This window comes from Amborella trichopoda, chromosome 2, assembly GCF_054954075.1.
Source record: "Amborella trichopoda isolate Santa Cruz 75 chromosome 2, AtrichopodaSantaCruz75HAP2 v2.0, whole genome shotgun sequence".
Taxonomy (NCBI): Eukaryota; Viridiplantae; Streptophyta; class Magnoliopsida; order Amborellales; family Amborellaceae; genus Amborella; species Amborella trichopoda.
In genome coordinates, this window is record NC_142337.1 from 3,361,557 (window position 1) to 3,422,504 (window position 60,948).

The 60,948-nt window shown below is 37.1% G+C and overlaps 5 protein-coding genes, 2 long non-coding RNA genes, 1 other non-coding gene and 1 pseudogene across 18 annotated transcripts; 6 read left to right on the forward strand and 3 right to left on the reverse strand.

Annotated features, from left to right (window-relative positions):
• Positions 1 to 5,062: 5,062 nt before the first annotated feature.
• Positions 5,063 to 14,918, forward strand: PHV (Homeobox-leucine zipper family protein / lipid-binding START domain-containing protein). The gene is made up of 18 exons (XM_006845952.4): positions 5,063 to 5,575; positions 6,587 to 6,746; positions 7,561 to 7,676; positions 8,128 to 8,218; positions 8,387 to 8,482; positions 8,712 to 8,825; positions 9,120 to 9,203; positions 9,878 to 10,033; positions 10,506 to 10,580; positions 10,737 to 10,843; positions 11,046 to 11,238; positions 11,504 to 11,692; positions 12,308 to 12,388; positions 12,494 to 12,628; positions 13,087 to 13,412; positions 13,693 to 13,798; positions 13,969 to 14,118; positions 14,618 to 14,918. Exons 1-18 carry the CDS (start codon positions 5,367 to 5,369, stop codon positions 14,762 to 14,764), a joined length of 2,535 nt encoding a protein of 844 aa, XP_006846015.1. The 5' UTR covers positions 5,063 to 5,366; the 3' UTR covers positions 14,765 to 14,918.
• A 4,278-nt stretch (positions 14,919 to 19,196) lies between these two features.
• On the forward strand, positions 19,197 to 24,992 carry LOC18435919 (kxDL motif protein). Of its 6 annotated transcripts, none has more exons than XM_020668225.2 (5): positions 19,197 to 19,558; positions 21,780 to 21,917; positions 23,473 to 23,601; positions 24,144 to 24,296; positions 24,789 to 24,992. In XM_020668225.2, the coding sequence occupies exons 2-5, from the start codon at positions 21,886 to 21,888 to the stop codon at positions 24,880 to 24,882; spliced, it is 408 nt and encodes a 135-aa protein (XP_020523884.1). In that variant the 5' UTR covers positions 19,197 to 19,558; positions 21,780 to 21,885; the 3' UTR covers positions 24,883 to 24,992. The 6 variants fall into 6 exon arrangements, with proteins under 6 accessions (XP_020523884.1, XP_020523886.1, XP_088713551.1 ...); XM_020668227.2 differs by having other exon boundaries at positions 23,476 to 23,601; XM_088857425.1 differs by having other exon boundaries at positions 19,198 to 19,558; positions 21,787 to 21,917; positions 23,476 to 23,601.
• A 1,535-nt stretch (positions 24,993 to 26,527) lies between these two features.
• LOC18435918 (putative pentatricopeptide repeat-containing protein At5g52630) lies at positions 26,528 to 27,985 on the forward strand. Its single transcript, XM_011625725.3, has one exon. It carries the CDS (start codon positions 26,528 to 26,530, stop codon positions 27,983 to 27,985), a length of 1,458 nt encoding a protein of 485 aa, XP_011624027.3.
• A 1,099-nt stretch (positions 27,986 to 29,084) lies between these two features.
• On the forward strand, positions 29,085 to 34,606 carry LOC148783042 (uncharacterized). The gene is made up of 2 exons (XR_016048851.1): positions 29,085 to 29,685; positions 34,118 to 34,606. It is a non-coding gene; the product is annotated as an uncharacterized LOC148783042 (long non-coding RNA).
• LOC148783043 (uncharacterized) lies at positions 30,062 to 31,847 on the forward strand. Its single transcript, XR_016048853.1, has 2 exons — positions 30,062 to 30,993; positions 31,352 to 31,847. It is a non-coding gene; the product is annotated as an uncharacterized LOC148783043 (long non-coding RNA).
• On the reverse strand, positions 32,296 to 34,955 carry LOC110007402 (uncharacterized). Its single transcript, XR_016048852.1, has 4 exons — positions 34,556 to 34,955; positions 34,096 to 34,468; positions 33,247 to 33,299; positions 32,296 to 32,562 (listed from the first exon to the last, which is right to left on the reverse strand). It is a non-coding gene; the product is annotated as an uncharacterized LOC110007402 (transcript).
• Positions 34,956 to 42,237: 7,282 nt separating this feature from the next.
• LOC148783044 (auxin response factor 8 pseudogene) lies at positions 42,238 to 47,128 on the reverse strand (annotated as a pseudogene). The gene is made up of 2 exons (XR_016048854.1): positions 47,063 to 47,128; positions 42,238 to 43,246 (listed from the first exon to the last, which is right to left on the reverse strand). The product of XR_016048854.1 is annotated as an auxin response factor 8 pseudogene (transcript).
• Positions 47,129 to 50,421: 3,293 nt separating this feature from the next.
• On the reverse strand, positions 50,422 to 54,029 carry LOC18435912 (S-adenosyl-L-methionine-dependent methyltransferases superfamily protein). Of its 2 annotated transcripts, none has more exons than XM_011625745.3 (6): positions 53,825 to 54,029; positions 52,865 to 52,928; positions 51,709 to 51,901; positions 51,444 to 51,517; positions 51,005 to 51,160; positions 50,422 to 50,686 (listed from the first exon to the last, which is right to left on the reverse strand). In XM_011625745.3, exons 1-6 carry the CDS (start codon positions 54,027 to 54,029, stop codon positions 50,500 to 50,502), a joined length of 879 nt encoding a protein of 292 aa, XP_011624047.2. In that variant the 3' UTR covers positions 50,422 to 50,499. The 2 variants fall into 2 exon arrangements, with proteins under 2 accessions (XP_011624047.2, XP_020523932.1); XM_020668273.2 differs by having other exon boundaries at positions 50,422 to 50,710.
• Positions 54,030 to 54,250: 221 nt separating this feature from the next.
• Positions 54,251 to 59,541, forward strand: LOC18435911 (RNA methyltransferase family protein). 4 transcript variants are annotated; one of them, XR_016048855.1, is made up of 3 exons: positions 54,251 to 55,369; positions 57,938 to 58,183; positions 58,632 to 59,541. XR_016048855.1 is itself a non-coding variant. In XM_020668271.2 (3 exons), the coding sequence occupies exons 1-3, from the start codon at positions 54,309 to 54,311 to the stop codon at positions 58,761 to 58,763; spliced, it is 1,452 nt and encodes a 483-aa protein (XP_020523930.1). In that variant the 5' UTR covers positions 54,251 to 54,308; the 3' UTR covers positions 58,764 to 59,541. The 4 variants fall into 4 exon arrangements, 2 of the variants coding, with proteins under 2 accessions (XP_020523930.1, XP_020523931.1); XR_016048856.1 differs by having other exon boundaries at positions 58,861 to 59,541; XM_020668271.2 differs by having other exon boundaries at positions 54,251 to 55,382.
• The last annotated feature ends 1,407 nt before the right edge of the window (positions 59,542 to 60,948 follow it).

Here is a 60,948-nt window from a genome sequence, read left to right on the forward strand (position 1 = left end):
TTTAACAAATGTCAAAAGCATCCTTCTTGACGGCTAATGACTATTTTACCCCCATTTGGGCGGGCTTTCTTTAGCATTCCTAATTTCAAATTTATTTCCGGCCTCGACTTCGGCGTCCTGAAGGAGAAACTTATTATTATCTTGTATCCTTGGCAGTGAATCCGCCATCATTATGATCATCCACGTGTTATAAGCATTTATGAATTTCTAAAATTATCGTTACTTGCCACTTCTGCCTCTCTGGCCTCTCATGTCGAGCACATGTTGACACACAACGCTAACCACTATAAACAGGCTGGGTAATATGTAGAGATCGCCCTTTCATGGCAAAGATGCCAAATTGGGATGTTTTGGTAATTTCCCTTAAAATAAGCATGATGTTACTTACACAAGTGTTGAGATTTGGGTTCTTTTTTGCCCTTTTTTCCAGATTCCTCCACATAAGCCATGCATTTGCATCCACTGTACAGCACACATAGTGGCCTAAAGAAACACAACTAGCACACAGAGAAACAAGTTTTTGGTTATTTCTTTGAAAGAAATATTGACACGAGTGAGTGTTTAAATTCTTAAAAATTTACAAAAATACACTTAATTTATTGACTAATTAACAATTTGCTTGTCCTCTATTCTAACTCTTAATCATGTGTATTTTGATAGGAATTTTGAAATTAAATTAAGACAATAAGTAAATTATACATTATAGTAAATTTCTCCTAAAATTCAAAGCCTTTTGCTATTTATCTCATAGAAAGATATTCACTTTAGCCCATGCATTATGCCCCGAAGTTTAAGAGAGCATCATTTTCCCCTTGTAAACGAATGAATAAGAAAGTATAAATGCGATAACATAATATACATGAGGAGATGCAGGGTATTATTTGATTTGAAAGGGTCAGGATAGCCTTGGGCCTAAACAAAAGAGGGCGTGGATCCTCTGACGTGGTGCTGCTTGGGAACAGTGAAAGTGCGGGTAGGGGCAAAACCGTCAATAAAAGAGATACTGGTTGGGTAATTGGGTTGGCGGTGAAAAGAGGTAAAAAGATATGGGGTCATTAGAGAGAGAGAGAGAGAAGAGAGAGAAAGGGGACAGAAAAGAGAGAAATAAAGAAGAGGAGGGGAGGAGAGAGAAAGAGAGGAACAGTATTTTCTTTAAATAGTTGCTTCTGTGGGCAGGTCGCAGTGATAAAGCTTTGTTCCCGTAGCCCGTACTGTGCCTAGGCAACACTGTTTCCTTTGTCGCACTGCCTTTGGCAGTGCAATGTAGAAAAAAAGCCCCCTTCTAAGAATTAGAGAGAGAAAGTCATAAATGAGAGAGAGAGAGAGAGGTGTCATGGAGATTTTAGGGGAGCGAGAAAGTTACCATTTGTAGCTCTTTTAGAGAGAGACCGTATTTTACAGAGATTAGTGGATGAGAGATGTGGAATATAACTTGGGAAGGGTCTTCTAGAGAGAGAATAAGAGAAAAATAGTTCAATTTAAACAACTGTTTTGAGAACCATAGGACAATTACAAATGAACCTACTGGATATTTGGAAACTGAAGAGAGGGAATCAAGAGAAGAAAAAAAAATAGATTGATAGACATTCAGCCCTAAGCCCTATAAAAATAAATAAAGCATCACCTTGCAACTCATCGAACATTGTAATTCAGGCATTGAAAAACCTTTACATTGATCATAGCGGCTTAAACATGATGGTTGTGAAAAAAAAAAAGATTTTGAGCTTTATAAATAGCGTGTATTGTAACAAATTATGTAAACCATCTATTTTGCCCTAAAAATGATCTACAGGATTTTTATCATTTTTTAAATTTTAAATTTAATTTTCAGATGTTAAAAATCCTAGAGATTTTTAGTGTCTTCGTAACAAATATTATTTTGTTTTCACAAAGTCTGGGCCTTACGAAACATAGAGAGAGAATTAAAAGAGAGAAAGGATGTTTAGAAATAGGGTGCGAGTGTTTAGATGAGAGGGACAGCTGCAGTGGCATTGAGCAATTGCTTTTCACTTTTTCAAAACTTTGCCGGCTAAAGAAGGGGAACGTAACCGAAGAGAGAGAAAGTAGGCTAGAGAGAGAACGGTACAAGGGACAATACATTATGAGGGATAGAGAGAGAAAGTAAAGGACTTTATAATGGGAAACATGTTTGAAAATGGAGAGGCTGATTTTTTAGAAACAGGGGTTTGGAGGATATACTTTAACAGGATATGTTATTTACTGAATTATTACTAACTTTATTATATTTTTTAAAGAAAAAGCTTGTATTAGGATACAACATTAAAATGTAGAACTATGAAAAGGTAGTTTTAATGTTGAAAAACCTTTTGATTGATCATCCCGAGATGTATGATCATGAAAAATAAAAATATTTTAAATCTCATAAATAGTATATTTTACAACATATTATCTACACCGTCCATTTTTAAGATTTTCATATGTTAATAGTTCGACTTGATTTTAATTATTTTTTAAATTTAAAATTTTATAATTAGATATAAAAATAGATTTTTAGATAATCCTAAGAACATTTCACATCAAAGAACATTTCACATCAAAATTATATACCATGATAAAATTTGAAGGCACACCTTATCTCTATAGCTACAGATGCATCCGTATGCCAACTGCACCCAATTTTTTAACCTGAATTGCATTGCATGTTACATTTTATATTTCATGTGCCTTTCACTAAAATATTTTTGAAACTTGGTTTTTTCAAGGTGTAAAAAATGACAATTCGGATTGAAATCGATCGATCCTGTTAGAGAATTTAAAGGGCCAACCTAGTTCCTTAAAATTATCGGGAACTAGTTGGCTCTTTTTGTGCACCAGTGGGTCAATTCTGTTAGAAAACTTTACAAAGTGAGTTTTTTAAATTTATACTCTCATAAAGCTCTTCCTCTTTAATTATTAATCTTGACCTCTTGATTCGTGGATAGGCTGCAGTCTTAGGAATACCTAAAACTGCAGTCCTAACAAATTTCATCTGGAACCTCATTGTTAACTCCTATCTTCTTTCCTCCACTTCTTTCTCCTCTATTATTACTTCTCTCACAAAATCTTCACTTCTTTCTCCTATATTATTACTTCTCTCACAAAATCTTGCATTGCTCTGATTCACACTCTCTGTATTTAAAAATATTCATCCAACTGGAAATCATTCAAGAGGATTAGGACCTATTTGTCAAAGCATAGCTCAATATGACACCAAAAAACTAAATCTCAAACCCTGATCTCGAAAATCATCTAAGTCCAATAGGGGAAACTTAAAAGAAGCCCATGTTTGGTTTTTGAAACACTTAATCTTGTCCTCTAATTTATAGAAAAATTGCAATATCAAGGGACATCAATATTTTCCATACAAAATTAATGAAAAAGTTTATATAAGGTGTCAACCTCACAATGTAGAAGTAAGGCGTGCCTCAACATTCTATCAAAAAATGCTGTTTTGATTTTGGAAAACCCTCTCATGATGTATGGAAGGTTTTCAAATATTAAAAATAATACATTCTATGGATAGTTCATTTATAACATTTTCAAAGATTTACATCGCTTTTTAAGTTGTAAATTTCATAATTAAAGACGAAAATAATATTTAAAGTTATCTTAGACTTTCCAAAACCAAACTACATTTTATGATTAAGTTTGGAGGTGTGGCTTAATTTAATTGTTTACGGTTTGCACCTTGTACAAACTACACCTAAAAAAGAAGAAAAAATGTTTATAAAAGGTTGATAGCTTAAAACTTAGAATTAAAGTGTACCTCTAAAATCATTCGAAAAATATTGTGTTGATGTTTAAAATACCAATTCATCCTCTCAACATCAAGATGTATAGATATGACGACAAAAAAAATTAAAGTCCTAAAAATAGTACATCTTGCAACACATTATCTGGATTATTTATTTTCTAGATTTTCACGTGTTTATATATATGTAGTTGATTTAAAGTACTTTTGGAGTTCACAATTTTACAATTAAAAAAAAACTCACAAATTTATAATTAAAAAAAAAACTTTGTTCTAATAAGTTTTGACACCAAAATTACAAAGTTTTGACGGGCAACTTAATTTGATTGCTTAATATTACAACCTTATACAAACCGAACCCAAATTAAAACATAATAATATTGTAAAACGCAAGCTTTCTATGCTTCCCCTACAACATAAAACTTATATACTTCCTTTTATCCAACCATCTATTCTGAATGGAGGGTTAAGATTGCCCCAATCACAATGGCACGTCTACACTATTTTATTTTTAATTTTTTTTCTATAAACTATTTTGACACAAAAATTTGGACGTCAAATCCTCTATTAAGCTCACACTAACAAAAAATATAAATTTTTATTTTTCAATAAAATAAAATAACAAAATTACTTTTAAAAGTTTTAAGGGGTATTTTAATCATTATATTTTATCAAAAAAATATTTTTAATATTTTTTATAAATGCGTTCCAATGAGAATATGACACGTACCAAATTTCATATTCTTTCAATTTGTATAAAAATTTTAAAATAAAATACTTTAAAACATCATATCGAAGATCAAATTGTAAGCGACTCTGTTGATCAAAATTGTAGGGCTGGATGCTAAGGTAAGCATAAATATTTTACGCTGTAGAGGAAGTACACAAACTTTTATCGATGGTAAAAGGGTCATTGGATAGAACGAGAATTGGCAAATTTGTTAGGGTCAACCACAAAAGCAACAAACAGCAGAGCTAGGACCTTCTGGGAATAATGAATTTTTTTAAGGATATACACTACTGAGCAAAGATTCTCTCTCTTCTCTCTCTAAGTATTCCCACCTCACTCTGCACTGTACTACTCCACACTGTACTTTATACCAGCGAACAATTGTCAAGAAAAGTAGAGTAAACACTCTTCTTTTTCGAGTTGTGTCCTCTTTCTCTCTCTACTTGTATCACTGGCTCCTTTATCTCTCTACATCGAAAAACCGCCTCTCTTTTTTTTACGCATTGTTTTGCTCCCAAATTTGTTTGTTTTAAGAACTATAAAGAACCCAACTTTTTTCGCTGTACTCTCTCTCTCACTAAGATCCAGCCATGGCTTCTATCCGTGTCTTTTTCTAAGCTCCACAAGCCATCCCCTTGCAAAAAGCCCAACTCCTTTTCGACAAATTTCACCCTCTCTCCAAGCTCCCCAAGATCCGTTAATGGCTTCCTGTTCTCTCTCTGTGCTGGCCATTTCACAGTGAAAGGTGTCTTTTACAGTGGGGCTCTCTCAGTTTTATTCCCTGTGATGTGGGTGAAAGTGGGCTCTCTTGGAGAAGAGAGCCTGCCTATAATCTGCAACTCTGAAGGCTTTTCGAGCTTCTGAAAGCGGTTCTCTGGTTCTTTAATGGCGCTTGTCTTGCAAAAGGACTCAAATAAGCACATGGATACAAGCAAATATGTGAGATATACGCCAGAGCAAGTCGAGGCTTTGGAAAGGGTTTACAGTGAATGCCCAAAACCGAGCTCTCTCAGAAGGCAACAACTCATTAGGGAGTGCCCTATACTCTCGAATATTGAGCCTAAACAGATCAAAGTCTGGTTTCAGAATAGAAGGTAAATGGGTTTTTTTCCCTTGCTTTTCTCCTTTTTCTTGAACCATGTCTTTAGCTTTTTCTTCTGCTGTTTCAAGTAGCAAAATGCCATATATATGTTTTTTTTTTTTTTCCACTTTTTGCATGCTGAAGTTTTATCTTATCTTTAGATTATTTTGGTTTTGGTCCTTTTCTTGTATAGTTGCTTTTAATGTCTCATGTTTTAATGGCGACTTGGGGTTTTTTAATGGTTTATTTGTGCAGTGAAAATGGGATTATTCATTGTTGTTTTAAAAGTTTTATCCTTTATTGAATTTATTTAGGTATTTGTAGTTTTAAGAGCCATATATGGGTTCATTCACCTTATTCTGTGGCCTTTGATCTATTTTACTGAGATTTATAGGATTTTTTTTTCTGGTTCGTTTGTTGCATTTGCAGAAAGGCTTGCATTTATTTCATTCATTCACACACGCAGGCGTATTTAGGTGTTTTTGTATATTGTTTTGCTGGTTATAAAGGTCTTTTTATTCTTCATTTGATATTATTGCACTCTTTATTATGGCTTAATCTGCAAGGTGTTTTTCCTGCAATATCTGATCTAAATAAAAATGGTTCCTTTTTCATCTTTGCATGATAGATTCTTCTGCTTCCATTTTGTGCTCTAGAAATGGGTAGCGGATATAACATGGAAGGACCTATCAGAAGGCATTTATTTTCTGGCTTTCTATCTGTTTGGTTTATTTTTTGGGGTTTTTTTTCTTTTATTTATTGGTTTATGTGGTTTAAAGTTTTGTGGTTCTGCAAAATAATTTTAGTCCAAAGAGATGTTTCAGATGTGTTTTTTGTGTTGTCTGATAACCATCAAAGGTTTTGATTGCTTTGTGGTAATTATGGAGAATGGGTGCCTAAAAAAGTTGCTCTCTTCTATTGTTTATTCATAAGGCTTTCTTATTGTTTCTTTTACAGTCACTGATCTAATATTTGATCAGATTGTGATTATTGATGTATTTGCTGTTTTCTATATTTGTTTAAGATGCCGAGAGAAACAGCGGAAAGAAGCGTCACGTCTTCAGACGGTGAACAGGAAGCTCACGGCTATGAACAAGTTGTTGATGGAGGAGAATGACCGGCTACAGAAGCAAGTTTCACAGTTAGTGTATGAGAATGGCTACATGAAGCAGCAACTGCAGACTGTAATTACTTTTCTTTCGACTGCTTGTTCTTGCATGTACCATTCTATTTTTGTGTTTTTATGTTCTCTATTTATTGAGAAATTTCATTTCTGTGGATACCATTTAGAGATACTGTTTTGTTATGTATTTTGTTGGGTTTTTCAATCTGGCATTTTGGAATTTTTCCTTAAGGCCTTGACCTTGATAGAGTGGAAAATTTATCGCTTTTCGATGACTAGTTGGAAACAAGGGAAATCTTTTTGCTTGTGCCGTTGTTGGATTTTTTTTTTTTTTTTGTCTTTGATTTCTCATCCCGCTAGTTTGATTATGTGATAGCCCTCGTGGCTTTGTGCATCTTCTGATGAAAGGTCCTTAATTAACCAAATCTCATGTCCTCTGAACCTGATGGGTGGTGGTTTCCTATGGGTTCTTAGGACTTTAAGTGAGTTCTAGATGTATGAAAGATTAGCTTGTTTGTATCCTGCTTTTCGTTGTTAGCATCCTTGCTCTCTGGTGTGTATTGAAGGTTAGATCTTTTGCTTAATTTTATGATAAATGAAGCCAAAGAGTGTGCGGCAGCACCCTAGAGAAAGAGAGAGTTTTCTCTTTTAGGTTGGTATTAGTCCAAAGTTTTATGTTCTCTTAAGAGTTTTAGCTACCTGAAGAACTTTTGTAACCATCTGAAATTTTTAACTAACCTGTCTTGAGTTCTTGATCTGTTGTAAGTTATGTCGGGCTGGGAAAGTGTGAACATCATCTATGAGGGACCCCTAAATTTCTGGATATTTCTGCTATTCTCAGTTGTCAATTAAATATTATTTTATATTGTTCACAGGCATCTGTGGCCACCACAGACACTAGCTGTGAGTCAGTGGTCACGAGCGGTCAGCATCAACAACTAAACCCAACTCCTCCCCCGCATCCTCCTAGGGATGCTAATAACCCAGCTGGGTAATTTCCTAATCTCTATTCTTGTATTGGTGGATTATCTATGGATTTCTTTACATTATTTGAATGAATTGAAGCTTTCATGTCTGATGTTACTTCGTGTGGGTCCCTAACACCTGGCTGTAATATTGCCTAGTTACCAAGAGCTTTTTTTTAGTTTTTTTAATTTTCAAATGGAGATGGTTGTAATTGAAGCTGAGATCTAATTGAAACTGGCCGAAATCCAGAAGATATTTAGGTTTCCTAATGATCTTCATGGTATATTTTTGAGCATTAGGCCCACTCAAGTTTCTGAACATTGGTATCTTTTTCCTAATTTTCTAACTTTTTCTTTAAAAGAAGTGATGTCTAAGTTTGCCTCGTTCTAAAAATTATTAAAATATCTGAAACCGAACTTTGTTTCTGATTTCTAACATCCCTCCCTTTTTTGTTCTCTCTTTTACTCTGCTGGCAGACTCCTGTCAATTGCAGAGGAGACCTTGGCAGAGTTCCTTTCTAAGGCTACTGGAACTGCTGTCGACTGGGTCCAGATGCTTGGGATGAAGGTATTATTCCTTAGTTGTCCGGTTGCATTTTAATATCTCCATAAAGTTGGTGCCGTTGTTGCACATAATTCTGTTTTTCATTGGACAAACTCATTATTTTAGGTTAGTTGTCTTGGATCCAATTGCTTATCTGCTCTTGTGGTTGCTTATATCTGCCTTATGTTGCAGCCTGGTCCGGATTCCATTGGAATCGTCGCTGTTTCCCACAATTGTAGTGGAATGGCAGCACGAGTCTGTGGTCTAGTGAGTCTTGAACCTGCGAAGGTATCTTCTCTTATTTTTTGATGTTCTAGTTCTTCTAAATGATTGGTGCTTTGGCTTCACTTTCGTAAAATCAGTGTGGACCTTTCTCTCTATAATTGATAAAATAATGTCTATGGGTATGTGATGCTGTGAATGTAGTGAACCAGTGATATAGTTTTCGTTTCCCATACTTTTTTTATTGGTTTTTTATTTTCCTTGACTCCCAAATGTTTTTGTGTTGCATATAAAGGTTGCAGAGATTCTCAAAGACCGCCCGTCGTGGTTCCGCGATTGTCGTAGCCATGATGTTTTGACTGTGTTCCCAGCTGGAAATGGGGGCACCATTGAGCTGATATACATGCAGGTTTGTTTGGAAGAATGGAATATTGAATTCTTTTGATAGAATGTTTACTAGAAAGTCTTGAGGTAGAAGACATCTAAGCTTCAGTATTTGAAGTAATATCCAACTGCTAAGGGTTGATGGTGGATATGATCTGTGCATGTTTATTTGTTGAAAGAAAATGAAAGAATGAATTAGATTCAGGAAGAACCGATAAATAATAAACTCATTGGAAGTTTATCCATGCAAAATAATGAAATAAAACGGTAAATATTAGCATCTGCACGATATCTAACTGGTAACATTGGCCATTTTTAGACCTATGCTCCAACAACACTGGCAGCAGCTCGCGACTTTTGGACACTCAGATATACCACTGGTCTAGATGATGGAAGTCTTGTGGTAAGTTATCTGAACTAGAAAGGGAAAGCTTTCTATGTTCCCCCTACAACATTGATGTTCTATCCTCCCCCTTATCCAACCCTCCTTTTTTTAATGGAGGGCTAAGATTGCCCCAATCACAATGTCATGTCTGTACACTATTTTATTTTTAATTTTTTTTTCTGTAAACTATTTTGACACCAAATTTTCAAAGTTCGTTCCTCTATTAAACTCTCACTAACAAAAAATATAAAATTTTTTTTTCAATAAAATACAATGACCAAAATACCTCTGAAAGTTTAAAGGGGTATTTTGGTCATAATATTTTATCTAAAAATTATTGTTAATATTTTTTATAGGTGCGCCCCAATGAGAAGATGGCACATACCAAATTTCATATTCAGAAAATTTATATTAAAAAACTAAAAATAAAATACTTTTGAGACGTCGGATCTAAGATCAAATGGTGAGTGGCTCTCTTGATAAAAATGGATGATTGGATGGTAAGGGGAGGATCGAACTTCTATGATGTGGGGGGAACATAGAAAGCTTTCCAAACTAGAAATACACTGCTTCTCTATACTTTTCTTGCGACTCTTGTTATTGGTGTGGTTCTCTTTACCTTTTTTGCGATTTTCTCACTGCTGTCTTTTTTGGGACTCTTACTATTGGAATGTGTTGAATTGTATGTTCAGGTATGTGAGAGGTCTCTTACTTCTTCAACTGGTGGTCCTTCGGGGCCAACCTCATTGAGCTTTGTGAGAGCTGAGATGATGCCGAGCGGCTATCTTATCCGTCCATGTGAGGGTGGAGGGTCGATAATTCACATTGTAGATCATGTGGACTTAGAGGTAATTATGGACTAGTTGGTCGAATTGCATTTCATTGAAAATTGATAATTAAGAGTGGATAGAAAGGGAGGATTATAGATAGGGATATGCATTGATGACATGAAGAGGGATGGGAGTTGCCATACTGATTAACTAAAAGAAATAGTTTTAGGCCATTTTAAAATAATAAATAATGAAATGTAGTAAATGATTTTTCTTTTACATCTTCTAATTGTATAAACATCAAATGATTATTTCGCCTGAAACTTTTGCTATTCAATAATATGGAAGTGAGTTAATTCTTCCTGCAATGATGTTACATCTCTGGATAAATGGGGCAATGCATCTAGGCTCTTTTTGTAATTTGAAATACTTGAATACCTTGAAACAAGTTGTTTGGCGTTCTTGATGATTATTATTGTTATTTTTGTTCAAGATGAAGATAAAAGCGATAGTTGGATGTTTGGTTTGTAACTTTCGTGATGTTGTGTAGGCATGGAATGTCCCTGAGGTTTTACGTCCACTGTATGAGTCCTCCAAAATCCTAGCGCAGAAAATGACATTAGCCGTAAGCATATTCTCTCTGTCTCTCTCTCTCCATGTCTCTTATATCTTTCTCTGTGTAGTGAAAATTTTCATGCAATTTCTCCGTAAATGGATGTTGCATTTTAGTGTGCATGGTAGAGAACTAGAAATTGAGATTCAAAATCATTTCTTGTTGTAGGCATTGCGCCACATTCGACAAATTGCACATGAAGCTAGTGGTGAAGTTAATTATGGTGGTGGTCGTCAGCCGGCTGTACTCCGGACTTTTAGTCAGAGATTGAGCCGGTAATTATTCTGTACATGTTACACTCCAATTATTAAGAGCTGATGGTTTATATGTAGGTATGTGTCTCTGTCAGAAAAGGAGAGAGAGAGAGAGGAGAGAGTCGCTCTTAAAATATTTGAAGAAGCCTAGGTGCATTTGTTGTGTACTGCAAAATTTTGTGTCCCATAATTGATGGAACTGACTCTTTGGCCTTTTTTGCAGAGGCTTTAATGATGCTGTGAATGGTTTTGCTGATGATGGGTGGTCCTTGATGAGTAGCGATGGAGTTGAGGATGTCACTATCGTACTAAATACAAACCCAAGCAAACTATTTGCAGCCAATGTCAATTCAGCTGCAGCAATATCTACTTTCGGAGGTGGCATATTATGTGCAAAAGCTTCCATGCTTCTTCAGGTTTCTCTTTGCTTCTCTCTCTCTTTCTGTGCCCCCTTCTCTTGAACCCATATGGGAAGTACTACTTTCATTTTGCTTCGTTGGTTACTTTGTGATTGGCCTCTGTTGGGCTCAATGGTCAATGGGAATGCTTGTCAACTGACAATTTTCCTACAGCTCTAAGATAAATTCTGTTCTATTTATTTAACTTGGGTATCTTTCAAATTTATGTTTCAAATTTAATGATCTTTGTGAAGTTGTTCACTGATAAGGAAAAGTTGTGTAGAATGTTCCACCGGCTTTGCTAGTTCGCTTCCTACGAGAGCACCGCTCGGAGTGGGCTGATAGTGGGGTTGATGCTTATGCGGCTTCGAGTATGAGAACAGGGCAGTTTGTTGTTCCGGGTTCAAGAACTGGTAGTTTTCCTGGTAGTCAGGTCATCTTACCTCTTGCGCAGACAGTTGAACATGAAGAGGTAAGTGCATGCTTTCTGCATTTGATGATTGTCATGCTCCTCTCAGAATTTTGTAAGCTTCATATTTGGAAAGCATTTCACAATTGTAAGAATATCTGTAGAAGATAACTACCTCTGTCCTTTTGTTTTCTGTATTATTGTTCATGCTAAGAAAGTATCTTTATCTTTTTTAGCAAATTGTCTCTTAAGAATCCTCTCTCCTTCTTTAAATAACAATTAAAACAGAAACCCTTATCCACAACCCATTATCCATCCTGAATCTTCCCCCGTTGCTGATGCTGCCTCCTCAATGAACAAAAGTTTCATTGTGTTATAAAACTGGGACAGCGCGTTGTACTGTTACCCCAAGCCTCCATTGATGATAACTCCTTCACGCACTCTCTTCCTATGTGAATTCAAAGAAACCCTAGAATTATCTCTAATTATCAATAAATTTCTAAAGTGTGTTGGTTTGTCTGGTTCCCTATACTTTTTGGAAGGGTGTAGTTGTCTTATTAAATCACTTTTGTTCTTCCGTGATTCTTGTACTATTCTGTGCAGAACTCTCTCAGGGACTTCTCAACGAACTTTGTCTCCCTAACTAGAAAGGCTAACCATGTTATATTTAATTCACAGTTTCTTGAAGTCATAAGGCTGGAAGGTCACGGATTCTCGCAAGATGATGCTGTTTTACCGAGAGACATGTTTCTTTTGCAGGTTGTGTCCGGATTGTATTAGTATCTCTCTCTTTCTCTTTCTGTCTACTTATTTTTGTGTCACTTGACTAGGTCGTCTCACTATTTTGGTATTTTTGGATGGCAGCTTTGTAGTGGAGTTGATGAAAATGCAGTAGGTGCTTGTGCTCAGCTCGTGTTTGCCCCAATTGATGAATCTTTTGCAGATGATGCTCCTCTGCTTCCTTCAGGATTTCGTGTCATTCCTTTGGATTCAAAATCAGTTTCGTGACTCTCTCGTTCTTCTCTTCCATACAATGTGATTTCAATTTTATGGTTTTGTTATAAGCACGTTTGAAGAATGCTGTGCATATGGTCGTTCGTACGTTGTACCCAACAAGTGCTGTCCTGGTTTCATTGCTTGTGAACATAATGACTTTATTTGTTTAGATATTAATATTTGGTCGCTTGCTATGTTCTCTTGAAGTGTTCTTTTTTCTGGTATTGAGTTTTTGTTGTCTTTTATAAATTTCGTTGGGTTTTTCAACCTTTTCCTATGAACGAGTGGTACATTTGCCCCTGCTTTGCGTTCTTTTAAGTAAAGAAAAGTCTTGTTTGGTTACAGTTTAATCTTTTGGTTTTAGTATTTAATTATCCTCCCTTATGTGCTCTTCTTTTAGGTTGCCTTTTACCAGTTTGTATTGTGAATTGAACTGTGATATAATATTGCTCGCTATGCAGGATGGGCCCGGTACAAATCGAACGCTCGACTTGGCCTCTTCGATTGATGTTGGCTCCACTGGGTCCCGTCCTTCAGGAGAGTCAGGAGCGAATGGCTATACTATGAGATCGGTTCTTACGATTGCTTTTCAGTTCACTTATGAGACCCATCTTCGAGACAACGTTGTCGCCATGGCTCGGCAATATGTACGAAGTGTCATGGCCTCTGTTCAGAGGGTTGCTATGGCCATTTCACCTTCGAGGATGGGTCCCGGTCTTGGACCTCGCCCACCTCCAGGTACCCCTGAGGCGGTCACTTTGGCTAGATGGATATGTCAGAGCTACAGGTATTCCTCTCTCTAAATCAGGTACTTGCATTCTATATTTCTTTTTGTAACCTCCACACTTTCACTCTCTCTCAAACTGACAAATCCGTTCTTGTAAGAGTCATGTGCATGTGTGGACACATTCTCCCTTTGGTCCCTTTTTTTGGGATCTCTTTCAATTGATTATTTTTGTGTTTTATCTCTTTTCGCGGGTTTTTTCTCCATGTCTTATCTGTTTTTTATCTCAATCTCTTTCTATTATTCTTTGTTTAGTGATGTATTTTTGTTTTCGTGCGCGTAGGTTCCATTCTGGTGTAGAACTTCTGAGGGTGGACTCTCAAGCTGGTGATTCATTATTGAAGCTTCTCTGGCACCATTCTGATGCTATCATGTGCTGCTCTCTTAAGGTAAATCATAAAAAAGCCTATTGTTAGTTCCTTATTTCCTTATTTCTCCCTTACTTTGTGTTCATGACGTCGTGGATAGAAAACTGAGCTGATATTGTTGTGTTAATGAACTTTGTGGAACTTGTTTAAGACTGCTCTCTTTGTTTCTGATGAAATTGAAACTGCTGCAGGCTTCTCCCATCTTTAGCTTTTCGAATCAAGCTGGGTTAGACATGCTGGAGACCACATTGGTGGCTCTCCAGGACATCACCCTTGATAAAATACTCGATGAGAATGGACGCAAGGTGCTGTATTCAGAGTTCCCCAAGATCATGCAACAGGTTTGTTGCATTCTCTTTCTCTTTCTCTCTGTGTATTTGTAATTGTGAGGTGCCCTCTCTCTCTAATATTTATAATGATTGTTCTCGTCCCTAATTCTCTCTATTTGTTTTATGTGAGTTTTCTGTTGTTTCTCGTCATTCTTCCTCAAGTGCAAGTGAAATGTTAACTAAATGTAAAGTACCTGTTCTGGTAGCTTTTTTAGTTTTGTATGAGCAGTTTAAAAATCGGCAAACTGGCTTGGATCAGGGGGTCCCCTAGTAGGGATGGTCCCATTAAAAGTAATCACCCCATGATGTCTGGGAACCACTTGGTTTACTGTCGGAGTTGCGGTGATCTTCTTTCATCATCTTTGTCATTGGGTTAACATCCTAGGTCTTGCATCAGCTTGCCAACTTGGATTTGTGGTTGTGTCAGTTGGCACTCATTTCCTCTTTTTTGAAGCACTGGGTTAATCTACTATGCTTTGCAAACTTATGAACTGATCTTGTTATGTTGCAGGGCTTTGCGTATCTTCCTGCCGGTATATGTGTTTCGAGCATGGGGAGGCCAGTTTCCTACGAGCAGGCCGTTGCATGGAAGGTGCTCAACGAGGACGACTGCACTCACTGCCTTGCTTTCATGTTCCTCAACTGGTCTTTTGTTTAGATTTTTACTTTTGAAGGAAACCTTGTTAGAAACAGAGAGAGGGAGGGAGATACTCTTCTAAAAATAGTATTTATGCTTTATAACTTATGTGTTGAAGTTATTTTGGATTATTTTGGGTATGGAATGGAAGGACCTGACTTAGGTTTATTTCTGATTTCTGCGAGTGTTTCTTGTGAATCTGGAAGTTGCTTGTGTGGGGGAGAGAGGCTTCCTTATATATTTATTTGAGTATTGCTTTATGACTTTTTTGTTGAAGTAGTCCATATGATGATTTTGGGCTGTTGATGTGTATGATTCATGCGTTAGTTTTAATTTCTGATTCCTTGGAGTTGATTCTTGTAAGTAGTTTAATGGGGCTTGAGAGGGATAGATTGTGTTAATTTCTATTGCGTCTTCTCTGTCGAAAGGGTTAGATTTTGAAAAGGAAATTTGTGCACTGTTTTTAATTAGATTGTAATTCATAGTCCTCTCTCTCAATAGCTTGTGACATCTACATTATCAGGACATGACCATACTGGATCTGACTGGTTAGACCACCGACATGTGTCTCGACTGATCAGGCCTACAACAATATTTGATTTGGTCGAGAATTGTTTCATGTTAGTGTTTGTTTGGTTTTAGCCAATATGATTGTGCGATTCAACCGGTTAAAACAAATTTTAGAATTTTAAATATATTTTATATTTTAAAATATTATTATTATTATTAGTTTATTTTTTCTAATATTTGGTCCAAAACTAGTAAGCGAATTGGCTTAATTTGACTCGACTGCTCAACAGTTCGTCCGCCTATCCTGGAAACTATGGTTTGTACTGCCATTGCTCATCATTTTGAAGTCTTATGCCTCAAATTTTTTTTGCAGTCTATAGTTATTGATTCTAACAAGATACCAAGGTCTCTCTCTTTTTTAGAGAAGTAGATGTCTCTGTAAATCGGACTTATACTCGCACTCTTTTGCTTAATACAAAAGCTTTTTTTAACCTATTGGAAATCTACGTGTTGGAAATAAATGAGATAGAATAAAACAATTGGTTGGTGTTAGTTTTTGTGGTCGAAAGTGAATAAACGTGAGTGAGAAGAGATGAGGGAGTGCTGTGAAATACTGGAGAGTGTTTTTATATTGCTTGAAATAAATTGTAGGAGGGTCTATCGTGAGAGAGAAGAGATGAGGGAGTACTGTGAATATACTGCTTGAAAACAAAATTGTAGGAGGGTCTATCGTGAAATCAATGGAAAACCAGGGGTTTGTACAAAATTTTCTCTAAATTTTATGCTCTAGGGGAAGATTAGAAAGCTTGCCTTTTATTGAATGGAATAAAATAATTAAATAATAAAATAAATATTTAATACATAAATATATAAATATCTTGTATTGTACGATGTATAATATATAATATATTTTTATTATTATATTATATAGTATATAAATATATTATATTGTATTATATATTTTATATGTAATATGTATTATTGTATTATAAAAATATATTTACTATATTAAATAAATAAATATATTATAATAAGTAATAATATAAATATTATACACATAATATACAAATATCTTATATTATACTATATATTATATATAGTATATAGTATAATATAAGATATTATAATAAATATTATGTTATATGTTATGTATGATACAATTATACATTAATAAGTTATATTATATTATACATTATATTATGTCAAATATGTTATATATTTATATTTGTATGATTACTATGTATATGTTATCAAACACAGCGTCTAGAACTTTCGTAACATTTAAGCAAGTTATCAAACATAATACCTTTCAAAACAAAATATTCAACTTTTCAAAAGATCAGAAAAACAAACGCCCCCTAAAGGAGATTTAAATATGAGAAACATTCAACTTTCCAGAAGATGTCTTTCAGAAAAACAAATTCTCCCTAAAGGAGATTTAAATAGGAGAAAGATATGGGAGGTTAGGTAGCTAAAGAATAAGGGGAGTACGTGAAGATGGGAAAGTTCTCTTATTTCAAAGGACTCCATGTGCACAAGAAAGTTTAAATAAACCAAAAAACAGGAGGAAGAGAGAAAATAGGGAGATGAAGAGCTTGGGAAGAACGTGTAGCAAATAGAGATATTGGGAAGAACGTGTAGGAGATAGAGATACTTTTTATGTGAGTTTTATTTATTTATTTATTTTAAATATATTTAAAGGGGAGAGCCTCTCATTATAAAGTATCAGAGAATGAATAAAGAATGAGAACTAAGAAATGTTGATCTTGTGAAAATATCTGAATTCAGAAAAGTAGATTTTTTGAAAGTACCTGAATCGATAAAAGTTGATTTTGTGAAAAGATCTGAATTGAATAAAATTGATATTGTGAAAATATCGTTTTAGGGGTGGACTCTCTTGTAGAATTTTTGGAGTCTGACTCTTGCAAAACTTGAGAGAGAGTAAAATCTCTTAAACTTTTATTTTATTTATTTTTTTTGATTGGTTATTATTTTATCTCTGCATTTGAACGACATGCCTCTATCTTTTTTTTAAAAAAGTAGATTAAGAGTTACCCGTTTGGTGTTAGTGGGGTGGTTTTAGTGGTGGGAATGAAAACCACGGTGTGGTGACTAGAGTGTGGGCTTGCTACCACTATGACCCGAGCCCTTTTCTCAAATATATTTTTAGTGCAAAGAGATCACAAATTACTTTTAACCCTTCGATGCAAAATCAAATCGATGAAAGTGTGTTGTAACATTTGAAAATTTTTACTTGTACTCAAACAATGACACATATTCAACTACATGAAGCAAGTAAGTGGGGCTTCTTTAAGAAAAGTCTTTGTCACTTGAATAGTGGAAATGGAATTTGAAGAATGGTTTGGTAGGGTACCTTCTGAATCGTGGTTCATTGTTGTGGTTCTTCAATTCCGAACCTTACAAGTCAATGATGATTGCGGGCTCAGTAAATGTTCATTATTATATATATATAATTTTTAAAATCACATATTTTCTATTTTATGCATATGTCATATTTTTTTTTTTTTCAATTCCGAAATTACCCCATACATCAAATGTCAAATCATCTTTTTTATTTTATAATTATTTATTATTATTTTTATTTTTTTCAATGAAAACCAGTTTCAGATGGTGGAAGTTCGAACAACTCACTTGTCACTAGGCCTATTCGGACATCCAATGTCTGAATCAATATTTCACTTGAAAAAAAGACAAGTGGCCGGATTCAGACGTTCAGTCTCCCCATTTTTCTTCTTTATGTGTGTGGGCTAGGTTTGATCCAATGTTTGAACCTAGGCACACTCGGGAGAAGAAAAAAGAATGGTAAATTGTTACAACCAATGTTTGAACGAGCCTTAACTCAAAAAATGTACTTCTTGGATGGGCGGGTTGGATCGTTCACCCACCGATCTTGTATTTTAAAACTCGGATCGTTGGAACGATCGTCCATCCATAAATCTGTATTGGATTGTTGGATTGGTGATCTGTATTGATTCTAGATAAGTCTGAATTGGTGATAAAAAAGAATAAAAAGAAAAAAAGAAAAAGGTACAATAAAATAAAATAAAATAAAAATAAAGGTTTATAGGGTAAGGATTAAAAGGTGCCTAAAAAAATTACAAAAGCTTAAAGAAAATGAAAAAGGTTATAAGATGAGGAGTTTTAGGGGAACTGGGTCGGCACTTATACCTTGCTAACTTCTGGATCATTGATCTAGATCTGAAATTGCCAAGTTTTGAAATACTGCATTGATTTTAGAATCGCAAGATCTGTGATCCAGGTAAGGTATATAGTATGAATTGAAAAAAAATAAAAAAACACTATTAAAACTAAATAAAATAAAATAAAAATTAACATGGACGTTTATAAGGTGGGGACATATAGAGGATCTATGAAAACACTAAATAAGCTAAAAATATGAACAATATATGAGGAGAATTTTAGAAGGTACCTGACTAGGACCATACCATCCCAGAGCTAGTTTAGTCATGGACTAATTCCCAAATGGATCGACAACCCACATTAAAAACCGTTGAGTTTTATGACATTGATTATTTGAATGGGGGAAACGAAAATAAAAAAAAATGAAAACCACGTGCAAAATATAAAGGTGCGGTTTCTCTAAGGTTGCAACCTTAAACAATCCAGTTAAGATGTAACTCCAAAATTTATTATAACATGTAGTTTTAATGTAAAAAAACGTACCGCCAAAATTTATCATAACATGTAATTTTAATGTAAAAAATTCTTAAGATTATCTAAAAATCTATTTGGATATCTAATTTTAAAATTTTAAACTTAAAAAATGACTAAAATCAACATATGAAGTTATTGAAAATGGACGGTCTAGATAACGTGTTGCAAGATGCACTATTGCTTGGACTCAAAATACTTCTTTTTCTTTTCACATTCCTACATCTAGATGCTGAGATGATCAAGTAGATGGTTTTTCAACATTAAAACAACCTTTTCCGATGGACTTTTGAGATACATTTTTAATTCTACATTTCAAAGTTGCAACCTTATATAAAATTTTTCCAAATATAAAAAGGGACTATTTCAAATTTGAAAAAATAACGAGATTTTAATACAAAATTCAGTTTTAACAATGGACGGCTTAGATCTTACATGGTGCACATTCATAGCATCCTATTGTGCTAGGCACTTTAGACTGTAGACCATTGTATTCCTTTTAGCTCCAGTTCTTCTTCCCGCTGGTTAACCAGGTTCTTCTTCTCTGAATTTCAGAGGAAATTAGGGTTCCTTGTTTTCTTAGCGAGTTGGATCTGAGGAAACTGTCTCTTTGTAAGTTTTCCTTTTTCACTTCTAATTTCTCGAAATTTAGGGTTAAGACAATATGATCTCTGTATATTTTCGTGAAAAATTCGAAGAATTAGGTTGAGTTCCCATACTACATAGTCTGTGCTCTGAATCATATGTTTATTTCGTTTTTCCCCTTTTGTGGGTAACTTTTTCCCCATCTGTAATTCATTGTCAAATTATGAGAAAAGAAAGAATCAAATGTTTCATAGCTTTTATAATTTGTTATCGATATCGTTTCACTTTTTGGTTTATTTGGATCTTGGTTCTGTGATAATACATTATAAGTTAAAAGATGAAAATTTTGCCAAGTAAAGTAAGTTATGGCTACACTTCTAAGATTTAGTGGCAATTTTGATTCAATTCGTACAATAATCGTGTTGTCACCACTCAATGGATCGAGTTACAGGACTGGTGTTTCCTAGTTAACTAAAAATTAGTTCTATAGTCAAATTATAAACCTATGATATATATATATATATATTATATTTTCTGCACGTAATGATAAAAAAAGTTATTTGATACTTCTTCTGAAGATTAGCTAAAATTTAGCTCTATACCTAAAAACTGAAATTATGATGAAACATTATCTACATTTTGTAATATAATGATAAAAAATTGTTTTGATAGTTCTCTTGAAGAATGTAGGTTTCAAAGTTTCTGATTTTTGTATGTTTGGTCATAGACCTGGAGAAAAGAGCTGTTATTTTCTCTCTATATATATTGTTAAATTTGTTGATACATTTCTCTATGTTGAATTCATGAATTTAGTATTTAAAATATGTATTTTTTCTTAACAGTTTCATATTTAGTCCAATAAAGCATAGTGAGCTATGTTTGCATTCCATTTATGTATTTCTCATTTTTCTTCATAATTTGCCCATTTATTTGGTTTCATATTTCCCTTGAGGCCATCTCAACTCTAATGGTGTGGTTGAGAAAAAATAATATACATGTTGGTCTACATTCTCATGTAGCGATGAAATACCACATGAGTATGTTACAGTGACATACATATAGATGCCCATATTTGGCATGGATATGAGTGTTTGATATGGTAATCTTAAAATTGGCCTTTTGGACACAAGGGGAAGTAGGATTTAGGCGGCATGGTGTACTTCTCTAAGGAGATTCCAAGAATAAGTGTTAAGAGAAAGTGTCTAGGTTTCCAAAGTGTTGGACACCGCTGTTGTGTCCTTTGTGTGTCGACTTACGTGAAAAACCATGGACACACGTGTCCAAGTTACATGAACTAATAAAAAAGAAGTGTTGGGTTATAGACTTTTTAATGCGTTTTGGACTACCTCACACTATAAGGTTATATAGCTTGAATCATGATCACTCAAAGTCAGGCATTTTCTTGACACCAATTTTTGGTAAAGTTCGGACCTTAGAAATCAAACTATATGATCACTTCTTAATTTTTTTTTAAGTTCTGATAATTGTGACATCTTGAGATAGTTTACCTCTCATCTGAGATTCTAAGGTATTATTATACATTCAATTGGAACATAATTGAGTTTTTGATACATGCTTAGAACTATGGCTTTCTGTTCTGTATTGCATTATGTTAGAATGGGTTGATCAGAATTTAATGGTTGTGTCCCTAATTCTGAAGTGACACGTCTGAAGCTTTGTGCTCATTATATTGTCAAGGAGAGCTTGAGGATGCTGTTGGCAATTAGTGTTGTTTTACTAAGAACCAGTGTTAAGAAAATTTCTGGCTTGGGCTTGGCTCACCCTAGGCACTCAGACATGGCAAAGTGCTGGTCCTGATCACTTACCCTAAAAATCAAACAACTTCGATCCGAGACCAAATTTCTTATGTATTTTTTAATAGAGACACCTGAGGCCTCTGTCCCAGGCTTGAGATCATGGCAAGTCAGAGCATGGTCCCCAGTTTTTAAACATTGCTAAGAACAGTGTGTCATATAGGGCTGTTACGATTTCGTTCCCGCCATGACTTACACCTTATTCAACAATCTAGGTGATCTATTTCCTTTCTCTGAAATCTTTATCATTATAGACTTATAAGACAATCTTGTGTTTGACATCTATTGAACTGATTTGAATACAAAAAAAAATGTAATGACATAAGTTTGCTTTAAAATTTTTTGGAGTGTTGTAGCAACTTCAAAAATTCGGCAAATAAATAATTGATATGCTCCTTATCCACTTCCCTACCTCTTTGTCTACCACATCTAAGTCAACAGGCAAATCTACCGAAAGGTAAAAACGAAAGATGATGCTTAAAATTGTCTTATTGATGATTGCTTGGAGTGGCTGAGGTTTGAACAATCATAGTCGAGCTGATGGTCAAACGATTGAAAGAGGATTTCTTAAGGTATTTCAAACTTTATGGAGTACATATTATTCTACGCCTTTAGATATCAGATGATATATATATATATATAATATATATATTGAGAACTATCAGATGATACATGATTTGCATACCAGATTGAGTGCTGCAAGACCTGTTCTGGTGAACCCAGCCTGAACCCTAATTGGGTCAGTTATAGATGCTAACTTGGACTTTGAATGCCTAGTGGAGAACTCGAGAGACCCAACCAGGTCCATCAAGTCTCACATCACCAAGCTGGTTTATAAGATTTGGTCACATTTGTCATTTTGGCTTTCTATTTTTCCCCCTTAATTTTTTGCAAACTTAATAGTGAAAGCCATAAAAGTTAAAAGGACAAAATTTTGCTCTCTTGATCCACTGTGAACAGATTCCCCCTTGCCAAAAAATATAGTTATACGAGCCTTTTGATCTGAGAATTATCAGTTTGTCTTTTACTTATCCCTGAGGTCCATTCTCAAAAGGAAAAAAAGAAGAAAAAGAAATGATATGAAGCTTAAAAATGCTCAAGATATACTTCCCATGAAGAATTGATTATGGACTCTCCATTCAAGCGAGATCAGATCTAAGGCATAAGGGCTCGAAATGTTTTTTTTTTTTTTTAAGAATTTCACAAGGTGAATCAGAGATTGTATTAAAATTTCAAATGAAAAGAAACTCCTGTAACAATATGTTTTCAGTGGGGGAATATGTGTTCATAGTGCTCTCACAGTACCACCATATGTGCCCTTAAAAAACAAATTTTTTCATTGAGCAGCCAAGCCAGAGCTGCGTCTCTCTTCCTGAACCACACAAAACCCCTAATATCAAAGAGAAGGAAACTGAGCAAGGAATAGGAGAGGATAAAAAGAAACAAAATAAGATCAACTTCAGGTTAACCTTCCAACTTACCCCCCAAAACGTTAGTTTTTCGTTTTATTTTTACAAGTTTATCTGATAGATTTTTTTTTTGTAAAAATCCTCTGATTCAGTTTGCTTGTCTTTTATCAAAATGAAATTAAAGAGATTTTCAGCAATTCTGCATTAAAAAAATTTCAAGGATCGATTGGATAAATTGCTTTGTGTACTGAGGTTGGTAGGCAACTTATGGAAACTCATGAATAACCCATGGATTAGGCCAATTGAAATGGTCAGACTGTCCTTTGCAAGAGAAAATACGGCCTGATATAGAAGTCAATTGTAATGAGGCATATGGTTTCACAAATATTTCCATTCGTCTGGAAATGCTATTGATATATGATTGCTTGAGAGGTTAGTATTATACCCAAGCCTTACTCTCTGTGTGGGTGGGTGGGCATGGTTTGGCACGCACAACAGAGAGAGAGAGAGAGAGAGAGAGAGAGAGAGAGAGAGATTCAATGGAAATCGATAAGGAAATGAGAGAAGAAATAATGGGTATTGAGTGGTACTTTGTTCTCTCAATGCAAGAAAATATAATATTTTGTTCGTTTGAAATTCTTGATTTGCCCGTGAAAGACTGTAGCGCAAATTTCTTTATCTACTGTTGAAAGGTTTTGATTCATTTGTTTTTACTCAGCAGCGACGTGCAGATGGATGTGTCTGAGAGGGGGTGCATAGAAGCGGCTTCTGAAGAAGTCTCTCATCAATTCAGAACTCTCTTGAATTCAGAAGATGTTGATACCCTCAAGCATTTGCAGCTCTTAATGTGTGTTTAACTTTACAATATTTATCTCTCTTTCTTACATTTTGTGTGGGTCCTTAGAGATTTCCTTTCCTATTGGAAATTGTCTTTTGGGCGATTTGTTTGAATTCATTAAAGCTTCAAATTCCTTTTGGAGATTTTCATCGATAACAATATTTTTATAATCAGTTGGCTGCTCTCTAGTATTTTGAGTTAGATGATGCTGCTTGAGGCCCCTGACAAATTTTTTGTTGAACACATCTCTAACCATTTTCCTTATTAAGAGCAGTGGAGAAATTATTTGAAATTTAAGAAAGTGAGGCTAATTCTATTATTAAGTTTGAAGAAACTGATGCGGGATTACTTTTGTTCTAAATTTTTGACACACACACACCCTTTGAAAAAGCACCCAAGGCGGCTTTATTTTGCATGCTGCTGTAAAACCACCTCATGTGCGTCTCTCTCTCTCTCTCTCACACACACACACCGCCACCCACACACACACACAAAGGGACAGAGAGAGTGAGAGAGAATGCAGCATTTAACTTTGGCTTTGTGATAAACAGATTGGGAAGGCTACAGGATAGTAATGCGGTCTTATCGCATTTTAATGATTTCTCGGAGCAGTGTTATGCCGAAGTGGTGAGCGATTTCACAAGGAGTACGCACGTCCTGAGATCTATGAAGGCGGATCTTGATCACATCTTTCAGACCCTGAGGTAAAGATGCCTAATTTACGCCCATAATTGTCAATATTGTTTTGTTGCATGTTTTGTTTGCTTATGGGCAAACTAGCTGGAAAATAAGACTCCTCTTTCATCTTCTTTTTCTGTAAGCTATTTTGTAAGTTATTTTTGTGTACAATTGTTTTTTTGGAAGTTATATGTATATGTGTGTGAGCGAGAGAGAAACAGAGGGGAGGAGGGGAGTTCATTGTTGCACGAGAGAGGGATCTTCACTGCCATATGAGAGAAAAGAGAGTACGTTGTCATATGAGAGAGAGCATGGATTTCATAGGTTTTCATGTGTTTTCACCTGATATGAGAGTGAGAGAGAGAGAGAGAGAGAGATAAAGAGAGAATGGATTTCTTGTGTTTTTGCCTGATAGTCTTTGGCGAGAGAGAGAGAGAGAGAAGAGAGAAAGAGATCGATTTCTTGTGTTTTTGCCTGATACAGTCTTTGGCTAAGGAGAGTATGTACTTGTATGCCAGGAGTATGAAGGCAAAGATATCCAGTCATTATCCGGATGCTTTCAAGGAAGCTTCAATTGCAGACCAAAGACCTGATCTGGAAACGCCCTTGTAAATCTTTCACACAACCCCAAAGAAGAAAAGAAAAACAAAACAATGACTAGTGTAAATTATTCTTGTGGTGCATTTTATATTCCTATCTGTATATTTTTGTACTTGAAGTTCTCTCTCTTACTCTCATATAGTCTACCAAATCTCTCTCTCACACGGTCATCAAATCTCTCTCTCACACAGTCATCAAATCTCTCTCTCTCTCACACAGTCATCAAATCTCTGTCTCTCCGCTCTCTCACACACACACAGTCACCAAATCTTAGCTCACTCTTTCTCTCACACACACTACACGCATGCGCACACCCATACATAGTCACCAAATATCTCTCTCATATACTCACCAAATGCCAATGATACTGCAAATGACAGTGATTTATATTATTTCTGACTGAGCAATGTTCCATGGGAAAAAAGCTGCAAATCACTTGGCAAATAATTTATATTATTTCTCACTAAGCAATGTTACAGGGGTAAAAAACAACAAATCACTGCGAAAGTAATTTATGTTATTTCTCACTGAGCAATGTTACAAGGGGGAAAAAAAAAAAAAAACAAAACAAAGGAGTTCAGCCAAAATTTGGGCAAAATTTTTACGCCAACAAACAGTAATGATCCATACATGAGGAAATGAGCGGCTTAGTTGCAATACATGCTTTCCAATTCATCCATCAAAATATATATATAGAGGGAGAGAGGGAGAGAGAGATATATATAGAGAGAGATGAAGTGCCAATTTCAGTGAATCCCCCACTTACTGAATATCGAAAAGCTTAGAAGATTTTCTACTGCTGCAGGAGTATTCTATCTATTTACTGATGTCTAGAGATTACGGTTGGCAAAGGATCCGGAACCGACCTGGGACAGATGTATCAAGATTAGGGGTGGCAATGGACCTGGACCCGACCTGGGACCCGAGGGGTAGACCTGATATGGGTCTTGGTCAAAAAATTGAACCTAGCATGTCGGGTCCAAGTCTAAACTTTGGATCTGAACACTATTCGGGTCCAGGTCTGGGTTCGATCTGGTCTGAGTTTGGTAATGTTTTTGAGGTCTTAATATTTAAAATATATTTAAATATAATTAAATATATAAATATTTTAATCTTTAAGTCGGGTATGATTGGAGTCAGGTCCGGGTCTGCCACCCCTACTCACGATTAAATAGGGACCAAACTCTATATAAATAACTGATGCCTAAATCACCGAACAAACTCTATATAAATAACTGATGCCTAAATCACCGAACAAACTCTATATAAATAACTGATGCCTAAATCACCAAACTCAAAATTCAAAATTTTTCTTTTGAAAACACACGCTCTCTCTCCCACGTCCATGTATGTATGGAGTTGGTGAATGGGAAAATGCAGTTCTCTCTCCAACTATTACGCCCACCTCCTCCATGCCCTCCGTGCCAACCTCACCACCGCCCTCTCCATCCACGCCCAAATCATAAAAACCAACACTCCCCTCACCCCCTTCCTAACCTCCAACCTCATCAACCTCTACGCCACTTCCTCTCTCTTCAACCAAGCCCACCACCTACTTAACACCGCACCCTCTCTCAACCCCGCCTCTTGGTCCACACTAATTGCGGCACATGCGCGCAATGCTCAGCCATTCGAAGCCCTTCACCTCTTTCAACGCATGCTACGCCACCATCCTTCTCGCCCCTCGCAACAGTTGATAGCAAGCCTCGCCCATGCATGTGCCTCTCATTCCCTGCTTTTTCCTGGTTTTCAAATCCATGGGCTTTCGATTAAATTGGGGTTCCATTGCATGCCTTTCTCGGGGTGCGCTTTGGTGGATATGTACGCTAAATGTGGGTGTGCTTTGGAATCACACAAAGTGTTTGATGAAATGCCTGAGAGAGATGAGGCTTCTTGGGGTGGCCTGATTTGTGGATATGCTCGCAATGGACGGCCTATGGAGGCCATGGGTGTGTTCGTGGAGATGGTGAGGGTGGGAGTCTCGATGAATGCATTTAGTCTGTCATCGGTGTTGAGGGCATGTGCAGAAGCTGCGTTGTATGAGCCAGGTAGAGCCATGCATGCGTTAGCGGTGGCTATCGGGCTCGAGCAAGAGGCCTTTGTGGGGTGCGCACTGGTCGACATGTATGGCAAATGTGGTGACATAGATGATGCTAGGCTTATCTTCGACTTCATTCCTAATCCCAATTTAGCGTCCTGGAATGCAATGATCATGGCATATGCTCACCAGGGGAGTGCAGAGCCAGTATTTCGACTTTTTGGGAGGATGAAGGAATTGGGTTTGGCTTTGGACGAGGTCACCCTTCTTGGGGTGCTCAAATCGTGCACCAATGCTGGCCTTGCAGACGAGGGGTTGTGTGTTTTGGACGCTATGCAACATGGGTTGTATGGTGTGAGGCCTGGCGTGTGCCACTACACGTGCGTGGTTGGAGCACTCGGTCATGCGGGGCGGTTTGAGGAGGCAGAGGGCCTCATATTGAGCATGCCATGTGAACCTGACTCGACCGTATGGCGTGTTCTTCTCTCAGCATGCATGGCCCACTCGAACATGGAGTTGGGCCTGCATGCTGGTGAGAAAGTTTTATCTTTTGATCACCACGATGATGCTTCATATGTGATGCTATCCAATATGTATGCGTCGGCAGAGAACTGGGATGAGGTTGCTAGAGTGAGAAAGATGATGCACAAAAGAGAAGTGAGAAAGGAGGCCGGGCTTAGTTGGATTGAGGTTCGAAATGAAGTCCATTCTTTCACAGCGGGGGATCGATCACACCCAGATACGGCAGAGATTTATTCAAATCTCAAGTTTCTTCTGTATAGGATCAAGGAACTCGGGTACGAGCCTGATACCGGGCTTGTTCTTCACAATGTAGAGGTGGGGAGGAAGAAAGAGGCTTTGAGCTATCATAGTGAGAAGCTGGCTGTGGCCTTTGGGGTGATTAGGGTGGCTCTAGGGAAGCCTTTGAGGGTTATCAAGAACCTGCGCATTTGTGGTGATTGTCATGTTGCCATGAAGCTGATGAGCAAGGTTGTAGGGAGAGAGATTATTGTTAGGGATCCCCATCGTTACCATAGATTTAAGGATGGGCACTGCTCCTGTGGGGATTACTGGTGATCAATAAATTATTGAAAAATGGTTTGATAAGCTGCAGGCCTATCAAAATAAGTAAAGCCTCACCTTGTCGCTCATCAAAAATTGGAATTCAAGCATGGGAAAATCTTTACATTGATTATCCAGGCTTGAACATTATGGTTGTGAAAAAAAAAAAAAAGGATTTCAAGCTCTGAAAATACTGTCTTGTAAAAAATTATGTAGACCATCCATTTCGTCCAGAAAATAAGTGTCCATAGATCCGCAAGATATATACATTTTTTGAATTTGAAATTTACTGTTGATGTTGGAAATTGATTTTAGAGCGCTATCATAGATATTTCCATTGCCAAAAGTGTTTTTCCGATGAGGATTTGAGGTGAGGCTTTATTTTGTATTCATAAACCCTAGGCCTTGTAAAACTTCATCCTAAATTATAAACAATTGAAACGTGCAATGCACACAACAGTACGCTTCTTGTTTTTTCTTTGAACTTGAAGATAAATATGCGGACATCCTTTGTAGAACTTTAGTGTCTATAATTATTTTAATTTTTCATTAGTTATGCGTGTTTTTTATTTTTTTATTTTTCTACATTTCCTTTTTCTTATGGTTTTTTGATACCTTTTTTGTTTTTATTTTTCTCTACTGAACTTGACCCATTGCTCGACTTTCTTATGGTACTTCGAATTTTTTTTTAACCCCCTCTTTCTTCTTATTTTAATTTTGTATAATCTTTAGTCTTAAAACAACTCAAAGGCAGCCCAATATAAATAGTTTAAACCAATGTGAAAGCCAGAACTAACCCTTGTTCAATGAAGACAAGTGAAATGCCCTTGCCATTGGCCTTTTTATTGGATCAATTTGATCAATATCAATGGATTAGAGGGAGAATGCTACTCAAAATTTTGAAGAAATTGAAGATCGATTGAACATTTTGCTGGCCTTACAACCCATAATCGCACTAAAAGTTAACATGGGCAAAAAGATTGATTTCATAGCAGTAAGCCTTGGAAACAACTTACTGGCTGCAAATTTAAGATGTTGGCCATTTGATGAAAATGGCGTGAAGAGAATAGGAAATACACTCTCATTATATAGAGTTCTTAGTGGCTGCAAATGTACAGTGCAAGTGAATAGTTTCATATTGTTACACTACACAACGTGACTGTTGGATCTCAAAGAACCTCCATCAACTATTATCAGCCGGCGGGCATAGGTAACGGGTCGGGTCCACATCCAAAACCTGGACCCCAATACTATTTGGGTCTGGGTCTGGATCCAGCCGAACCCGACCTGTACCCAACCCGTTGCCCCCCTACCTAACCATGGTTAATTCCCTTGTTAGTTCTCTACATTCTTCTCCAAAGTCCTAACCTTGGTTAAATCTTAGTTAATGAGAGAGTGAGAGACCGAAATCCTAGGCAAAAACAAGTTCACCAAGATTAACCCTAGGCAAGATAGGCAGGAGTGAATTGACCCATATCCCTTGGGCTTTGGTTAGAGGAAGAATAGGGCTCGATACCCATCCTAGAACAAATAACTTGGAGGCCAGTAGGCTTTTGGCTACCTCACTTCCCTCTTGGGAGATATTCTCGTGCTTCCCTTCCCCTTCCTCTACCCACTGCGTGACCAGACCTGGTGGGGCATCCTCCGGCATGATATAATCCGGATTGTCTAAGAGGATCTGCTTATCCAGATCTCGAGTATACGTACACCCCAAGGTAAGCACTTAATTTGTAGCACTTGCTTCCTTCAATTAAGTTGTTGGTTGTTGTTGATTTTGCTTGTGTGAACTTTTATTTTCGCCTTATTCCATTTATTGGGGTCAATTAAATGTATCTCACGTACGAGCACGGTGGCGAGCCAACCATTTGAAAGCTTACAGTCTCCTCTACAATTTGAAAACCAATTTTGGCCCAAGTGAGTTTTGAGGGGTCTATGGTTTTAGGACTCTAAGACATTAGTTTTTAGGTTTATGGGTGTCCGGTTGGTATGCAGGGTAGTTAGATGTGTTTCTTAGGCTCAGGGGTATCTAGAATGACTACATTGAGATAATAAGTGGGTTAAAAGGCTTAGTTTTAGGTCTGGAATAGGTCTAAGAAAGCTCTAGGTCTAGACCTGGTCTGGACCCTATGGTATTGGGGTCACGAGTCTCCAATAATTCCCTTAGCCAGAATAGGGTGCCTACACAAGTATAAACAATTGTGGCTGAGAACATGGGTCTCGATCATGTTTGATTGTTTGAGGGATCAAAAATATTATCTTAATTTCTTGTTGTATTTCCTATGTGTAACTATCTATTATAGCAGTGGAGAGGTTATATGAATAATTAAGAATTCCGATCTATTGGCCGCATTGTCGGATAGAAAGGTGGAGGAAGTGGGACATGAGAGCGTAGATGAAGTCTTTAGTGATATTACAAAGAATTTCATAGTTGCAGGGAGGAAGTTGATGGGTAAGAGGAAGCATTTGGTATGGATCCTTTGTGCTAACCACTCCATTAACCTAATGTTAGAGGACATTGGGAAGCTTAGGACCATGAATGGCGGTAATGGAGATAACGAAGACGATCATGAAGTAGATATACAACCACTCTATTGTCCTTCATTTGATGAGGACACACCAATGGAAATGAGCTAGTTAGGCCCTTCTTCACACACTTTGCGAGCTATTTCTTATCCACAGTCGCCTCAAATGAGTGAATGAGTGGCCCTTTCCCAAAAACCCAAGCTGCATAGATAGTTGAGGGAGAATTATTAGCAGGAGATCAAGGATTGGCGCAACTAGGTTGTGGCAGGCAAACTCCTCTTGTAGTGGCATTGAAGGTGGTAGAAGCTGATAAGATGTCTAATATAGGATTCCTCTATGGTGCACTTCAAAGAGAAAATGTCCCTATGAGAGATACTTTCTCATTTTTAAGCATTGGTGATGAAGCTCAATTAGGATTGATGGAAGAATCAATTGGGCCAACCAATTCACTATGTAGGCATACGGTCTTTAGACCTTCAGTGCTTTAAACACATTTACAGGTTTGATTATGGTTCTATTTTTATTATTGATTGATGATGGTATATTTATCTTTTTCTTTTACTATATAGCATTTAAAGATTTGATTATGGTTCTATTTTTTATTATTGATTGATGATGGTATATTTGTCGTTTTGTTTATTATATTTGCACAGCCCGGCCCTAACAAGGCCAGGTCTAGGGTCTCATCGGCTCGGTCAGGGCCGGCTGGGATGGTCCCCAGGGATAGCCTTCCCCAGCCCAAGCCCCCACCCACTGCCAGCCCTAATCAATTTCTTTCCTATGCATCCTTTCCCCTTTTCTTATTTTTAATACTAGTTCAAACCGTTTTTTGTAAATTATTATTATTATTTTTTTCAGCTGAATTGCCCGAGCTACATGGCAATTGGGCATACTAGTTATACGGCATAGAAGTCAAGGTGTTCTGTAAAACTTGTTCTTCTATAAGTGAAACTAGAGTAACTTCAAGTGGATGCACACCCAAGGAGGAATATAATGACTACTTTCAACCATTAGCGGCCAGAGTCCTAGCAGCAGGGCGGGGGAGAACATGAGGAATCGACTAGCCTTGGGGACCTCGGGGTTAGGAGGGCATCCCTACCATAGTTGTACTTGAACCAACATGGTGGATATAATTAATCTAGTTGTCAAAATCCAAAACCCACAAACTCATTCCTCAATTCGCCTAAAGGCACGGTGATGAATTCGATTCGAGCCATCTTGTCGTTCATATTTGCTCTAGATTGTATATTTTGATTTATGTACATATGCTTTTGATATTTGAGTCTTCATATTGATTTTGACTTGTTTATGTCATTTTAGATTGTGAAATAAATGTGTGGTGCTTATATAGGAACCAGATTCTAGGTATTGATATATGCTTGGTAATTTCATTAAAGTAAGCAATAGCGGTCTTTTCTTCTGCAAACCATAGTAAGTCGTTTTTCAGGTTTTTAGGGCTTCGTACAGCCAAACCGGTCCTAATAGCCAATCGAAAACAATTCAACCGATAACCGGTTCAGGACCCAATTCCGGGTTTTAAAACACTGGGTCATAGTAGTAAACATGAACTATGGGTTTATCACTGCCCAATAATTTGATTGGATAATGGAGGAGAGAAAGTAGGGCACAGAGAATCATACAGTGGGCCCAAATCCCTCGAACAGGGTCCAATCCATCGATGGGAATGGTGACTAGCTCTGAGTTATTATGATCAAATGGATCATATTCTATGGGCCCAAAGAAAATCTGCATAAACGACCTTTAAGAAAATGAGAGAATGAAATACATAACCATATAACACATTTTTCAGAAATTAAATGTATAGATAAATAAAAGTCCCCACATTCAAATTTCTTGTCTCAGCAATACTTGGCTCAAAGCATGTTCACTGCTCACTTCCTACTCTGACCCTTCTTAGTATTTACATTTCCCACTACATGTAACCATAATTTTGGCTGGTTTCTTGCAATCATAAAAGATTGAGAGATCGATAAAGTATAAACCACATGTGCTATTGTGAAAACAAAAAATGAAATTAACCTGTTCCTCAACTGCCTTCACCGAATTCCCTACAATTTTGAGAAGAAGAATGTCACAAATTAATGATACCGAGGAAAAGAAAGACAACAATAACCAAAAAACTGGTAGGAGAATTTCTCAAATTTTTAATATTTTACAAACTTGGCACTGCAAAGCTAGGCCTTGTTAGTATGGCATTGAAAGCCTTAAGATCTTTCGGCTGGCATGGAATGAAATGAGCTCTGAAGAAGTCATCAAATTGCATCCAAGTTGTAGATAATGCATTTTGAAACTCTTAAGTACAATATTAAAGCATAATAAAATGGATAAAGTTGTAGTCATTCAAATATGAGTCACAGATATGCTATTTAAAGGCCAGGGGTATTTTGGATCTAAACTGCCAATGATTCAACATATGTCTCTGAACTACTCACTTAAATTTGATCCATGCATTTATTTCATATTTTCTTGGTTGTGGAAAAAATACTAAACCTACAATTATAAAATGCTGTAACAGAAAATTCTTCAAGAAAACAAATTATATATATTGAATTTCAATGGTTTTCCCCACGTGCATGCGCAAAAATACATTTGTCGTATAATAACGGGCAGAGTAACAAAATATTGAATAGCTTGAAACAACCATAGGGAAAAATGCCCAAGATGATTGCAAAACAATCAATTTTAACATAAAAATGAAATAGTAAAATGACAACCATTCATGATCATGTTACCTTAAAGGCTCATGTTGGGATAAATATATATCTTGCTTGTCTTCATAAAATCCCTATACACAAGAGAAATGGAGAGTTACAGACTGAATAAATTAAGAAAGATACTCAAGGAAGCATATCACTCCCATGCTACAGATCTTGTCAAGCACGTGGAAGCCCCCCCCCTTTTTATGCTTCTAATCATATTAATTAGAAGATCCCTTTGTTGCACTGGTGTTAAATTTTTTTTAATTTAATAGTATAAAAGGAGCACAATAAAAGTGGCGAAATTTTGAACCACATCATTGATAATGAAATGCAACCCCCAAACTTTTGTAACTTTAACACCAAGGAAGAAGACGAAAAAACACACAAATTCTAATAGCTCAATTTCTCATCTATATCAATGTACTAAATCACTAGTTTAGGCCATGGCAACCTTCAATACAAATGTTCATTTACTTGCTTAAACAAGGCATGAACTGGAATTCTCATTTCAAACTCCACTTACAACAATCAAACTTTGATATGATTAATAGCTCTCTGTGTAACCTTACCCTAATAAGACAAAAAAAGAATGTTATCTTTTTAATTCATTTGGCCTTCATTCTTTATGCTGGTTTTTATATTAGATTGTACATGCATGGTTCCATGCACTTCAATTGAATTTATTGTAGAATTGTAGATGGAGTAATAAAATCCACACAGTTCAATTGCAGTCATACAAAAAGTCATGGAATAATAAAATTTTCTGTTTAAGGTTGGACCACTTTGTGTTAATACTTCAATATAATTATTCATTTACCCAAAAAAGTATATAATACTTCAAATTAACCATTCGACTTACAAAAAAACCAGAAAGAAACTTACTTGTATGGTTCCTTCCCAACAGATCTCCGAATTCCGCCAGGTCCATCATAGAAGAGACCACTGCGAAGCTGAGAGTCTGTCATACTGAACATATGAGCTAGGTTCTCAAGCAAATGTTCATATGAGTGAAAGAGGGAAAGATTAATCCATCGGCCAATGGTGTCATTAACAAACACCTCACAAAATCTGACATGACCTTCCTTTTCGGGTTCGTCATTTAAAGTCTCTTGTGGTTGTGCCATGCTTCTGGACCTTTTTAACCCCCTAAAATGAGAAGATTCTAATGCCAAAGCATTGGAACCATTGCTAGAAAGCTCAGTGTCATGATTCTCCTGCGGAAACCCATCACTTTGAGATTGGTAGTTACCATAACCTTGTGGAGAAAAGCAATCTAATGTTAGTATCATGAGAGTCATAACAAAAGAATTTTGTTGGTCACTATGATTGTTATAGAACTTACAATTGTTATGGGTTTGATTATTTTGGGAATTGGATGAGGCGGCTTTGGAAATTGGCTCATGCCTAGCTTCCTGAATGCTGGTGATAAAACTGTTAGATTTGAATTGCCTTTTGTCATTGTGACACCTCATTTCATGTTCACTGCAAGTCGAAATTCGGGAGCCAAATAAGAGCACGAATTTCTCTTTTTCTGCTAATGTTGAGGGCTTATCTTGTTCATTCTCTTTTTCTGCTGATGTTGAGGGTTTATCTTGTTCATTGTATGGCGATGGAGAAACAACTTCCACCGACCATGGGTTGACTCTCCCCGTGTTGGATCTATCCCAAGCAACCTGATAAAAAGAGATATAAGGAATCAGAAAAAGATACTAGGAACCAGTGAGGTATTTTATTTTCTGGTTATCAAGAGGTGTTTGTGTTAACATGTTATAATGCATGTTAAGTGGATTTCATGAAATAAAAAAGAAATGAAAAAGATTTCATGTCAAATCCTATCTAACAAACTATTTTATCATCCTGCATAATGCAACAAAGCTAAAATCCTGTAAAGTACTCAAAAGTTTATGGCAGTGTTATGAAATGTGGGATGCGGCCCGATGCGTTAGGGGGTGGAGGGGGGGGGGCATTACCCCGATGCGGTCAATAAATATAATTTTTTTTTTAGAAAATCTAAGGAAATAGATTAATGCATAGGACAAAATATGAAGGTAATTTATGTGATAGTAGGTATTTAATTTATTCATTAAATTTAAAAATATCAGTTGTTAGAGATTCTGTATATTTACTATCCCCTAATAGATTATAGAAGACATTAGAAAGTAAACAAACTTCATACAACATTCAATAACCATAATCACAAATTTGTTGTCAAAATTTCGCTAAAACTTCCCCAAAACAACATATTCAAAATAAACAAAGCAACAACTAAAGATCATACAAAACAAAAATCCAAGAATTTTGAAAAATAAAATTTTCGCCGTTTTTTTTTTTATCAAATTGATCTTGTAAAGGCCTCATATGTGGCCGATTTTGGTGGTTGGGAGGGTGTTAATACCCCAAACCCTTTCCCCCCTTTTTTGGGGCTTAAAAAGATAAAAAAAAAGTACCCCTTCTCGAGGGGGTATTTTTCATTTCGCATGCGGGCTGCATATGCGGTGGGATATGCTGGTGCATCCCACCAAAAGCGCGTATGAGACCCCAAGCACCAAAATGGCCCAATGGAAGTACACCAAGTGGACAAAAGCATGCCAAGCAAGTACAACTAGTAGTCGAGCAGCCAAAGCATGTCGAACGATCACACACATAGACCAAAGTCAACAAATCCTATCTCTCTGTGATGGTCCAAGTCAATCCTTGGATAGTGGAACAATATTACCCTAGGCAGTAAAGAAGAGCTAGGGGTGTTGTTGAATTTGGATGTCGACGTTAGGCCCACCCGAAGTTTTAATGCTCTTAGTCCTCTGTTATCAAAGCTTATTATGGCTTGTATTAGGTGGAATCCTATAGAGCATTCATTAACAATGGGCCGGCTGGGGAGTTCAGTGGAGGGTGGAGGAAAGAGGCGAGTGTTTGCAATTTGCAATCACTTCAAGCAACGTGCTATACTGCCTTTTCACAATTGGTGTATGGAGGTCCTTTGTCGGATTCTCATGGATGGGACATTCGATCAAGGGAAGCCTCTGTCTAAGATTCGTGGGAAGCAATTATATAGTTATGACCTTCAGTCTATAGCTCAGGGTTTGCTTTGATTTTCTTGAACGTAGCTTTCAAGATGCAGTCCATCAGAGTGAATCTTTTACACTATCATCTAAGGGGGGGGGGGGGGGGGTGGGGTGGTGTCGTCTACCCTTTTTCCCATACGTGGTTTTCTTCCTTGTAGCTGAGTTTTCAATTGACCCTTATTGTTAGAAGCGGTAGCTTCCGCACTAGAAAAAATGCCTCCTTCCTTTCTTAGCCAGGTCGGCAGCGGAAGCGAGAAGGGTGAACTTCACTAGCTTCTACTAAGGAGGCAGGAAGCGAAGCTTCTAGAATGCAAGCAAGGCACGCTTACACTCCTAGTAGCATGCGTTGGCGGCTAAGGAAGGAGGCAAAAGACTCTACTCTAGTAGAGAGGCAGTCGGGAGGTGATTCGCCTAATAGTCCGTGGTTGGTTCGAAGGTCGGCTCTGAAAAACCAGTAATCTATCCCGCTTTATACGAACCGACTATCTTAGTTCGAAACAGGCAGGCTGATGGTGCGTGCAGAGAAGCAAGCAAGGCTTCGTATTCATTATATCAGATCTTAATACTTCCTGATCTGGGAGGGACATCAACTCTTGTCACGTCGGACTTCTAATGAAGTGAAGAGAGTCCTCCTTCACTTGTCTGCTCCTATCAGATCAGTAAGGGGTTCCAAAACTTAAGGCTCTCAGTTATCTAGTCGGAAGCAAGAATTGAAACCGGCAATAGCAATGGAATAATGGCCCTCTGCTTCCTTGTTAGGAAGTAGGCCTTTCTCTGTTACTTCACCGCTGTAGTACATCATCAAACAAGATGATGTCTGCTTAAGGTAAAGTGCACAGAAAAGAGGAACCAGTGGAAAGGAAAGAGTAGTTCCCGACGCCTTTCAAAGATAGATAGTGGCTGGCATAAAAGATTGGAATGAACGCCACCCTTGTGAATTTTCAAACAAATGGGTTCGCAGTTCAAAGGCAGAAGGAAGAAGGGCGAGAAGGAAGAGAAGTTAGTAGTGAAACGATTTCGGTCCCCTTGAACTAAAAACTAGATATCTCTCGGTCATAATTTACAGAGCAGAACGAGCGGGAAATGTACTACTATTTTATTTCCCAGGAGATAGGAGAGTACGAACGAGGGGCTCCGAATACTAGCCAAACATCGAAACTTGATGCCATCGTCTGAGTCCCAAATCGACCTTGACACAGGGCTTTTCTAAAGTTTTTTTTAGTCTTTCGAAATAGATTAGATGGCTTGGCTCGCTCAGTGCTTACACACTTCGCTCGCTGGCTTCAACCCTGCTCAGGCTTCCGCTCAGATGTCAGAACGTTCAAGACTTGGGCATGATGCTTACGGCTAGGAACTTGACTTCAAGTATCTAAGGGAGGTCTTGATTATGCCAAGGGCAAGAGCCGAAAGCGAAGGCAAGGACCCACTACTTTTAGATGTCTCGTTCTTAATGTCTTCAAAGCCGAGGTATGTCTCAACAATCCTCTCTATGTAGCAGAGGCGCCTCCCTCTTGGTTCTGTGAAAGCAAATTGGTGTGGTTTGTGCTGTTGTCAAATAAGGGACAACGAAGCAAGACAGACAAAACATGTGAGGGATTCACTTCTGGAGGTCACCCGCAATCCCAATGGCTAGCTCAACCCTATACCTAAATTATCACACGTCCATTTGAGGGAGCTACCGCCGCCACCACCACCACCACCACCACCAATCAGCACCACCACTTCTCTTTCCCTCACCGACCGGAGAATATTAACTATAGAGTCTTCTAGGGCGGCCTTGTAGACAGGCGAACTAATACGGGAATAACCCCCCTTACCACAGTTCTTAAGGGAAATGGAACCCTCCTAGCTACGCTATCCCACTCGGGGGGGAGTATTACAGTCAATGTACTCTCGTTAAGCAGGAGCACAACCCTATACCCTATACCTATATAGCATAGTGCATGGACTACTTATTGAACTAACAGACCTTGATTTGCTACTTGACCGGAAGGGATACAGGCAATACTTGTTACTACTCTAACGGAGGGTTGATTCTCAAACTAAAGCCTACTGTGAGTATGGCACAAAGGGACAGATTGAGGGCAAGAAGTCTATCTCGCACTAATGGACTCGAGCCACGGGAGCAAAAAACTATAGCTGGCTGCCCAAGCAACGAGCAAAGCCAGCGATCAGATTCGTAAGCTATTTCATTCAATCAATCAGGACAGTCCGCTTCTGAATGCAAGACAACAACATGATAACCAGCTTCTGAATGCAAGACAACTACAAGATAATCAAACTTAGCTGGAAGCCAGAAAGAAGGATGGACTCACTCAATCTTCAGCTATCTGGCTGATGTCCAGAGTAGCCGGTGGGAGTCGGAAACCTATGCCGAACTCAAGGCCTACTTGATTTCGTTCAAGAAAGACATTATATATATATATATATATATAAGTAGTCTCCAGAGGTTCAGATCTCCAGGGGTAGGGACAACGAGTACTATCGTAAGCATAAGGTACTCTCCCAAGTTCGTTGTAGGCAACGGAGGGAGGAGTGAAGCGACATACAGGTTTGGTTGGTGAACTGGGGGGGCGGAGTCGGAAGTGGCCTGAGGAAGAATCTGCCCCGGGCTTTTGATAAGGACTGAGTGATGGGAGAGGAGAGGTTGTGTACAACAACCTTAACCGTACAAGCCTAGGCTGGCTTTTCCTTGTGTATTCTCCCGTCATCGTGTGGGGTGCTAAGGGTTGTTGCCCTGTAGCAAGTAGCCATCTAGCTACCCACGTATTCCATCTTTTTGTGCCTTCTTCTTCCTGCTCTTGTCTTGGGAGATAGCCATGAATTGAGACAGAGAGTCTCATCAGAAAGAACAACAAGTGCAGCAAGAGACCTCATCAGGTCAGCCCTTATTTGAGGGGCAACGGGCACATGATGTGTTTCAGACGTACTCTCGTCGTTCAGACCGGTAGAGTCCTCTCTCCCTCTCTCCTCAACTGATCAGACTTCCACCGTCCTCCTCCTTGATAAAACGTGAGTGAGGGAAAGACATAAAGAACATATAGGTCACAAGAATCTCACTAGAAACTCACATGCCAGAAGCAGTCGTGTGGGAAAGAACGGTCAAATTGGATTCTAGCCTTGAAAGCCGGTCCAAAAGACTAAGATCTGCACCTTTCATAACTGCCGCCCATCCAACATGATTGGCCGGAACCAGGCGCATAAAAGAGGCTTACATTCCTTATTTATCATATTGAAAACATGTCTTTATGGGTGAGGGTATTTAATCCTTCACTTCCCCCATTTAGTGAGAAAGTGCGTATACTCGAAGGAAGGCGGAATATTTCACCCCTCATCTGGAGTAGTTTAGTTAGTTGTTAATAGCTTGTGATTCGGAGTTGTCGACCCGTCATTTTCAGTCGAGTAAAGCCCTCTTCATCGCAGTCGCTCAATACGTTGTATCGATGGAGTGACATCTGGGCTTATCCCTTCTCCCTTCTCCCTCTGATCCCTCTACTTGAGGGCTCAATAAGCAACCGAGTGACGGGTGAACCACATCTGTTCCAATTCCAGAGGCTTTCTCTGATCAAAGTCGGATCAAATGCAAATATTCTATTCTAGAGGAATCGGTTTTTTGGGAACCTTGGGCTGTAAGGCGATGGTTCAAAGATTTCAATGCCTTCTATTCCGGTCAATGAACCGATATTGGGAGGGAGCAGCTAACCAATCTCATTTCTCGGATAAGTCCATCAGTTTAGAGATTAATTCATGCTCTTTTATCCCCTTGTTCAAGGAGTCGGAGATGGCTTGGCAGCACCTCTCTTCGGGCCTATCAGTCCGATCTGTCTATCTGCGTTCACCCGGCTGCTTTCGTCCCATATCACTGTTGCCTAATCAACCGCCCAACTTCAACTCCACAACTTTTGCTACTCCTAGCACTGACTTGGCTTCGAAGTTGATAGCCTTCATCCTACTCGAGTCTTTCTCAAGGTGTAGGCCTAACCTCTTGGCCTCATCACCTGAAATGAAGTTGTGAGTAGCACCTGTGTCCACCATGGCCATGGTGCTCCTCCCATTGAGCTGTATGTCCACATACATGAGCTCCTTGGTGGTCTTGGAAGCTGGTTGGACATCCAATGCATGTGCCTTGATGGCATTGAGTATCCTAATGGCTCCCATCTTAGGCTCCTCCTCTTGGTCACTCTCATCAACCTTCAAGAAGTTTTGAGCCTTTTTCTTTGGGCACTCAGCAACTCTCTTCTTTGGGCACTCAGTGGCTCTGTGATCTCCATCACAAATAAAACAACTAGTACGGCGTTAAATGGGCTTACCTCTCCTCTTGTCATCGAAGTTGCCCTTCTTTTCACCTTGCTTGGGGCCTTTTTGCTTGTCTCCTCCACCTTTTCCTTGGTTAGGCTTGGAAGTCTTGCCCTTGGTCGATCCCTCGGCCTTCTTGGTGAACTCAACAAGCTTCTTTGCAGTGGCCAAGGCTGCAACCCATCCATGAAGAAGTAAAGCTTATCCTTCTTGTTTATGCTAGAGATATTGAGCATTAGGGCCATGAATTAGTTCATATAATCTTTTATGGAACCAGTTTGCTTCAACTTCTTCAAGTTCTTCCAAGCAAGATACTCCACATTCTCGGGGAAGAACTGGGCCTTGATCTCGCACTTGAAATCTTCCCAAGTCTTGACGCTGCACAAGCATTGGGTGACATCGCTGTACCGTCGTCTCCACCAAAGCATAGCATCATCAATGAGGTCCAGACTTGTCTATCGGGGCCTGGTTTCCAAGGAATTTTGATATCTTTGATTATATTAAAAGGCCCAATAAGACTCTAAATATCAAAGAAAATCCATGATTGGGAATCTCCAACTATGAAGTCCCCTACTTTTGCTTTGAGAGATTTGTCTGATATGCCAAGATCTGCATCGATATGGGAATAAGAACTTGAAGCATCAGAATCAAGAGTCTTTTGTCTGCTCGAGCCTGTCCCCTATCCTGTTGATTGGGCAGGAGTTCCTCTTAAAGGAAGCTCTTTTTCGGGGCCCCTCTCTCCAACGAGCTTTTTCCGGGCAGTGCCAATGTTGAGTTGGATCTAAGAATGTAAGGAGATGAGAAAAAGTGCTGAAAAGCACGCTTATTCGCCCTAGTAGCTTCATTGGAAAGGGAAGGCTATAAGTTAAGCTAACGCCCTCTGTTTAGAAGTAGGCAAACCATGCTGAAAATTGAGAGCTGGGATGGCTGCTAAGCCTTATGTGTGGAAGGAAGTGAATGTCTCACTCCAATGAAGCACGAAGAGATCACTTCTTTCTGTTAGGCGTAGACCGAAAGAGGAGGTCTTGAGAGGGGTCTTTTTACGGGCTTTGGGCCGCATCCCACCAAAAGCACATATGAGGTCTCAGGCGATGCGGTTGCCAGTGCATCCCGACTAATGCGGCCACATTTTAAACACTAGTTTATGACCACCAAACTCATGGCATGCAATATAGACAATTTTGGGTTGCCCCATTAATTAAATTCAGTGATAAAGAAAAAAACTTCAATGACCATGACAAATCAACCAAAAACATAAGAATGTTCATAACAACATAAAGAATCAACAAAAAACAAACTTGGAGTTGGCTATTGGCTCAAAAGACAAAGACATGAGAATGCACTATACAATAGTACAACCAACCTTGATGATAATAAACAAACACGAAATAAAATAAAATCAAACACCTAAGCAAATCAGCCAGAAACAAATAGAGGAACATGGCAAATGGAGCAACACCAAGCTCAAATGAATAGATACATAAAAAAGCTCATAAGAAAAACCCAAACTTAGTCTAAGCTAATAGGTAGACTTAACAGTAAGCTAGAGTAGAAGGTTAGTCATGGGCCAGAAAACATGTGAGGGTGATTTGTAGACTGAGAATTCTCAAATCATATGTATTTCTAAGGTCTAAGCGGTTCACAACCTCTCCAGGCTGATGTACTAGACTAGACCAAACCTGCTGATGTGAGGGGTCCAAAATTTTATTGTGGTCATTGTATGCATTCACATTCATAAAATTAGAAAAATTCACATACCTCAAGGAGCTCCCATGGTGAGTCTGGCCACCGAACTCGATCGGCGGCAAGGGCTGACAACACAGACCCGTTTACGAAACCCTTAACCCCCTCCACAGTCATTCTGATCTTGACACCCCGCACCCACGGAAAATTAAGGGCCCTATCCACAGTATGTATCTCCACGCAGAATGCAGGGCCCCTATTCGGGTAATAGACCACCTCAAATTGATCTCCGCTTGCCACCAACTCTGCAGCCCTCACGACATCCTCAGGTGGAAGCCAAAATAATCGATTTTGGCCCTCCGCTGTCATCCTTCTCCTCAACGCCACACACACCACCCCATCGTCTCCACGTGCGAACACGACAGTGTCCTCACTCGCGAGCATCTTTGCATTCACAAAGGCGCTCCACCCAGTTGTTAGGAGGTGGCGCTTTGGCGACCCCCTGTAAATGTGTCTGAATTTCCATGTTTCCCCGTGCACATCCCGCATGGACAAGTCTTGGGCCGGTTTCTCGACGGACTTGTCAAGCCTTGGGAATACAGACTCGGCACATGCGTTCGGCACCGAGAAGCCACCCCCGTTGTTTGCATCACTCGGAGTCAGCACCTTTGCATGTGAATCGGTCTCTACAGCCCTTGCAAAGAAATCTGTAGGTGTTGGGTTCTCACTGATTGAGAAGGGAACGGGGATGAGCTTGAGGACCGCAAAGACCTCGTCGGTGTGCTGGCTGCCGAGAAGCTGGACATCAGAGACCCAACAAGGGACGGAGTGTGGGGTATTGGAGGAGAAGTTGGGGGGGGAGGAGGCATGGGCAGCGTGGCCCTGTGGGAAATAGTAGACAAGTGAATTCAGGGGTGGGACTTTGGCGGTCTTGCCAGCAAAGGCCCGCCACAGTTTTGTAGGGACCTCAGTTCCCAAGCTTGGGTCCATATCTGCGAAAACAAGAAGAGGTTATTAGAAAACAGAGTGTTAGACATTGTTAAAGAGTTTTTTTCTATAAAGAAGAAGAGTATCTAAGATAGTTTCAGAATGAGGTAGTTAGAGGTTGTTACTTGTAACGTAGCTTCTCTCCAAGATAGTTTCAGAATGAGGAAGTTAAGAGGTCATGTCTATATTGATTGACCCAAAGTTAGGTGGTGTCTATATAGACGTTAAAGGTCTTCCCCTACCCCTACATAGAAGATATATATTTCTCCCTATCTAGCCGTCCAATTTAGATAAAAAAGATATATATTCTCCCATTCAGCCGTCCAATTTAGTTCAAGAAGATATATACTTTTGCCATCCAGCCGTCCAATTTAGATCAAGAAGATATATACTTCTCCTATCCAGCCATCCAATTTAGATCAAGAAGATATATACTTCTCCCATCCAGCCGTCCAATTTAGATCAAGTGACCCACTCACGGTTTGATCTAGATCCCCAGCCATCCAATTTAGATCAAGTGAGCCACTCACAGTTTGATCTAGATCCGCAGCCGTCCAATTTAGATCAAGTGAGCCACTCACAGTTTGATCTAGATCTGATGCCTATGAGTATTTTATTTTTAATTTTTTTTAAAAAAATTGTATGAATATGAAATTTCGTACATGCAATGGGGGCGCTCCTAAAAAATAAAAATAAAAATAATATATATATATATATATATATATATATATATATATATATTAAAAATAATTTTTTTGATAAATTACAATGACCAAAGTACCCCTTGAAATTTTTAGGAGTATTTTAGTCATTTTATTTTATTGAAAATATTATTTTTATATTTATTTAAAAGTAAGATTTTAAGAGAGGAGTGGACGCCTAAAATTTGGTTTCAAAATATTTCGTAGAAAAATATTTAAAAATAAAATAGTGTAGAACATGACATTGTGATTTGGGACATCTCAGATGTCCATTCTCAATGGATAGTTGCATCAATGGACAGGGACAGTTGGATGGACAGTCGATTAAGGGGTCTGTTGTGATTTGGGACATCTCCGTTATCCATTGAGAATGGACAGTTGTATCAATGGACGGGGTCAGTTGGCTGGACAGTCGAACAAGGATGGACAGTCGGATAAGGGGACTGTCGGATAAGGATGGACAGTCGGACTGTCGGATAAGGAGAAGTATATAAGTTTTAAGTGGGGACTGTTGGATAAGTCGGATAAAGAGAAGTATATAAGTTTTGAACTTCTTGACTCTCCTAAACCATTATGTTGCAGTAGAACTTGCTCGAATTCTTGAACTTCTTGACTCTCCTAAACCATTATGTTGCAGTAGAAACTTGCTCGAATTCTTGAACTTCTTGACTCTCCTAAACCATTATGTTGCAGTAGAAAGCTTGCCCTAGATGGATAGACACAAAGTTTCTAAAAAAAATTCTGAATATGACTCATCCTAAACCATGGGAATAGTTCTAATGTGACTCATCCTAAACCATAATATGACTCATAGTCCTAAACCATGGAGTCATCCTAAACCATAATATGACTCATAGTTCTAATATGAGAGTCATCCTAAACCATGGGAATAGTTCTACTATGACTCATCCTAAACCAGGGGAATGGAAATAGTTGTGAGGAACCATGGGAATGGTTGTGGAAAGACTAACCATGAAAATTGTTGTGGAAAGAGGAACCATGGGAATAGTTGTAAATAAAGATTAGGGAATAGTTGTGACCTCCTTTTAATAAAGACTAGTTAAATTACGATAAAAGCTAGTTGACTTACGATAAAAACTAGTTGAATGTAGAAGAATGACCAAATATTCATCGACCAAAGGTATTTATTAGTTATAAATCTATTAGGCAACAGTTGATTCCCCATTGACTTCCCAAAAAAAAACCAGCAACTCGTTGATGTTAGATAATAAAAAGCACAAAAATCAATTTTCTTAATTATTATTTGTTACAAAATTTTTAAAACCTTTTTTTATTTTGTTAAAAAAGTACTTTAATATGATACTGATTTTCGTTTTGTTTATAAAAAAGAAAAATGTGTTATATGTGAAAACTTCACAAATTTAGAATTATATGATAAAAAAGTCGAAGAACTACTCTTATGAAAAACAAAATTCTCCAAGAATATACTATTTTATATTTTGTGAAAACCCTTAAGAAATATGTTAATGTGTCATGAAAAATTAAAATCATTTAAAATTTATAAATTAAAAATATGAAATATTTTATTTATTAAATTTTTATTTTAAACTTATGATTGGACTGGACAGTTTAAAACTATGGGAAAGTAAAAATAGAATGGAAATAGAAAATGTAAATAATAAGAAACTCAACCATAAACTATTTTTTAAGCCTAAAAATATGCATTTTTAATTTTCGAAAATTGAAAGAATGAATAAAATTAGTATCCAATTTTTTTCAATTTCCTATATTTGTATTTGAGGTCACACAAGTGGTAATAAAAAATAAAGAAGTGAAAAGTATTTCAAAGACCTAACAATTTCAAAATTTAAATATTAGAAACTAGTTTGGTACTTTTAAGCATTTGTTAGTTCTCATAAAGTAACCAAAAAGAAATGAAAAAAAAAAAAAAAACGTGAAAAGCACTCATAACATTTTTACGAAAAATTTAAAGTTCATAATTAAATGAAAAATACCTGAAAATAAAAAAAGGAGTTCGCAAATCACACTCATTCTTTGTAAAACACTAGAATTTTTACAGTTTCTTCAACATCAAGCATCAAATTAAAAGTGCAAAATTTTCATTAAAAAAACAAATAAAATTTTTGGAACATGTTCTCTAAAGAAAATATTCTCACGATAAGATTATGAACCAAAAACATGAATAAATTAGATGATTGTGAAATTCAAATAAAATAACTACATACTTTCACGTGGCAAGGTTTTTCTAATACAATTTCACATTAAATCTTTGAATGAAAATGCAACAACTTATCTCAGAAGCTCAATATGATTATTGAGCCTTATAGACGTGCAAGAGCATCTTCACAAAGTAATATAATTGCAAAAATATGAACATAGATTACAACAAAAAATTAATACAAAAAAGGAAACTGGAAATAAAAAATAAATACGGAAATTTACAGGTAACTATATTTGAATAATATAAAATAATAAACTAATAAAATAAGTAGAAAATATCAATGCAGAATGTTAAAGGCAATAGTTAAACTGTATGTAAATCTTCTCTATATATATGGGTGATAAGGGAAATGAAAGGCAAAGCTACTTGACCCATGAGTTTCAAATATTATAAAAAAAAAAAAATTTATTTATTTTTTTGGGAGAAACAATTAGAAATTTTTAAGAAAATTTTGTTTAAAATCGCACTAAAAGTAATAAATGAAAGAGACCTATCAACTGAACTATTAAATTTTTTCCAACCACGACCATATAATAGAACATTGAATTAAAAATAAAATAAAGGAATCACAATAGAACCAACTTTCTCTATATATATGGGCGATGGGGAATGTGTAAGGCAAAGCTATATACTATAAAAAAGAATTTATTTATTTTCTTGGAGACAATTGGAAATTTTGCAGAAGAATTTCTTTCACACTAAAACTAATAAATGATATAGAGAACTAATAATTAAACTATTAAAATTTTTTCAAACTCGATCATAAGAACATTAAATTAAATTTTTTTTTCAACCTCGATCATAAGAACATTAAATTTTAAAAAATAAAAGAATCACAATAGAACCAACTTCCAATTGAAGAAAATTAACATATTTGAGTCATATAAGAATAAAGAACGATATTTTTTACATATTACCTCATTGATAGCTTTGGAGCATTAGAGAAGGAAGACGTTGATCAGAGAAGGGAGGTAACATTACAGAATAGAAAAGCTGCTTTGAGAAACCAATATTATAGTAAGGAAGAATCACATTTCATTTAATATCAAATTAACGTAGTCATAGTTATCCTTACAATCTTGAGATTTTTCTTTAGACGATGATCATGAGATTTTATTGATGATCATCATCATTTTAGCTTTTATCCAATGAATTGGGGTGGGCTACATAAATCTGATTTCTCCATTCTATTTTATTAAATGCCATACTTCCACTTATCTTTTGAGATATAAAAAATAACTTAGTTTCGTATCATTCATTATATCTAATGATATACATAAAATAAAGTAAGATGACCTCTATCTTTCTCTCTCACATCCCTCTCTCCCTCAAAGATAGGGATTTGGCACGTTTCTCTCTCTCAATCTCTTAGTGCATATACTCTCTAAAATTAGAAGGAACTCTAAATATTCACTTCGGTTAAAAAAAAAAAATATTCACTAATACAAATCTTTAATGATCACTCTCCTTGATTTTCTCTCCTCTCACGTGGACTTCTTTCCCTTATATTTATCTTTTTTGTTGCGTAAATACCTTATGTCTATCTTTTTATTTTCTTTCGATCTCTCTTAGAGTTGCCTTAAAAGTGCATGCACTAATTTTAGAAATTTAAGGAAAAAAAAAATGTCTCTTCCTTCCTCTCTTCCCTTAAAATAAAAAACCCTCGATATTTACTTATACAAATCTTCAATGATCACTCTCCTTGATTTGCTCTACTCACGTGTACTTCTTTCCTTTATGTTTATCTTTTAAGTAATGATCTTTAGGATCCCAAATAATCACCATTAAATCCCAAATGATCACCATTAAATCCCAAATGATTACATAAATTTGACACATATATCTAAAAAAGTTATCACATGGGTGTGGGTGTGGGTGTGGGACTTGACTTTTCTAGAGATTTATACGAAATTTAATGGTGATCTTCTGGGTCCTACACATATGTGTGAGAGGGTCTCATAGGATCATTATTCCTATCTTTTTTGTTGGGTAAGCACCTTACGTCTATCTATATCCTTGATTTTCTTTCAACCTCTCTTAGGAGATTTTTTTTGTTGGGTAAGTATCTTAAGTCTCGGTAAGTACCTTAAGTCTCCGTGATTTTCTTTCAATCTCTTTGGAGATATTTTTTGTTGGGTAAGTACCTTAAGTTTATCTATCTCCTTAGATTTTCTTTCAATCTCTATTGGAGTTGCCTTAAAAGTGCACGCACTAATTTTAGGAATTTAAGGAAAAAATATGCCTCTTCATCTTTTCTCTTAAAGGTGAGAATGTCTCCTACATCCTATAAAATTAGGGGTAATATTATAATATAGACCCTATAGAATTAGGGGTAATAATGTAGTATAGAAAAAAAATTATCTCTCTCAAAAAATTCTCTTTTCCTATCTTCCCTTAAAGGTGGGGAATGTCTCCAACACCCTATAGAATTAAAGCCGCAGTTTGCATATGGATGCGCCTTCAAATTTTGTAGCTGTAGAGGTAAGGTGCGCCTTCAAATTTTGTCATGGTATATAATTTTGATATAAAATGTTCTTAGTATTATATCAAAATCTAATTTTATATCTAATTATAAAATTTAATTTTAAAAAATGGTTAAAATCAAGTAGATCTATAAACATATGAAAATCTTGAAAAGGGACGGTGTAGATAATATATTGTAAAATGCATTATTTCTTAGACTTAAAATCTTTTTATTTTTCATGGTCATACATCTCGAAGTCGACTTCGAGATGATCAATCAAAGGGTTTTTCAACATTAAAACTACTTTTTCCGATAGATTTTTGAGTTGCATTTGTAGCTGTGCTATAGAGGTAAGGTGTGCCTTCAAATTTTGTCATGGTATATAATTTTGATGTAAAATGTTCTTAGTATTATATTAAAATCTATTTTTATATCTAATTATCAATTTTTAATTTTAAAAAATGGTTAAAATCAAGTAGATCTATAAACATATGAAAATCTTGAAAATGGACGGTGTAGATAATATGTTGTAAAATGCATTATTTCTGAGACTTAAAATCTTTTTATTTTTCATGATCATACATCTCGAAGTCGACTTCGAGATGATCAATCAAAGGGTTTTTCAACATTAAAACTACTTTTTCCTATAGATTTTTGAGGTACATCCGTAGCTCTACATTATAACGTTGCAACCTTAGATAAACTTGGTCCTAGAATTAATTCTCTTTCTTCCCTCTCTTCCTTCAAAGGTGGAGAATGTCTCCTACACTCTATAGAATCTTTAAGGGTGCTTTAAACATGGGGAATGTCTCCTACACTCTATAAAATTAAAGTCCTTTCTTATTTTCGCTACATGTGTCCACTTTTTAATTCTGGTTTAATAATGTCTCTTAATTCTTGCTTAATAATATAGTATAGAAAAAAATCTCTTAATTCTGGTTTAAGATCTCATAGATGATCTCTTTAGGGCCCTTCTTATTTTCACGACATGTGTACACCCATTAATTCTGCCTTAACAAGTTAAGCCATTAACTCTAACTTAATAATCTAGTATAGTACAGAAAAAAGATCTCTCTTCAAAAAGTCTCTTTCCCTCAGAGGAGAAAATAAAAAATAAAAATGAAATATGTTCCTGAAAAATACGCATCCTATGATTGTACTTGAACCATTTAATTTTTGAAAGGAATGATTTAGATGTTCAAGAACTCAAATTCTACTATAACCATCTAGATATAGTTATATGGACCAGAATTTGTAAATTAAAGAAAACAATCTCAAGTATTTTCTAGAGTTAAATGTACAGTATGCTCCTGAGGGAGCATACTAGATGCGCTCCCGGGTGACAGCAAAGGATAACTCTTCAGAATTAGGATAACCACGTGAAGAAAATTTCATGTTTTCAAGAAGCAAAACATAATTTATGTCAAATGTGATATGTTTGAATTGAGCAATATTAACTATAAAACTCCCTCTCCATCTGCATAGGTCTTCCAAGTGAATTTCATGAAAGTTATCATGGGTTTCTTTGAAGCCTTCTTTTCTGAATCAAATATAAAGTTGGCTTATGTGAAATCATTGATGGTCTGGGATGCTTAGGTTGAGATGTGAGTTGATTTCTGCAGTGTACATTCACGTTGCTTATCTTCTTTGCTAGAATAAGGTGTTACTGCCATCTTAAATCTCTCTCTAATATAGTCATGCCAATGAAAATGCAAATCACTTGAAAGTTGTTTATATGATTTCTCACTGAGCAATGGAACAAGGAAAAAAAAATAGTCCAGCCAAAATTCACCAGCAGCAATGATCCATACATGAAAAAATGAGCGGCTTTGTTGCAATGATCCATACATGAAAAAATGAGCGGCTTTGTTGCAATACATTATTTCCGATTCATCCCTTAACTGGGAGAGAGAGAGGGAGGGGGAGAGATGAAGTGCCCATTTCAATGAACCCACACTTCTTGAATATCAGGAAAAGGACAGGTGAAGCTGGGCGATTAAACATTGTGAACCTGCTGCAGGACCACGATCCAGCCGGCAAACCAGAAGCAAACCCTTCAACTGTCTCCAACTCTTCCCTGGGAATGCAATAGTTGGGCATTCTTGAATGAAGAGTAAAAACAGTTCTTAAAGACTTCAAATAAAGAAAAAAGAAAAAAGAAAAAAATAGTTCTTAAATCAAACGGATGAAGAAACCAGTTCACAGAAAGAGAGAGTAGCAAAGAATGGAAGAGGCAATTAGAGAGTAATTGTATTACTACAGAATATAATAGGCTCTCTTCCCAAGAGAGAGAGACTCCATTAGAATGTTCAACACACACAATATGTATACATATATAAAGAGAGAGGAAAAGGGGGAGAGTTATATACATATACATATAGAGAGAGAGAGAGACCTTCCACCAGGATGACCAATGTAAACCATTACACTGATGAACCCCCCCCTTTGTAGAATCCTGGTAGTGGCTTCCAAGGCCGGTAATGTCGTCTTTGGTGAGGTTATTACCGCCTTATCACCTCCAGGAAGGTAACCCAAGTTGAATGCCACAAGCCTGAGGCAAAACATATGGTATGGCAGTTATTTTACAGCCATACAAATTGGTGGTTTAAATCGAAATTAAACCAAATGATTAGGACATACACCATATTGAAGTTGGGTTCTCAAAATCAAAAGAACTTATTTGACAACAAGAATGTGGTTTCAATGAGCCAACATAACTCTGCCTCCATGTGAAATTTAGATATCCATATTTTCTTTTTATTTAATTATACTGATCATTCTATAGAAAAGAGAGAGATACAGAAAGAAAATAGTAGAAATGTCATAATACTTACCTAATGGATACACCTTCAGGTACAATTTCCTCCATTCTGCTATGGCATAGTAAAAAGAGCTTAACCAGTCCCCTCTGCAAACAGAGACCAGCAGACAATTCAGCAATTGCTTAAAACAGAGAAAGAGAGAGAGAGAGAGAGAGAGAGAGAGTATACTTCACCTTAACAAATAACAAGTACGAATGTCAAACCTATGGATTTAGTCTGGAAATCAAACATAATAGGAATAGCATTCTGAAATATTCTATTGAGAAAGTAATAATACCTCATAGAGAGTAGCCGCTTCATCTAGCAAGGAATGAGTACTATCTAAAGCAAATTGCTGAATATCTAGTCCATATACATGTCCATGACCTGATCCATTAGAAACCATCTTAAGCAAAGCCAAGGTATCATGGCCATTCCCGCATGTAGCATCGATCACAATATCACCTCCTCGAACAACATGCCGCCATACTCTAAGTTACAGCCAGGAGAAATGAAAGACCATTTAGAGCTTTTATTTTGGAATCCGTAAGAAAAGAGAAAGCGTGAGTTTCTAATAGCTCATTGTACCATGAATGAGCAATGTCCACTGCGATCACGGACATCTGGTTAAATGAATGGGACATGAGGATCTCTCTCTCTCTCTCTCTCTCTCATCCATCAATTATCAGACGGTCGCACCCCTATCAGTGTTTAAAACTCCCTATCAGTGTTTAAAACTTGGTGAGTCCGAGACAGGTGCCCGAGTCGCTTGCAACTGGCACCTTACCAGTTCCTATGACCCAGACTTGGAAAAACTAAGTCTTTTGCGAGTTTGAACAAGTATTGCCTAGTCTGCCCAAGTATAGCCGAGTCTCAACCAAGTCTGGGTCTTCCAAATAACTTGTGATTTTGGTCTGACTCTTTGACCAGTCAGACTTGGGACTTAGCGATCTGACTCAGACCCCTCTGCACCGATCCGGTTCCATGCCTAGTTTTGTGTTTTTAAACAACGATTCCAATGAACAAATGGCTTTTCACAGTCCATAGGACTATAAATTACATACATTTTCTTCCACTGATGGTCAGAGAGTGGAAATTAAACAAGATGGTTTGTTCAAAAGCTGTAGCTGCTTGAACAATGGAGCTGACATTCTAGGCACTGGAAAGTGTCATCTATAAATGCAAGGATATTTACACCCTCTAGTTAACTCATCATATGGGAAGGAAGAATGCTACAATTCTAAATTTCTACTAGATGTTCGCCTTATAAAACATAAATTGTTTCACTAGTATGAGTGAATTTGGCAAAATTTGTAAGGAGTTCTCCATGACTCAATATCAACATGTCAAGATTCAAGTTATAAGACAAAATAAGAGTCGAGCAATAAAGGAGTAGAAGTTGATTAATTGAAAATGCAAAAATTATGCATCGAAAAGGGGGAAATTGTACCTACGAGTGAGCTACTTCTGTTACTTTTCTCTCGCCATAAATGAAACCCATCAATGCATCCTCCAAACCTGAAAAACAATGGGTTCAAAAGTAGAATTAAATTCATTTCCCATATTGTTTTAGTCTATGTTACAAGGATGCCAATACGTGTCTCACCCTCACATATACGAGGGCCAAAAGAGTCACCCCAAAAGTGGCTCTTCTGACACAACACATTTATACATTATTTGAAAGAAGGGGAGGGTGACACTACAGTGCTTCTAATGTTCTGTAATGTTTTGGATGAAGGGGAACGTAAGTTCTATCTAGATGAAGGGGAAGGATTTGAGTGACGCTAAAGAACTTATATCGCGTTATTTTCTAAATTGTCAAACAGGGCATTGTTAAGTTTCTAAATTGTCAAACAGAGCATCGTTCCTCAGTGCGTCAACACACCGCTAAAAACCATTCACACCGGTGTCCACGTTACATAGGCTTTAAGACAAGATGGAATAAAATAGCTAGTGAAAAATGTATTTTTCATAGGAGTAGCCAAATGAAGAGCCAACAAGTGCATAAACTATACGACAAAGGAAAGAGGGTATCTGTTAAAAGCAGGTATCCATATTAAAAATAAAGTAAAGCATCTTCATTCATTGATTATACTTAGTAAACCATTCACAATTACACTGCATTAGCCAACAAAAAGAGAAAAGAAAGAGCTTCATTATATTATCAGGCAAAAGAAGAAAAACAAGACGATTGAAAAGGTCATAAGAAGTAAAGGGAAAATGGTTACCGAGACACCAACTTTACCACCAGAGAAACCTAAATTCTCCCCATATTTCCAAACTTAAAACCCTAATCTTCATTAAAATTCACGTTTCCTAGCCCAAAACCCTAATTTTTATTCAAACTTCCTCATTCACTGTAGTGGAGAAAAAATTAGAATAAAATTAACACAGATGGAGATTCTTGAACATACCCAATACTGGAGATGTCTCTGAAACTGAGCTAATTGCAAAATTTCCAGATTTTGTATGCTTCTTCTTGTACTTGAACTCTTCTGAAACTAGATTAGGGTTCTGTAGGCAACAAACTTTAGGAAAATTTTGTCTGAGTGAAAAGGAACTGGGGCTAAACAATGGGAAGTTAGGAATGGACATTCTCAAGCAAGTAAAGGTCTTCATAGCTGAGAATATTGGCCAGAAATGGAAACTGGAAAGCTTGAAATTTTAGGCTATTGAGGTTCAGATAATGGTATTTATACTGAAGAAAAAAGCATTAAACGGATGAATAAGGGAGCGGAAGCACAGAATCTAGACCGCACAAATTACATCTGACGGTCAAAATTGATTTAGGAGCCTCTGGCGTTTAAGGGGTGCGATGTCCGTGTGAAACACCTCTACTGGTGCGTGTGTTTCATGAGGGGGAGGCCAAATTGAGTTCTAAACTTTAGAGTGAGAGACATGAACCTCCCGCGTGCCATTCGACCCCCTTCGCCATTCTGGTTCCCATTGACACAACCCCCACCACCCAAAACACCTGCTCCTATGTCTCTCTCTTCTCATTCCTCTTCTCTCTCTTCCCCTTTCTCTTATTATTCCCCTTCTCTCCCTTCTCACTCCTCTGCACCTCAAAAGTCCCAAATCACACCATCAACTAACGCATCCATTCAAATTACTCATTTCCTTGCTCTCTCAGCAACTCAAATTGAAAAACCAAAGCACCCATCAAAATCAATAGCTCTTCTTTCTCTCTCTTCTTCTTCTTCTCCTTCAAAGAACCCACCTTTCTCTCTCTCCTACTCTTCTCTTTCTTCTGCTTTCTGTAACACATCAAAGAACCCACACTCCGTTTTTTCTTCTTATTCCCAAACCAGATGGCTCTCAATTACAAATGCTCCCTCTCTTTCTCTCTCTTCTCACTCATCTGCAACTCACACCCCCAAAACCCCCCTCTTTCTCAGACCTTCAATCCATTCCACCACTCTCCAAGACCTCCAAAACTTCAGGGAGTGGGCTCAGAAACTCTCTCTCTCAATTGGGTCCGATTCTTCTCTCTCTAAAATCGACCAACCCGAACCCAGTCTCTTATTTAGAGAGATAGAATGGCTTTTGCAAGATGCAATGGAGGATTACACCGCAAATACTCAAATGGGTTCCTCCACAAACAACAATTTTTTGAGACTGAGGACCTCTTTAGAGGATCTTTATGCTTTATGGGAAGAGAGAATTGTAAAAAGAAGGCCTTTTCAATACATTGTGGGCTGTGAACACTGGAGAGACATGGTTTTAGCGGTTGAAGAAGGGGTTTTGATACCAAGGCCTGAGACTGAGGTTTTGGTAGACATGGTTGAGGAGGTAGTGAGAGAAAGAAAGGATCTAAGAGAGGGTTTGTGGGTCGATCTCGGCACCGGAAGTGGAGCAATTGGGCTTGGAATAAGCGGGGTTTTGGGCGAAAGTGGGCTTGTTATTGCTGTGGATTTGAGCCCAGTTGCCATTGCAGTTGCAAAGTACAATATAGAGAGGTATAATTTGCAGGTTAGTGTTTGCTGTTTGAGTGATCAATTTAATGTGATTTAATTTTTGTTCTTATAAATTTTCCATAATCCATAGTATTGGTTGTTTTTCTCTGTAGCCCTACCATGAATTGGTTAATAAGACTGATAATGTTATAAGCACACATATTAGTATCATAATGTAGTTTTGCTTTCACATCTAGCTGTGGTTTCATTTAGTGATATGAGCAACCAAAATAGTGTTAATGTTTTATTGATTACCTCTCTCTATCTCTATTATGAGTTTGTTGACATGACCAGTATTGCCATCACTTAGTTCTATAATTGATACATTAGCTTCCACATTAGTGTTATTCTTGTTGTTTTTATGAGTTGGGCTTTGGTCTAGGTGATTATTAATATGATAAATTATGTATTCTTGATTCTTGGAGTGCACCCATGTTTCGTTTTTGCTAGTGCGACAATAGTCGGCCGAGTAACTTGCCTCGGGGCAAGTTCCTGGCGAGTTAAGTGTACAACTCGCCTGGCCCAAATAAATGCTAAAAAAGTGTATAAAAAATACAAAGAAATGAAAAATGTAAGAAAACTCTAGCATAATGGTTAGAAATGCTTCTTTAGAGGATTTTGTTAGTTTTTTAGATTATTTGGGAACTTTCATATTCTTCCCTTTTTAAAAATTTTGTCAGAGATGTGCAAGGTATAAATCCACTTTTTCAGTAATCCATCTTTTATAGGTATTCTTTCATCGTATTTAGTCTTCTAATAATTCTATTAACCCCTTTAACTTTTTCGTATTGTTACACTTTTATTATAGACTTTTTAACCTTTTTTTAGTTTTTTTTCACTTTTTTCTGGGGCGTACCTAACTTGAGTTACAAGGGCGGATTACTTTGGCTAGGTTGATTTTCTATACACTGCTTTTTTGCTTACTTCAAGCAAGTAATGACTGATAAAAAACTAAACAAAGACCAGAGGTAATCATACCAAGTCAATTTTGCCAGGTGCCTACAAGAAGTGTCAATGCAAACCTCATTTTTAAATTCTCTCACTGGACATATGGATCGTTTCAAAGAAGTTGTTTTCCTTATTATAATAATATTGTTGATTTTTTTTATACTACTATCATTTATTTTTCATTTTGAAAGCTTGTTATTATTGATGGTTAGCTTTCCTTTTTTCAAGAACTACAATCAATCCCAATCTCTCCCTCTCATCATTGTTTTCAGTGGTCAATCTCCACTTAGGAGTTAAACTGCTGGTTTGTGGTATGTTTGATCCATTTAGCTATGTAGAGCTGGTTTGTGGTAATTTGTTTTTAAGGATTTGATCTTATGGGGGTTTCTTTTTTTTACTCCCATGCAATGGAACATCCCATCTTTTTCAACCATTGAAATGTGTATTTATACCATGATTTCACTGTTTCCATTTTGGAATGTGCACTTCAATACCAAGAAATTGTTTAGGCTTCCCCATTTCCTTCATATCTAAGTGAAGGTTCTTTGAGGACATATATTAGTTTCTCAATGCCTTATAGATGGGTTTCAGAGTTGGCAATTTATATTGAGGATACTCTTAACCCCTGAACCTGGATTCTTGACAGATATGAATGATCTTCATTGCGTTTTTCAAAGCCAAAGTCTGAACTGTGCGCTAAGTTTCTTGAACCAGGCCACAGGCCCTTATTTATGGCCAAATAGAGCCTTCTCCAGGCTATACACTAGTTGTCAAAATCTTTATATCCACAGAGGAACTTTTTTGTCTCTTCTACTGAATTACAACTATGGACCAAAATACTATCTCATTGCAACTCTCTCTCTCTCTCTCTCTCTCTCTCTCTCTCTCTCTCTCTCTCTCTCTCTCTCTCTCTCTCTCTCTCTCTCTCTCTCTTTGCAGTTTAAATTTTCGATTGAGCATTTGTATAGGGTTGAGAATGAACAAACTTGAAAAAGAACATGGAAATAAAAAACAATGATTCATGGGTCTACATTACATGGGTTCATATATGTATATGTGTATCAGGTTATGTTATCATGAAACTTCAACTTGGTGTTGTGCGTCAATACTTCGATAGGTTCGGAACTTGAGGACACCTGTCCATATAGAAAACATAAAAGTATTGTCGAGGGGCTCATTGCAGGGATTGAATTCAAGTGATTTTGGCATATTGTCCTCTATGACCTCGCTACCCACTTATTTTGTGGTATAACAAGGAAATTTGTATTTTATACTAAAGTAACATATTAGTTCATTTATAAATAAGAATCGTATAGGTGTGTCTAGCCATACTGGAACTTTACACTGTGCTTGACCCCTTTGACGCTTGTAGACACCTACACTCATCTCAGGGTCCATGCAACACTAATATCAGGATGTGCATGTGTTCTTATCATTTATTTGTGAATTGTGATATGTGATAATTTTGTCCCTCTTAGCTATTTAGCTGATGTTTATTTCTATAACACTAATATCAGGATGTGTATGTGTTCTTCTTATCATTTATTTGTAAATTGTGATACATGATAATTTTGTCTCTTTTAATTATTTACTTGATGTTTCTTTGTATTTGATGCTTTAAAGGATCGGGTGGAGGTGAGGCAAGGTTCCTGGTTTGAACCTCTTCAAGATGTCAAAGGAAAGATTGCAGGTCTGGTCAGTAACCCACCATATATCCCAAGTGAACACATTCCTGGGCTTCAACCTGAAGTTGGTAAGCATGAGCCGATATCTGCCCTAGATGGAGGTAAAAATGGCATGGACTATCTTCTTCACCTGTGCATGGAATCAGCTTCAGCCTTGACGCCTGGTGGATTTGTTGCTTTTGAGGTACTCAGCTTTATTGCAGAGAGACAGAGTTGTATGTTGCAGTAGTTATTTAGGCTTCATCTGCCTTTGGTTTTACTGTCCTGCTCTTAAACTGTTACTCCAGTATCCTGTTGTAAATAGTGAATTAGGAAAGAAAATACCCTAGGAGTGGTGCTTTTACTAGGTGTGCTGCATTAACCACCATAACCAGATAGTCCTATTTTGAGCTCTTCCAAACACAGCCTGACCAATCTGTACTCTAAAACTCACAACAAGTGTGCTTTGCATACGTGGTTCTCTTATGGGTACCCAGAATTGTTTAAGGTTTTAGAATATCTGAAAATCCCTTACTCTTATAAGTTCTTCAATGACTAATTGCTGTTAGAATGCCTAAAATTTAGTCCAGATTTACTTTTTGTGGGATAATGTAATCTAATTCTATAATAAGTTTCTTTACTTTTCTTTTCAGACAAATGGAAAAGATCAGTCCAAAATTATAGCAGAGTTTCTACATACCATGCCAAAAAATGGTTTTTGTGACGTGAAGATCCGGTCAGACTTTGCTGGAATTCCTCGTTTTGTCACCGGATTCCTTCGTTAAAATGACCTCAATTTTTCCTCTTTCGGGGTTCTATCAATGAAACAGCGGCATACACTTGAGGTTCCACAATTCAATGTACTGTTTTTTCTGGGTGTAGGTTCAAATTCGGAAGGGACAACAACTAAGAGTGTAAGCATCAACCATCCCTTACAAGAGACAGACATGTTAGGATTTCTTTTTTTGCTTTTGTGGGTTTCTCCATTTACCTACCACGACCTCAAATTACTACTTGGAGTTACTGGTTGGTGCACGAGCAAGTCCAAAAGACCCGCTAACCTCAAGGGGCATATCGGCATAATTATACATGTTTTGGCGGATTTTGCCAAAAAATGCTCTAATTGACAGGATCTCTGCTTTCTATATGTGATAAGGTTGGTTTTGATGTTCTCTACGTTTGTGGGGGCCCTCTTTCATTTTCTCGGTATTCATCAACCGTCGGGATTCGTTGAGTTAGAATTTGATTTGGAGACACACTATACACACTCACACGCACTAGGTGTTTCATTACTGTTGGATTTGGAGTTCTGATTAGAGAGACTCTCAGAAAGAGGCCTGTGTGCCCATGCTTCTGTTCAAAGCCATTATTGGAGCTAGCTTCTTTTGTGTTTAGTTAATTACGGTATTTTCCTCATTGAGTTGTCTTTTGTCTAGGTCTGCTAATTGGCATAGATGTACTTTCTTTTATAGCTCATTCATGGAAAAGGAAATAAATAATTTAAAGCATTTGTACTTGGGTGATCCATAGTTTGGAATCTGATGTTTGAGGTCTTGGTTTTTCCATCTCTCTTTCCCTAGCTTCTTTGCATGAAGCCCTTGTTGGAGCTTGCTCCCTATTTTTCAACTTCTTTACTTACCATCCATAGAAAAGGAAAGAGAATTAAAGGCATTTGATTTTGTGATTTCATGGTTTAGAATTTTATGATTGATACGTGTGCTGCGATTTTACAAGGCCACGGTTCAAATCTTTCTGGAAAAAGTAGCCTCACAAAGGCATCTCCACCTTGATTCTGATTGATATAACGAAAAATAGATTTAAAGCTTTAAAAATAATTAAAATCTCACAGCATTGTTTTCGATGTCGAGTCTTTATGGATCTGTTAGATTTGTACCATTTTTTAGCTTTAAATTCTATAATCAAGATGGATGGATTTGGAAGCGTACTGAGAGATTTTCGAGTGGGTCGTGGTCTTTTGGAATACGCACCCTTATATCTTGGTCTTTCGTACAATTAACGGAAGGCTAGAGGTTTATGATAAGAAGTAATGTTGTACATCAAAACCGCACCAGAAGCGTGTGAATTTGACAGATTATAAACATTTAAAATGGTGTTTCAAAACCTGGATTGGTGGGGTAGATTGTTTACCTATGAACCTGTCTTAGATCGTCAGTTAAGCGATTCGTATCGGGTTTGCATTAGTCCGAATCGACGATTTAGAAAAATATTAAAAAATAAAATGAAATAAAAATTAAAATGGGTTTATAGAGTAGGGATATAGAAGGGACTTAATAAAATATTAACATATATATATATGTGTGTGTGAAGGGTGCAGTTTGCATACGAATGCATCTGCAGGTGTAGAGGGGTAAGGTGCACTTCAAATTTTATCATGGTAAATAATTTTGACTTAAAATGTTCTTAGGATTATCTCAAAATCTATTTTTATATCTAATTATAAAATTTTAAATTTCAAAAATGGTTAAAATCAAGTAGATCTATAAACATACGAAATCTTAAAAAGGGACAGTGTAGATAATATGTTGTAAAATGCACTATTTATGAGACTTAAAATGTTTTTATTTTTCATATTCATATATCTCGATGTCGAAATGATCAATCAAAGGGTTTTTCAATATTAAAACTACCTTTTCCGATGGATTTTTGAGGGGCATATGCAGTTCTACATTATAAGGTACCATCCTTATATAAAGTTTTTCCATCTATGAAAGCACTTTATAACAAGTATGGGTGTACAACGATTTTGCCTATAGGCTCACCACTGTCCGTTTTTCGTGAACGGTGGGGATAGAGCCGGTGCGGTGCCGTCACAAGAGGCATCCACCTTGAACCACAACGGCTCTTATGTCCATGACGGTCAAAGGTCAAAGGGTCTCCGTCTTAAACCGCAATGATTCTACAAGAGCCGTTGTGGGGCAAAATTGCTGTACACTTTCACTTATGGGTACT

Coding starts and splice junctions, on each gene's coding strand:
- PHV (XM_006845952.4), top strand. CDS start 5,367: ATGGCGCTTGTCTTGCAAAAGGACTCAAATAAGCACATGGATACAAGC. Junction 5,576..6,586: donor GTCTGGTTTCAGAATAGAAG/GTAAATGGGTTT, acceptor TATTTGTTTAAG/ATGCCGAGAGAAACAGCGGA. Junction 10,581..10,736: donor CGCAGAAAATGACATTAGCC/GTAAGCATATTC, acceptor TTCTTGTTGTAG/GCATTGCGCCACATTCGACA.
- LOC18435919 (XM_020668225.2), top strand. CDS start 21,886: ATGGTCAAACGATTGAAAGAGGATTTCTTAAG. Junction 23,602..24,143: donor AAGCATTTGCAGCTCTTAAT/GTGTGTTTAACT, acceptor TGTGATAAACAG/ATTGGGAAGGCTACAGGATA. Junction 24,297..24,788: donor CACATCTTTCAGACCCTGAG/GTAAAGATGCCT, acceptor CTTGTATGCCAG/GAGTATGAAGGCAAAGATAT.
- LOC18435918 (XM_011625725.3), top strand. CDS start 26,528: ATGCTACGCCACCATCCTTCTCGCCCCTCGCAACAGTTGATAGCAAGC.
- LOC18435912 (XM_020668273.2), bottom strand. CDS start 54,029: ATGAAGACCTTTACTTGCTTGAGAATGTCCATTCCTAACTTCCCATTG. Junction 51,161..51,443: donor CCTGAAGGTGTATCCATTAG/GTAAGTATTATG, acceptor GTTTTGCCTCAG/GCTTGTGGCATTCAACTTGG. Junction 50,711..51,004: donor ATTGGTCATCCTGGTGGAAG/GTCTCTCTCTCT, acceptor TCTTCATTCAAG/AATGCCCAACTATTGCATTC.
- LOC18435911 (XM_020668271.2), top strand. CDS start 54,309: ATGAACCTCCCGCGTGCCATTCGACCCCCTTCGCCATTCTGGTTCCCA. Junction 55,383..57,937: donor TAGAGAGGTATAATTTGCAG/GTTAGTGTTTGC, acceptor GATGCTTTAAAG/GATCGGGTGGAGGTGAGGCA. Junction 58,184..58,631: donor GTGGATTTGTTGCTTTTGAG/GTACTCAGCTTT, acceptor TTTTCTTTTCAG/ACAAATGGAAAAGATCAGTC.